At 43.5% G+C, this 72,089-nt stretch overlaps 1 protein-coding gene across 6 annotated transcripts; it reads left to right on the top strand.

The window, feature by feature from the left end:
- Nucleotides 1-20,720: 20,720 nt before the first annotated feature.
- On the top strand, nucleotides 20,721-33,566 carry PTHLH (parathyroid hormone like hormone). Of its 6 annotated transcripts, none has more exons than XM_042051089.1 (4): nucleotides 20,725-21,010; nucleotides 23,569-23,691; nucleotides 29,168-29,590; nucleotides 33,073-33,566. In XM_042051089.1, the coding sequence occupies exons 2-4, from the start codon at nucleotides 23,591-23,593 to the stop codon at nucleotides 33,080-33,082; spliced, it is 534 nt and encodes a 177-aa protein (XP_041907023.1). In that variant the 5' UTR covers nucleotides 20,725-21,010; nucleotides 23,569-23,590; the 3' UTR covers nucleotides 33,083-33,566. The 6 variants fall into 6 exon arrangements, with proteins under 6 accessions (XP_041907028.1, XP_041907023.1, XP_041907027.1 ...); XM_042051093.1 differs by lacking the exon at nucleotides 20,725-21,010 and adding an exon at nucleotides 21,037-21,769; XM_042051091.1 differs by lacking the exon at nucleotides 20,725-21,010 and adding an exon at nucleotides 22,336-22,423.
- Nucleotides 33,567-72,089: the final 38,523 nt, after the last annotated feature.

Below are 72,089 nucleotides of genomic sequence, written 5' to 3'. Positions count from 1 at the left end.
TATTTGGAGATCCTGACTGCTCTTTTATGTAGTGCACCAGTCTCTTCTCCTTTCAAAATGAGTAAATACACTAAGTAAGGCACTGCACTGCATGGGCATCAAAGTGAAACACAAAGTCCTTATCAGTCACCAAGACAAGGGATTCTTCCTGCAGCAAATACAAGATGTCATTCTGAGAGCAGAGCTTCTGCAGTATAACCTCCCAGAGATTTTAGAATCCTTCTAACTAGCCCAGTGCAACTAATTGCAAGGGAGGAAATCTGTCTTCATTTTTATTATACATTTATATTGCTAAATCTCAGGAATTGTACCTTAAGATTTTTTTTGAGCCTTGGGTGTTGCATGAGCCCCACTTTGACTTCCAGCACAAATATGAATTCCTTTCTCAGTGCTAGCAATTCCATTAACTGCTATTCAAATATATTGTTTAAAAAATGGTTTCCTTCATGTATTTGTCTTCGTAGACACAAGCAAATACACATACATTTATAGCTTTAGCAAATGCCAAGCATTAAAGGAAATACTCATTGATTAATTCTTAAGTGTGGCCACAAAGCAGAGTTTCAAGAGCAATTAGTTGATGCAAAGATTAAGACTTGGGAAGACAAAAACACAGTTCAGAAGAGGTGCGGCAAAAAATAAATTAATAAAACAATTCTCCCAGACTTTCATGTTGGTGGACCATGGCCAGAGGCACCCCATTTTCACCTCCTCCTCCTCAAAAATCCCAAAACCACAAAACCTCTTCTGAAATAAAAAAAATACCTTAACTGAAACCAAGACTCAGCGTGTATTCATTAGCATGGTTTAACAAGACTGTCAGGTGCTGCTTTTCTTTTCCTGTTAATAAAGTTTGATAGATTTTATTTAAATTGTGTAAATGTTAAAAGAGGTTGTAATTGGCATTTCAAGGGGATTCTTCACAAATTAACCATATAAAGACATAAGATGAGGGGAAGGAGGCAGGGAAGTGAGAACTGTACAACTGAATCCAGGATTTACTTTCTCCAACTCCCACTAATTTTCTTTTTTTCAAAGTGTGGGTACCAATGATCATACCAAAAATAAAGAAAAATAGCAACAGGCATGTACTTGTGTGATGAAATGGCCATGGCAGCATTCACTGGAATCTTTTAATTCCACATTGTATTGAGGAGGTGTAAAATAATAGTGCAGACCTGGCATAATTATGACAATTGCTACTTCAGTCAAGTATTAATTCTGAGGCTTCTTATGAGGCTTTTCTTTTTTTTTTTAGCAGTGAGTAATGTCTCAGAGCATACAACTCCTCTGTCTCCATCACCTCTTTAAATCAAAACTGCTGTTAGGACACAGTTTATATTTAGCAATAATAATGTATATAGTCACAGGAATCCATGAATGAACATGGGCAGACGGAGTTTTCCCTACAATCATGCTTGCCTGGGCAAAGTACCTTAATGCAATAGAGCTACGTGAAATTCTTGTGCTACGTGTTGCTTGAAAGTCTTATTTGTTTTTCAGCATAGGAAAGATGGCATGTGTAGATAGTTATTTTTCAAACATACCCTCATTAAGACACCAAGAGGTAGTTGAAATGGTTTCCCTCCCCTTACTCACCATCTGTTATCTAAGCTTTTCACCTAAACCCCACGAGACTGATGGGTAGTGCTGGAAAACTCGCCTCTGCTTGAAGGGGTAGATTTCACCCTCTGCCAAATAAAATTTTAAAAATAATAATTTTTTAAAAAGCAGCTTCACCCTGTACATCTGGATTGAGGATCTTGGCAGAAACTTCACCAGGATGCAGAGTTCCAGTAGCCTGCTATTACATTCACAGCAGCTGGAATTGCAGACCCTAATTTGGAGTTATAATGTAATACCATAAAGGCAAATGCTTATTTGGGTTTGGTTACAGCCCTTTAGCTTTCACAACATCTGTCCCCACCCACACAGGGCCAGTTTCATCTTACAAAAGTGGGGATAAACCCTGTTACCTGTATCCTTGTGTCAGGAGACATTTGCAGGACCTACATTTCCAGATTATGTTCTGGCAATGGCCCTTTTAGATGAATTCCTGTCCCCTTCAAGGCTTAACTGTAACTTCAGCAACTTGCTTGTCAACTCTCAGACAGTTCCCCTTCTACCCAGCCCTGATCATTGGCATCACTGCTCCTCGGTGGCCTCAAGGTCCTTTGAACACCCCACCCCTCCAGCACTAACTCGGTGCTCAGCAAGAGCAGAGAGCAGAGTCCTGCAGCGTGGGGACCATGTTTAATATGGCACAGCAAACCCTTCTGATCTCACCAGCACTTTCTTAACAAGGGGCCCTTTAGCACTCAAAAAGAAAAAAAAAAGCCCAAACATTAAAAGCAAACAAACAAACAACTTCCTTGAAATTTTAATAGCTCACTTAGTAGTGGTGACAGAGGTCAGATTGACACTGCTGGAGAAGACAGCTTTCAGTGGTGCATGCATAGGTTCTGCTGGGGCACTGATGGTCCTTTTTGCCTCCTGTGCCACCCCCAGACCTCCCCTCATGAATGCAATGTGGTGCTGAAGCCATCACCTGGAGAGACCACCTTGAAGGACAGTGTAATCCCCATGCCAAATTAATGCTTAGGTTCCTGGCTGACTCTGCCAAGAGAGGTGCCACTCTTGATGGTCTTTTTAATGTAGATACCTGCCACCCACTGAGAGCCAGACTGAGAGACCATCAATTCATAAATTTATTCTATTTATTTTATGACATCACATCAATTAAACTTCTATTCCAAAACCTCGGGTTGTAGCTGAAAATACCTCCAGGCAATACCTTCACATATAAATTAAAAAAATATCTCACTTCATCTGGCTTCTTCTGTTCCTCCTTCCCCCTCATTGTAGCTCAGAAATGACATGCAACAGATGAAGGAGTATGGAAACAAACTGAAAATCACCATTTTAGACATTATCCCAGCAGGTGTGCATGTTTTTCTTGGAATTTATGAGAAGTAGTAAATATTGCTAACTCACCTCTGCCCATCTTGCTGCAAACTGTGGCCAGCTTAGAAACACCATCCCATTGCCACTGGTGGCAGTGGACATGGCCATCAGAACCCACTGTGGGAGGCTCTAAAGAGCTAACATTTTCTAGTATTGCCTCCCACTAATGCTTGAAAATTGTCATAAAAGGGTTTTTTTTAAATTTTCTCTGTTTGAATTAGCCATCAGCAGAGCAAATCTCATGGTAAAGTAATGGTTTGGACCCCTTTCAGTTCAGATGCAAATTACTTGGCCTAAATAAGCAGCCTGTCACTGCTGAATTTCGTTACTCATTTCCTGTCATTAAATTAGATGAGATTAATAAATAGAAAATGAAAGACAGTTGGCCAAATTCAGGTCTCCAGTGAAACTCATCCCCAAACAAAGCTATGAAGGGAACCCAGTCATTCACTGCATGTGCTGTGGGGTGTTTCTTGTGCCTTGTAGAGATGCTCAAGTAGAGTGGGATTGCTTTTCCTAATCTCTTCTCTTAACCCCATTTGTCCCAGATAGGCATCCCAGCCAGACAGAAAGCACTGCTAAGACACCAGACAGGTTTTGAAATAAATGAGAAGAGAATCCAGCCCCACAGCAGAAGTGAGACTGATTCATGACATTTCAATGAGGCCCTAATGAGCCAGAGAGGAGAAAACATCCACGAAGAGAAGCCCCGAGCAGCCTACACAGCCTTTGAGACTGTTTTCTCTGCAAGAGGATCCTATTCCCCATGCCCCATTAGTGCCCACCCCTCCAAGGTGCTGACCTGAAGCTGTCCCCCACACCCACACTCTCCTTTGTGAGATTAGAACCATTTGGTTAAGCAAATGGACTGAGCTGGAGAAGCTGAAAGAGAAATCAAAATCAGGCTGCAGTTGACACTTTGCCCCAAATCTGATCCTGTAGTGCCTGGGCATGGTGAGACAGACAAGACTGTTTTTGTAGTGGGAGGTGGCACCAGCCCCTGTATGGAAGTTGCCTAATGCTTTCCATCCTAAGATTCTTTCAATCAATTTTTGGATAATGTTAACACCTCCATTGTTTATCTTTGAAATCTGGCAGAAGTGGGGATTGCCTGAGGGCCAGTGTCATGCCTTTCGCTGGTACTGTTAATAAATTCAAACTTGGAAAAGTAACAGAGGTGTTGAAAATCATCATTTTTTTCTCCGTATTTTCCAGAACCCCAAGTTATTTTGGCAAGTAGCAAACACCCCCAGAGATTTGATGTGTCTGCCTTTATACTGCACCCTGAACATCTCCATGAATGGCAATGCCTTGGGCTGGTACAGGCAAAACCCCTCTGCCAGTCCACCAAGGGACTCGGTGTAATAGGCACAGGATTACAGCATCCAGTGTGGGGTCATGAAGTGGTGGCAGGAACAAGGAAGGAAGAACAAGTCATTGGGATGAGGTATCTGGAGTGTGGGAGCTGTTGACAAAGAAAAGAAAATTGAATGAAAGGAAGAGGGAGGGTTACGAGCAAATATGTAATGAAGACATCACTTAAAAGTAAAATTAACTCTAAGAGCTAGAACTCACAGTACATCTTCCTCAAATGTCCAGTTCACACAGGGAATGACTTTTTACACTGAATTGAATAACCTCTTTCTGTCTGATGACACTCAGTTGAAAATTGCTTGCATTGTCAGGCATAGAGGTCAATTGGTATCGATGGGGAGCAATAACTGACTGTCTAGAGTAGAGCTTTTTTGGTAACATTTATTAATTAACTGCCTGTAACTAGTGTGAAATTGCATACATATCACTAATGAGAAATGGCTGCTGTTTTAGTTTCCATTTTAAGTCTTCCAAAGCTGGAGAACCAACAAATTCACAATTGCCCTCTGTAAGCCTATATATTGCAGACCCTAATGAGAGGAAAACATTCCTATTTTGTCACAGGAACCCTGTGTCAATCTGGAAGATGAGGCAGCTCCTGGTCCCCCAGAAGATGTGACAACTTGAACGAAATACACCAAAATAACCTAATATGCCAAATGTTGAAAAAGAAAAAGGGGGGGAGAAGAAGGGAAAACCAGCACACCTCCTAAGGTCAGGCACGGTAGTCATAGCTGGCTTCATTGGTTTACATTTTTGTACTTGAAGCAGACCCTCAGAGCAGCAACAGACAGTGATGGGAAGCAAGTGAGCAGCACAAGGTGACCAGAAAGCAGTGAATTGAGAAGTGGCCCCATTGCTGCTGGAAGGTGGAGGCAATGGCAAACCCACAAGGCAGCATGAAAAAGGAAAAGCCTGTGCTTAAGGAAATAGGAAGCAGAGTTGCAATCTGCTCTGCTCTGGATTAAGCAGAACTGCTGAGCATCCCAGCACAGCCCTGGGTATTCACATCCACCTCCAGCCTACGAGCAGTTCTGTATCCTTTGTCTTCCCAGCATCCCAACAAGTGCTGTGGTTGGGCTGGGGGTGCTCCCAGAACTCTGGCATGTAGTGCTTGTCTGCTACTGTCTTCAAAACTCGGCAGCTGCCGGCCTCAGCTGCGTTTCTGCCGGCAGAGTTGATATAACAGAAGTCGCAGTAATGGAGTGCTACCTCCGGCCGGGCCGGGGCTGCTATGTATGGTTACAGCAAGGTTTTGCAGTTGTTCAGCTGAAGCTGAGCACAAAACATTCCAACAAGGCAGAACTAACACTGGCCTGCTTTGGCAGGCAAAAGGAAAACACAATTCCCATGGTTTCCATGTCATCTGGAGACCCATTTGTATAAAAATTCTCAAACTCCGCACGTTAGAGAAGCCAATATTCAAAGGCCATGTTGTGAGGATTTCTGAACTTCCATGATCCAGCTGACAAAAGGGAAGAATTCTACAAAGGAAGGCCTGGAAATTAACAATTCCCATTCTGGCTGAGACTATTAGGATTACCTCTGGGATTACTGTTCACTCATGTTGCAGCAATGCTTATAGATTAATTATTTCAAGGCAATGTTCCAAACATTTTTCCCAAGAGGCCCTGTTAATGTAACCTTCCTGAACTACTCTTTTGGTCAGTATATGCCAAAAAAAGGCTACACAAAGACTTGAGGAGGTAGAGGAAAGCTCTTTGATACCTAAAATTCCACAGTTCCTGTAAGTAGACTAGGCAAAGATAATGTTCATGTACCACTCAAACTTCTCTTGAGGTACTGCATTTTAGTTTTGCTGCAGCTTTTGAAGGATGTTATTTTAGTTTTGCTGCAGCTTTTGAAGGGTGTTATGTTCTCTTCCCGTGTGCATTTTCATGAAATATTATTGAGTACTGACATGCAGTGTTGAAACACTTCTTGATACCATCCCATTTTATTAATGAATATATAGTATCTAGAGGGTATGTAGAGCCATCTTTCCATCATAAGATTCTTTCAATCAATTTTTGAATAACGTTAACACCTCTATGGAATTCATTCCTTGGGCTTTAAAGCAAACTCATGCTGAGATCTCCAAGTTATGTTTTAAGTCTGTATGGTATTTGGGAAGGCCCTAGAAGGATGGTGTTCCATAAAGAGGAAAAATCATTGTAAGGTGTAGGTGTTCCTACAGGTTCCTACAGGTGTTCCTACAAAATTATTCTTCAAGAATAGAATATATAATATAATTCTTATAGAATTGTGTACAACAAAATTTTTTAAAACCTGCACACACTTCGTTAGAACACCCATTAATCACAGTTGCACAACCTAACAAGACAGTAATTTTTATGATTTAAATTAATAGTTTCCTACTTTCCATTTAGCAGTCAGAGCATAGAGGGAGAACTGAGTCAGTAATGACATGGAAATAATGCTCAAATAAATACATTTAACTTTAAGGAAAAGGCTTGTTCATGTCTGCATTAAAAGGAGAATGATTAATACTTCAGCTATTGTTTGAATACCTAAAGGGCATCAACTACTATTTTCCCATTAAAGCTAGCACTGACTCAGCGTGTGGTTGCATGAGGTGTTTCTTTTTGGATGTGTCAACTGAAAAGGAGCTTGCTGCAACTGCAGCCCAGCTCTGAAGTCAGAGCAAATGGAAAGAGGCACGTAGTCAGGGCCTGATGGTGCTGAGAAAAATATGGTAAAAATAGATTTATTTTCCCATCAGTCTGCTTTGCCATTAAATGCCAGTTTGGTTTTAAGATTTTATTATTTAATCCTACATTACAGTCACACCTGTTAATCTTCTCACTCACCAGTGCTGTGCACTGCTAGGTGTGTGGTACCCTGGGAGAAACCAGGAAAACCTCACAGTGGATGCTTTCTAGGTGCAGACGTGCAGTTTACACAAGTACAGTTTAGCATTTCGGATCATAAAAGTTCATTTCAAGTGAATTGACTGAGAGAAAGGACTTTCAGCTCCCTCCAGTACACATTGGTTGCTGTGGTAAATGCTTCCCTACCACAAGATGCAGTCCCAGACATGAGGTTTCATAACCCTTTGCCAGCCCTTTCTCACTAACCAGATCAGTCCTGGGCCCTTTCCTTCTCTACACATTTTTAATCTTTGATTTTCAGTTGCTTAAAACTTTCCCAAACCAATCCACTTCAGGAAGAAACACCCTGTGCTCACTTTCTACCACTAGAGGATTTCCTCCCTAGCTGAGTTTCAATCTGAGCAAATCTCATTTATGTATATCTGCGCTCTCAACTCTTATGCCTCCTCCCATCTATTCCAAGGAAGGTCTTGCACTCACACAGCTAAAAATCACAACCAAAACTGTACCTTTTGCACGTGGACGCATGGAAAGGTTACTGAGTCTCCTGCTATGTGAATAATGGCATCAAATAATAGCATTGTAGCTGCAGCTATAGCTACAGATTTCAAAGGGCATCTCACAGAGGTGGTGGAACTGATTTTCACGCTATGGAGACAGAAACTGGGAATAAAGGCATAACATAAATTGAGCAATATGTGAAATTCTGTCAGGTTCTCGAAAGTGGAGTGAGCATAAACACCATGCCTTGGTTGTTTACCTCCAAGAGGGCCCTCCTAGATGGAAGGGTTTCCTGTTACTCCCCAGACTTACTATTGTTTGCAAATAGATAGAGCTATATATAAATATATATATAATGTATGTATCAAGAATAAGCATATGTACACATATTCCTATATATATTATACACATGCAAAATACATAATGAACATCTTTTTTTCTATTACATATAAAGCACAGCCCATCTAGACCCATGTATATATGACAAATCACATTTCCTTTGTAACAGTCCCATAAATGCAGAGGATTAGGACTCAGCACCCTTAAGCACAGCGCCCCATTCCAGGCCCAGATCTCTCTGGGAGAAGTGGGCTTCTCAAGAAAGTTGAGCTTTCCCTCAGCAAAACACAACTTAAAATGCTGAACGTGGCTTTTTTTTTTCCTCTAGACAGACCACAAAACCCTTTCTCAAGGAAGAATGACCTCATATCTTATTAACCCCAGCACAAAGCGAATGAGCTCACACACACACACACACTAACACACACATATACATGCAACCACACAACCAAGCAAAAGCTGAAAGACAGGCTTTTAAAAACAGGACTTCCAAGGAAAAGTGAGTAAACATAGATTTTGGAATCTAAGTTCCTTTCTGAAGGTAATGCCTGACAGCCGTCCTCCTAGAGCTTTGAAAATTGCATGAGGAATTTGCAGACATTTTACACATTTCCTTTTCCTTCTCTTATTTGGATCTAACAGGCAAAAAAGAAAAAATCCATATTTGTCTTCTCTTTGGATTGCTTGGAGGGCAAAAGCAATTCGAGATTTTATTTATAAATACTCCCATGGGACAGAATATGCAGAAACCATTCAGGACCAGAAGCACTAAAGCTGCACACAAAACCTGCAGAACAGCAGCGAGTAGCTGGACATTGCCACGGAAATTAAATCCTATGAAAGTGTGAGGAAAAGCAAGCTGAGTTCTGTGTATTCTTGCATGGTGTGTTTGCACTCTTTTGAATAATTTCCTAATTCTGATCTTCCTTTGTCAATAATGGCACAGTAGACATGGAAAAGATCCAGGGCATAACTATGCTGAGAAAAACAGCTAAAGTTAAAGAAAGGCTTGCACAGGAAGAGAAAGGAAATGGACTACAACTTCCCTGCTGGAAAAAGAGATGACAGAAGAGAAATATAAGGAAAGTGCCCACAAAATTCTGAATGGCAAAGAGAAGATGAGCAGAAAATTACTATTCCCTTTTTCTCATGACATAAAAAATGAGGGAGAATTCAGTTCCCTCTATATGAAAAACAAACAAAAGGAAGTACTTTTTCGCACTACATAGTAATTAAACTGTGGAAGTCAACCACAGGATGTTGTGGAGGCCAGCACTTTAACCAAGCCTAGAAAAGGTTTGAGTAAACTCAGGAAGAATAAGTTTTATTGGTGGTGCAATGCCTCTACCAGTCCCTCTCTAAATCAGCAATTATTGAAAGACAGAAGAATTTAACTGGGAGATTATTCACTTTATATAAATGTCTGTGTCTGCTGCTGGCCCCTGCCACAGGCAATCCAAAGGGTTAGCTGCCCCTTGATTCTGATTTAATATGGTGATTTTTAGGCTCTTGGAAGCCTTTAGATGTCAAGGCCTGTGTGTAGATGTAGGTCCTACCTACGAAATAATGCACATACACAGAGAACTACCACATGTGCCTTTTATTTTCATGGAAATATAACACTCACCAGTCAGTGCAGAGATGAAGGGAGCATACATGTTAACATGAAACCAGTGCAATACATTTCAGACAGGGTCATTTTTCCCCTTAATCTCTACCCAGTCTCACAGTTCACTTGCTTTTGGGTTGTGCTCCTGTTTTAGCTTGTGAATGCTCATTTTAAAAGGAGTACTGGCAGGCCTAGGCTTGGTGTAGTTTCTAGCATTGATTTCATCACCATAACGTAATCAAAGAGTCGTGTCTTTATAAAATTGAGGAATACATGGCACAGACTGGTGCAGGGATTGTGTGATTTCCATGTTCACTGAAGAAGCTAACACTGGCTGAGGGCAGGCGAGCATCAGAATTTTTCCATGGAGTCCTGCCATGCCTTTCAATCCTTACACATGTCCAGACCTTTTAATATTTTGGCCCCTGCTGTGCCTGGTTCTGAACCAGAACAGCTCAGCAGCCTTTCCTTGCCTTGAGCACATGAGTCTCCCTCTCCTGGCCTATTTGTGCTCCCAATGTGCTTTGTTTTTTTGTGGGTCCCGTGCACAAATCTGGCTTCCAGCACACTTTTTGTTCCTCTTCTCCCCTTTCCTTCAAAGTATGGATTTTGTAGCAGCTGTATCTTTGTTGTTCATTAGGTATCAAGGTGAAGAAACTGAATTAATGTAATCTTACACAGGATGTTAGCCTGAGTCTCGTGAGACGAAACACCGGTCAGGCCATAACTGAAAGGGCACTGTCCCAAACTCATAGTTCATTCCTAACAAATCCTACTGCAGTTTTCTTAGGATTGCCATAGATTTTCAAGGATCAGCATTACTTCTGGGGTGCAGACTACCTAAGCAAGGATTCTATATGAAAACTGGGAGTGATAAGTGCTAATTTTTAAATTGGTTTCCTTTGAATTTCTGGAAGCAGACCTTGTTTATGATCTTCCCATTTACATTGTTGTTTGAAATGTTGGGAAGTTTTCTGCCAGCCTGTAATCTATAGTAGCTGCTCATATTTAAAACATGTCACACTCCTGACATGTTGGGAAGTATCTCAGCCCAGTATAATATTTGGCTTTCAAATTTTTATTTTGCAACAAGAGGACCAACAGTCTCGATCGGCAAAAGCGACTTTGGTTATTAGAGTTCGGACACGAACTTGGCTTGCTAATGCCAGAGAAATACAAGAGCCTCCTTTCATGCTCTTAATGAAATCATTAATTATGTCAGCAGCTCAAACGATACATCTCCAAACACTTTACATTACTTTGCAAAAGGGTAGTCACATAGAAATCGTAGAAAAAAAATATTCTTCACTTCTAAATTCATAAATTCTAATAATGAATTGATTTCTGGTTGCAGGCATTTGTACAGTCATTTTCTCTCATCCTCCCTCTTATTCTGTCATACTGTGACTGAGGATTCTGTAATTGCTTGTGGAAAAAAAAAAATTAAACGGAACAATATATCCATATACTGTTGCCTTGTTGTAACCTAAATGAACTTCCTGAGCCTGAACATTTGCCATGCTTCTGATTAGCAAAGAAACCAACTCAATAGACTTCTTTCTTTATAGCTAAGAATTTGCTGTACCTTACTGTGACCCTGGCTATATTGCCTATGATTACTAAATAGCTGTTTTGATTAAATAATCAACTTGTTGACAATGTTATAAGTAATAATTAAATTATTTATCTTTCAGGACTTAAGTAGACACAGCTTCATGCTCTAAAACAGCCCCCATTACAGAAATGAGCTTTTATAGATGATAAATAAAACCAGATTTCAACTGCTAAAATAAAAAAAAAGTCTTGGGAAAAACTGTTTCCAATCACAGAGCTATGATAATGCTGTCTGTGCTGTAGCACACTTGGGGAGACAGAGAACTTTAGAAGTAAAGCAGAGACTGAAGTTCAGATTGGTTTTGTTAATCTTCCACATAAAATACATAATTTAATTTTTTATTCCAGTAAGGCCAACTCCACTGTTACTGCTCATTTCAGTAAACAGTCATTCATTGTCTTTCTCACGTCATGGAAAATGGAGCTTATCTGTTCTGTGGTGGTATAAATAGAGCAAAAAACCTAGTAGCATGGAAAATAGAGCAAAATTAACAAGAAAACATAAATACATCAAAATTGCGGGTTTTTTATGACCAAGCACACATGTGTTCACATGACTTGATGGAAGATCATGAAACCTATAGTGAAACTTCTGTGACAGAGGCTGGGGAAAAATCCCAGTATTCCTTCACAGAGCACTGATTTCACGGAACTTTGTACACGGAAATTTTTGGTCTTAAAGGTGTGATTACATTATTTATAATGTGGTTCCAGCAAGGCCCTGGAAGCAATGATAGAAATGCAGAAAAACTTCATCTATGTCCCCATGCCAATATTCTTAGGGAGCCTTCCAGTACGGAGGGTGGGTTAAGCAGTCACCTTTAACTGGGATTTGAGGGAATGGTTTCAGGTCAGTGAACTGGCTGACGTGGTTTGGTTCTTTGGAGAAACTTGAAAGACTTGGTACCTTCTGTGTGAGTTACTTAAGCAGGTTATGTAAAACTTGAGATGTTTCTAAAATAGCTCTGATAACAGAGAGGTGTGATTGAACTGTACACAAAAATAAAAGAGCCAGCACAGAAAATCTCGGGAATCAGGGTATAAACCAAGTGTGGGAGGTAAACTTACTACAAAAGAGAGACATCCAAAAAGGGCAATGACGGACTTGAGAGATTAAAAAAAAAAAGAGAAAATACCTATTTTTCATACTAAGGTGAAAGTTCATGAACAGGAAGACTCAAATATGCTGTGTTGTAACCCAGCTGAAGTTACTGAGGTTCATATAAGAGTTACGGTTCCAGCAGAATGACTTACCTGTGAACTCTGCACTTGGCAAAATATTTCTGTCCTACACCAATGGGATGAAATAAGACAGAGAAAGTCACAACGTTGTTTTAAACATGTTGTAGTTCTTCCTGTCTTTGAGCAACCCACATTTGACAACATTCCCGTTCTCTTTCCCCCCTCAAAGAAGGTTGTGTGACTTTTGCAACACCAAAGGAAAAAAAAACCAAGCCCTAGAATTCTTTTCACTAATATTATTCACAGCTGTCTCTAGTTTGACTTCTAGCCTCTTCTTTTGGCTAATGCAGCTCTCAGATAAGTTTCCAACCTCTTTCTCTTGGCTAAGTCCCAAATCTCCTCCTCCATCCACATCCTCATAAAGTGCTCATTTCTTCTATTCAGCAACACCCTGTTTAAATTTCACTTTGCACTGGGCACAGAGTTTCATTACATTCCTATACTTGACCATTTAGAACCATATCCAGATGATCTTTCCTCCTTTCCCCCTTTCCTTTCTTTGGGCTTTACACTGTGCTGTCGTTAACCCTTCCTTTGTGATTGTTGTGTGTTTGCATTGTGATAAGAGATAAAACTTCACAGTGGACTGAGACCCACAGTACAAGGCACAGAACACAGAACCTTAATTCACTCTCAAACTGCCCTTAGAATGATGATACATGAAACTGCCTCCATCCAGTTCCATCCTTCATTCCATCTCTCATTTGTATGGTATTGAACTTTAGCTTAACATGGTTAAGATCTCAGCTGAGCTCCAAATCCACACACTATTTTTATTCTTTCTCCCTGTTGATAAGAGTCTTATCAAACATGCAGTCTCTTGGGTCATGGTTCTGGACTTTCATTTTGATGGTGGGGAAAGGCAGGGTTGAAACATTTTTTTTCTTCCAGCACTTTTTCTGCACTCAAGTATTTTCCTCTTTCAACATCTTCAGAAGATTTCTTGAATACAAAAGCTTTCCCCAGGGTGCTTCACATATGAATCTTAATCCTCAGCCACTGCAAATTATTTATCACGTGGTCTGTTAAAGGAATTGTCCAAATCATCCTCTTTCCTTGTAGTTTCAGTCCTGCAACTTATATCATTCACAGCCTTCTGCTTCCTCCCCCTTCTTTCCTAAAATGGCAAACAAACAAATAAACCACCCCCAAACAAACAACAAATAAACAAACCCAAATAAAAAACAAACTACCTTTTATCCCTCTTTTTAGGTCCTTTCACAACTGAACTTGTCCTTTCCTGGCTGTTCGGCTCTTTCTATATCCCCGTGTTCACACTAATAGTACTTCCCACTTTCCCTGTCTGGTCATCCACATCAATCCTTGTATCCCTTATACTAGTAAACCATTTCCTTGCACACCTTTAAATTTCACCTGAAGCTTTACCTGCCTTGACTTACAAGCAGCAGGCTGGGCTGATACAAAGCTAACTGAAATGGATTTGGGATTATTGTTACCCCTTTTTGCTTGTTTTGTTGCCCTGTTGCAACTTGTCCTTAAAGTGGGTTGTTAAGGTTGTTAAGGTATTTTTGTAGCACAGGAATCCACACAGCACCGAGTGCAGCAGAGTCCTTTGGCTCACTGGCAGCCTGGAGATGTTTTCTATTGTGCAAAACTCCATGGAATATACAGGGGATCTCAGAGGCTTGGCAAAACTTAACAAGACTGTTTTAGTTCAGCTTTTGTGTGTTTATGGGAAAAGGCCCTAAAATTTAACAAAGATTTTGTTTTGTGCATTCTTACCCGCACTTTTTTTCTTTTTTGTCAGTAAATGTATTTTGAGGCATAACAAGTAAACAGCTTACACAAGCCTGAGCCTGAAGCTGAGCACCTGCAGCTCAAATAAGATCATCATTGTTTGAGTAAGGTCTAAATAATTTAGTACAAATTGGCTTTCCTATAGGTGTTGACAAGCACATCATCACTAGTTACTAATGAGTACAGGATTCCAGAGGTCTGCACAGATACCACCCTCCTCCTCAGACTGCGCATGTGTTCCTCGAAACAAAGCATTTCACAAACAAGCACCTGGAGACCTTGATTAAAAACCACCTGCTCTGAAGCTCTTGGGAAGACAGATTGTACAGCATGCAGGTGGCCTTCACAGCGTGGCTTGCTGATATTTCTGACTGGAGTCACTGAAATAAAGCTTGCTTCCCTTCCTCCCACACATAGACCCAGCCCTTTATTCTGGTTGGCTTCATGAAAGGAGTTTATGAGTGTGCCCTCAAAGAGCCTGACTGCAATGACAGAAGTGATGAGTCTAACAAACCCTGCCTTTGTGACAGGACAGGCCTTTCTTATCACTGATTACCTTTCAGCCTGGTACTGCAAAAATAGTGATATTTGATGAAAAGAGGACAAAGGCATCCCAGGGATAGTCAGTGATAAACAACCATTTGAGAAGCTTCACCACCTGTGGCACAATTTTTCCCTATTCATTCCTGTGACTCCACGGATGGTTAATGAAAAACCATACAGATGTAATGAGATCTGGCATCCTTCTCCCTGAGTCCTGCAAGCTCTTTACACAAACGGGATCCCTCAAATTTAATGTCATTTTTTTCTGGTCCACTGCTTTTGGCACAAGGTTCATGTAGGAGTTTCAGTGCTGTGCTTTCAAAGATAGAACGCAAGAAAGTGAGAGGGAGCTCTGCTGGGTCTGAGCACATGTGAGGAATTTCTGCAATTACTTGGTTCTGAAAGATTCTCTGAAAAGGACTGGAATAAGCACACACCCTGAATGAATTAACTCTTTGTGGAAAGAAGGGCCTTTTCTGTCTGTGTGTACACACCATTTCAAAACTGATACATCCCTCAGAGCTGAAGCAAGGAGCTCATCACATTTCCATGCCCAGCTACAGCCCTTTGCCAAAAGCATCGTGAAGCAGAGACCTCTCATTCCTTTAGGCCTCCTTGCTCTGCTGCAGAGACAAGGCTTATTCAGGAGAGCAATCCAAGTTAGTCAGACAGCAAGTGCAACACTTCCACAGGACAAAGATGGGAAAACCACTTAAAGATGGGGTTTCTAACCTGGTAGCCTACAAAGCAATTGAGAAACCCAAATATTTCCAATACAATAGAAGCCAAGCCCTTGCTGTTACCCTGATCCGCAGGTTGGAGCGATGACTACGGCCTGCTCATGTCAAGGTGCGTATTACAACCTTGGATCTCAGTTCCTGCCAGCACAGCCACCTCCAGCTCCCTGCTGGAGCTGTCCTCGGGCTGCACTAAGTATAGCTTGCTTTGTTCCCACATGTGTTGAGTGGAGCCAGCCCTGAGTCATCCGGGCTGCTCTCGGAAAACTCCCAGGTGTCACTCCCTCACCTGCCAGCTCCAGAACTCGGGGTAGACTCAAGGTACCTCAAGGGCTTGGAAAATCAATAAGAGCAGCAGAACCCAGGAAGTCTACCTGTAAATGTCCAGTCCTGCCCAGAGCCAAAACTCTTTTGGGCACCTTTACACTTCCATCTCCTGCAGCCACTGAAATTGCTTCAAGCATCTGGCAAAAATAAAGTAGTCTAAATTCCTAACAAACAGAAAACAGATTTTAGAGAGGACCATTTCTAGGTCAGACCAAACACACAGAGTAATATTTCTGGTTATAAGTGAGGTGAAATCTGGAGGTGAAGGAGCAATTAACTTAGTGTGAGGCAAGTTGTTATAAGAAACATTTTCCCTATTTTGGGATAAAGAAATAATAGCAAATAACTTTTATAGTTTATCCTTATTTATTTCTTCAGGTTAATTGCATTTCAAATTTGATAATCTAGTAAATTTAGAACCCTAACCTTCAAGGGGTAATTGAAACTCCTAAAAAATGTGCTTGCTCACATCTCCTGCTGTCCAAGTTGATTATGTATTGTGTCACGGGCAACTCTCCAGGCAACATTTCACTATGCAAGGCCTGATTAAAGCAAGTGAGGTGGTCATTCCACTTTGCTTATTGCAGCCTAGGGTTCACAACCTATGGGACATCATGTCTGGAAAAGAAACCACATGGCGAGATTCAAGGACATTCCATATTTAGAGAAGGGGTGGCCATATAAGATGCTGACCACCATCCAAATGAAGTGAACGAAGAGAAGCAGTCTGGCTTCAGTGAGAGCTGGACCGGATCCCACCTCTTCTGGGAAGAGTTTAAAGATGCAGTTTGTTCACTGGGAGTTGGGAATGTGAAAGTGGATAATTAATGTGGTATGAAAGAAGAGAATACAGGATCATTTTACTCACATAGGAGTAAAGGAAGAAACAAAGCACATCTGAGTCAAAGCAGAGGATGCACGTAACAGTTCCAGTCATCCCTACTTTTTAAAACAAACAGCAAGAAGCAGCAAAGTTCCTGGAAGGCAGACTGGAGATTACCAAAAATAATTAGATTAACAAAATCAAAATGCATAAAACAAAGATATGTACTTCAGGAATGTTGGCTAATAAAGGCTATGCTCAAGGTAGAGCTTGTTACAGTGCCTTTGTGCTCAGAATCACAGGCTTCAGGCTTCACACGAACTTGTTCTTTCCATCAGTGTGGAAAGGCATCCTGTCTTCTTAGATGGGAAGTCAAATGAGACTGGATGATCCAAACTACAACATTCTCTTGTGTTCCATAAGCTAAAGGAATAGAAGAGATCAAGCAAAACCATATCCAAGGAAAGCACACCCCAAGTGTACTAGCCCTGTGTGGCTATGGGGAAGGACAGAGTCTTTTTGCCCAAATAATTTGCAAAGATGAAGATAAAGAAAGTATCTTCACCACACCAGCCCTGTGTGCCACCAGAGAAGGAGACTTGTTCCTTTTTCCTAGCTCACCCCTTCTTTTCTCAGCTTTCAATTCCCTTCCATTGTTGCATGAAGCAAAAATACAGCATGTTGCCTGGACTTCTTGTTTAACCAAAAAATCCCAGAACAAGTGCTCAGAATAACTGTTAGATGGGATTTTTTCCTTTACTAAACATTTGGTTTTCACCCATTGAAAAATATCAATTCATCACAAATGTAATCGGAAAGGTTTTAAGGTCTGGGATGGGAGGGAACTGAAAGGAACTGAGAGTCCAGGGACTGAGACTCTGAATGAGAGAAGGAAAGGACTTGACCTCTGGTGTCCCACATCCCAGATGAGTACATCAACCACTAAGCTATTTCAAGGCAGGAGGTGAGTCTGTCTCATCTCAGAAAAGTGTCTAAAGGGATGGATTTGGTTCCAACATAGCACAAAAACAAATTGCAAATCTTCCTCCCCCCTTCTTTAAATTGAATTCTTGTTCTCCAGCCAGCCCGGCTTGGTATTAGTTTTGTGTAAGTTAAATAGACCAGACACGTTTCTTCCTGTTGGTATTTGATAGATATTCGGTAAAAGAAAAAAAAAGGAGAAAAAAAAAAGTTCAATCTATGCTAAGAGTTATTTCAAACTGAACGTAGTTATTATTTGTAGTTATTTCTACAGACGTAGACAGAGAGGCAACATAAGAGCTCAAGGTTTCAGAGCACTAAACGAAATACACGTGCCATCGAAAGCGTGGTGGCTGCCAGCATTTCCAGTGCCATGAGCACTTGGAGGGCGTCTGTCTGCGAGCGTCCCTTCAGCGGGGGCTAAACCAGCTGCCTGCTCCCTTCGAGTTTCTCCCCTACAGGCTGGGAGTCAGGCGGCGGCTCGGTGTCAGAGCGGCCCAGGGGGGCTGGCTCGCTGCGCCGGTGGCGAGCGCAGGGGCAGGGAGCCCGTGCCGGTGCCGGTGCCGGGTCAGGTGTCCGGCGGCAGCGGAGCGGCGGCGCTCGGCCGGGGCCGCACCACCATGGACAGCGCCCTGGGGCTGGAGCCCGGCCACGCTCCGCCGGCCGCGGCAGCGGCACCGCCGGGCGCAGCCCCGGGGATTCATCACCGGCTCCTCGCCCTCAAATCTGAAAATTACTCCGTTCGCTGTCTGCTGGATTCTAGGAACCAGACAGAAGATTTGGCAAAGCTCTCCGCAGCTCCGCGCAGCTTTCTGTATTTTTGCTTCACCCCCTCCCCGCCCCGCCCGCCCATTCTCGAGTGCATTAAATTAAATGCATATTGTCTAAATAAACGGCGCGTTGTGTCAATAGCTGAGCTGGGGGAACTCCGGCCGCCCCTCGGGTGCGAGAGACGGCTCAGCTACTCTATCACTGTTTTAATAAAGGAGATTAGTGTGCTCGCATGGAGCGCCACGGAACGTCTGGGGCTTGCTGATGGGGAGGGGAAGAGCGGGTTTATCTTTCTCCCCGAGCAATCTTTTCACTCAATGAGAAGATGACACCGCGTCAGACGTGGAAGAAGGAGTTTCTCATCCCCGACGGCGCCCGGGGAGTCAGAGGAGAGGAAAGCACCCTTCATGAGAACTGGGCACTGCAGAGCACAGCAGGGCTAGGTCGCGGGCAAGAATGAGTGCGAGCTAGAAAGTCTGCCTCAATGTGCGAGCAGTCGTGTCTGCTACCAACTCCACAGCAGCCTTGTCCTCAAGCCCACCCTGGGAGCCTTGGAAAAATATTCTGGGGCTTCGCACCTCGCCTGCAGAGAGCTGCCCTCTCTGGCTTTTAACCTTGCTGGATCAGAGAGGTTGAGCTAGTCAGGGGATTTCTGGTCCTCGCAGGAGGAGTCCAGCAATCACTGTTGTGCCGCTCCCTTCCCTTCCCCGCCAGACTCTCCCGCAGTCAGCACGCCTGTGTTTTTTTGCTGAACACCATTTTTTCCACCCTGGGAAGACTGGGGAGGTTAAACTCCCCGTCTGAACCGAAGCCCTGGACGAGTGCAACTGAGGTTATAGAAATCCGGGAGGGGAAATGACGAAAATGCTTTATTGTGAATAAAACAAGAGGGAGGAGGGAGAGGCGGAACCTCACAGAGGTGAAGGATGGGAAGTTTGCGGAGCTGAGGACTTAGCCCGTCGCCGAGCACCGGGCGGGGGTTTAGTCATTATTTCCCTCTGCCTCCCTGAGGCTGCAAGGGCATCTCCTCCCCAAAGAGCTGAACCTGTCCCACTTGCTGGCTTTTGTTTCGCTCCTGAGCGGCTTCTGGGGGGAGCCCGGTCACACACCCGCCCGCAGCCCCTGGCCCTATTCCCCGCTCGGGAATTACGTGCCAAACCTGGAACAGGGACTTATCTCTCTAGCCAAGCTCCCAGGTCAACTTCCTCGTAGGAAAGCTGATTTATGCGTGTTTATACGTATGGAAAAAGGAGGCAGAAGCCAAGCGCGGCATCCCTCCAAAATCTCATTGTCTTTGAGGCGGGAAGACGGGAGAAAGTGGAGTCAGAAAACCTAAAATGATAAGGTTTGCCTTGTCGCGGCAGAGAGGGCTTGGCCAGAAAGGCAAACACGGGGTTTTGCCTCACCTCTCCGCAGCTGAAGCCTTTCCCAGGTCCGACAAAAGGACCGGTTCCCTCCGTGCATCCCGGCTCGAGAAACAACCGGCGATAGAGCTGCTCGCCTTGGCGGGGAGCCCTGCCGTAACCGAGGCCCCGGCAGGTAAAAGCCCCGCAAAAGTGTAGAGTTTTCCTCTCTCCCAGACACCGGGCCAGCCGTGCCCGTGGGCGCTCCGTGAGCGGAGCGATGTTTGGCGCAGGTGTAGGGATTGGAATCGCGCCTAAAGCTCCGCCGGTCCATCCTCTAGTCCAGCCTCATCCCTTCTCACCCGTCCGAGGCCAGGGGACACCGGGAGCTGCCAGTGTGGAGCAGCCGGGCCGTGGCGGGTGGGGGGAAATGCTGCAGGTGGCGGCGGGTGCCTCCCGGGAGAGCATCTCCCGCGGCATCCTGCAGGGCAGGGAAGGTTTAAACCCCAAACGAGGGGACTTTTTTCCCCCTCCTGCCACAGAGCTCAGGCTTACGGTGAGGCTGGGGACCAGGAGTTTGCTCACGGCTACGTGAGTTCGCTCATTTGTGTACGTGGCAGGTGACAAAGCGCTGCGCCGGTCCTTGCAGATGAGAGCCCTCGGGGGGGCGGGGGGCAGGGGGGGCATGGGAGCACGGGGTGACAGTGAGTCTCCTAAACGCCTTCGGCACTGCTCAGTTCCTGCCGTATTAGCACAGCCATAGTTGGGTTTTTTATTTTTTTTCTTCCCTCTCTTTTTTTTTTTTTTTTTTTCTCCCAAGCCCACTGAGGCAGAGAAGAGGCAAACTCAGCCATAGGAAGGTGGTTAGTGATGTCACAAGTTTGGTCTTTTCAATAAAAGCAATGGAGAAGGGTCTCCCCCACTATATATATTAGGGGAAGCTTCTGTTCTTCATAATAAAAAGAGCAGCAAGGGAGAAAAGCACCTGCTTTTAACACCCTTTATTTCGCCCTAATCTGTAACAGGCAGAATCAAAGCTCTGTAGGCTGGATTTTTGAAAGTATTGCCTTTTTAAAAAATTAATTTAACTTCTTCTTCTTCTTCTTTTTTTTTTTTTTTTCCTTTTCTTCTTAAGCATAGAACAAAGTTTTGGAAGCGATTGCTGAGAAGAGCAACCACTGTTGGCCAGGGTGATCTCTGAGAAGCACAGACAGCTGTAACTCAAGGAAAAGGTGAAGTAATAAATTGTGAAGGAACCTCAGGATTCTGAGTTTATAGAAGCTATTTATTTTTCCTGAGTCTGTAAGGGATGGTGTGTGTTGGTTTTTCGTGTATTTTTTTAAAAAAAATTAATTTCTGGAGGAGAGGAAATTCTAAAAATGTTTGATGGACGTTTCACTTTTAACATGAGCAATGCACCTATGAGTGTGTGGGGGCTATTTTCAGGGGATCTCACAATTATTTTTAATTAGTCGAAAGGGCAGTGTAAATCAAAGACGCCTATTAGCTATACATTTTAATTTATAGCCTACCAGGTCTTCAGGGAATTTATTTAGAGCATAAACGGTTTAATGTTTTCAGCATGATTTCTATTTCAGCTCTTATGTTGTCGGTTTTATTTGCCTGTGTGGTGTGGAATCTGGCTGAGGAGCTGGGCTTTTAAGTTGTGGCAGCAAGCGTCGTTTAACTTAAAATAACCTGCACCTAGAAAAACGCTTTGCTTTGCACCCAAACCTTCTCCAGACAGCCTCCTTTAATTCGGGGGCAGGATGAGAAGGAGCAACCAGCCGGCACGCCTCAGTGTTTTGTTGCGGCTTGTGAGGGTGTTGGGAAAGCATTCCCTATAAATCAGGCTGTCAGCGGCACAACCAGCGCCCCCAGTGCCCCGGGGGCAGCGAGGTGCCCGCCGCGGTCTCTGGCGGGGTTCGGCGGAGCCCCGCGGAGGGGCGAGGGCTCCCGGGATGCTGCCGGGACGGAGCCATCCTCCCCAGGTGTGCGCTGGCACGGCCCGGCCTGCGCCGTCGAACATGAGGAGATCGGAGTGCAGGGCATTCCCTCTGGGAGAGCCGCCGGGGGTGGGGGCAAGGGGGGCAAGGGCTCCCCGGCTGTGTCCCTGTGTCCCCTTGCAGCAGCCGGGGCAGCTCCTTGCGCGAACAGCCTGACAGACGGGCGGGCTGGGTTACCGTCGGGTTTTACAGAAGTGTTATCCCGGCGTGGAAAAGTTCGGTGCCTCCGTCGCGGGGTGCGGGGCTGCCGGCCCTCGGTGCCCGGCGGGCTGCGGGGGTGACCGGCGGTGACCGGGGGTGATCGGGGGTGACCGGGGGTGACCGGCCGCCTCCGGCTGCTCCGGCCACCGCTGTCCCCGCAGCCCCGCGGCGCTGTCCGCCTCGCACGGGAGCGCAACCTGACGCCGCGGTTTGCAGCGCCCTGGCCAGGCTGAAGGAGGGCGAAGTGGAAGGCGAAAAAGGGAGAGGAGGAGAAAACTTTCCACTAGTTTACTTTTTTGGCCAGGAGCGCCAGCGTTCATAGACCGCGAGTCCTCCCCCCAGCCCTCCCCCTTAGCTCCCCCCCTCCCTTCACTAGCGTACAATTAGCATCATTAGGATCCGACCCTCCGGCTAATAGGGGAACGGCGACCAACAACGGTAGGTGCGTGCAAGGAAAGGCGGCAGCAGTCCCGGGCAGGGCTTTGGGGCTTGAGCTAAAAAGTGCCCCCACCGATGGGAGGAATTCCCGCGGCAGGGGAGGCGCGGACCCGGGGGTAAACACAAAAAGGGAGAGCTGGAAGGTGAGCGAGAGAGGAGTCCGGCTGCAGAAGATGCGGAGAGCTTGGCCGGAATCCTTGGGGTCCGCTGAGTGCATGTGCTGCGGGGTGTTTCCCTTTCTTCGCTCCTTTTTGATTGCGGGCCCGGGAAGCGCCGATTCCCAGTCTCCGTTTTGGCTGTGGGTATCCCGCCCGGGCTCTCGCTCTCTCCGCACATGTTCCTAGGGCGCCATCTCTTTGCAAAACCCTCCGTCCTCCCGCAGGTCTCCCAAAGGCTGCTCCGGAGCGCGTGAACATCGCAGGCTGCAGACCAGTCCAACCTGCCGAGCCAAGCATGCTTCCCAGCCCCTGAGCCTCCCGGGGTTACCGCTCCTCCCAGACCTCTCGGGCTCCCCAGACAGGCAGCGACCTTTGCTTGTCTCTCCTTGTCACTGCTTCTCTCTCTCCTTGTCAATGTTGGGGACCAAAACTTTCCGGCAGCTGGAGAAGTGAACCTGACCCTTTTTTTTTGCGGAGGTATACTGAAAGACAGATGTGGAGATGCATCCCCCCTCCCGCCTCAGTCTGTGTGTGTGTTTGTGTGTCCGCGCGTGTGTTTACAGAGAAGTGAGCAGCTGAGCTGACTTTTGGGAATCTTTCCGTATCTGCAGAGAGGCTTCTGCTGTAACATAAAGCCCTGAGACAGTGGCTTAGCGGACTGGAACTGAACAGGGCTCAGGGAACTCCCTGGACCCCGCTCTAACCCCGTTCAAATGAGAGCTGGATGCTTTTTTGAACTAATATCGAGAGAGAACTTGCCTGCGGGCAGCGAGAGACAGAGAGAGGGAGGGAGGGAAAGAGGGAGGGAGGGAGAGGCAGACAGCAAGGAAGGGAGAGAGACAGAGCGAAGTTTGGAAGGAGTGAGCCGAGAGCTCAGAAAGTTTGTTTTTCCTTCAGAGCCTCGGAGCTGCTAGAGCCGCAGCCGGGACTCCTTGAGAACGGCGCTGGCGCATCTGTCCCTCGGGACTGACCTCCCTTTCCTTGCAGGTTTTAAGCCCCGGAGGATACAATGTTCGCTAAACTCTTCCAGCAGTGGAGTTTCGCAGTGTTCCTGCTGAGTTATTCCGTGCCCTCCTACGGGAGATCAGTAGAAGGGATCAGCCGCCGACTGTGAGTTTCTCTTTTTCTTTTTTTCTTTCCCTTTATTGTCCCTCGCTGCGGCGGCGGGGCGGGTGGGGAGGGAGGCAGCCCGGGACGCTCCGGCTCTGCGCGGGGCCGCTCCGGGTTACCTGCCCCAGGTGCGCACCGGCGGTGCCTGAGAGCCGGGAAGAGGCATTTGGGACAGGGAAAGGGCGCTTTGCAGCTGTCTGACCTTAAAAAGTTTTGGAGGAGGAGATGAGAAACCTGAGGGGCTTCTCTTCCGACGCAGCTGGGTGATTGTTGTGCTGCTGCCCGGGACCCCCGTAGGGAGCATCCTGGTTTGTCCGAATGCTGTGTGTTACATTAAATAGCATACACTTCCTCGGCTCTGGCGTGGAGCCAATATTGATAAGGGTAGGGGAAACATGCAGAAGCGAGGGCCATCATGACACTGAAGTACTGAACAATTTCTTTGGATTTCTACCACTTCAAGGAAAAAAAATCCAAAGGGAGTCCAGTATATTACTTAGAGGCAGAGGCATATTTTTTGATAAATGATAGTGTAACTTAAGACAGTCTGTTCAGGAAATGACCTTTTTGCTCCTTCCAAAATAATCAGCCTGGTTTATACTAATACCCGTACGCAAAGTGCAGGAGAAGCCTCTGAGCTGATGCAGGAGCAGCTGCCTCACACATCTAACTTGTTGGCTTTCTCTGGACTTGCATCAGATTTTCTAAGGAAGAAACACCTCAGTCATACTGGGGAGGGCTGTATTGTTATTCAGTTCCAAAGGAAGTTGGAGAAAAAGTGCTGGAAAATCCGATCACGACTTACAGGGAAACATGACACAGCAAACAATTTCAGATGGGTTTCCTTGTAAATGTTTTATTACATACATAAGGACAAGATCTCCAAATAGCACTTCCTCTGCCATTTAAGCAACACACAGAATAATAACAGTAACAATAATAAGAATAAGAATAATAAGAAGAAGAATAAAAAACCCCAAACACCCAAAAGAAAAAAAAACATACCCCAGGTAAAGTGACTTCAGACACACCTAAAGTTTGGCACCAGGCAGAGAGCTATTACAAATCTCCTACAGCAAATTGTGTAGAACATGTTATTGCTGATAATGTTACAGTGTATTCTTCTCAGTCCATTAACGTTTAACTGTTTTGTACTCCTGCAAGCTGTTCTTGGGCTATTTCTTTCTTTTGGGACCATTTTATCCAGAGGAATCAAACTTCAGTTTCAAAAATAAATTAAAAAAGAAAATAATTGTAGTGCAGTTAAATGCTGTTATTTTCTTGGCTAGGAAACTCTGAACTGGATCTAAGCCAAATTTGGTTGTTAAAAAAAAATTAGATTTGCAAAGAAATACTCTTTCTCTTTTTGAAGCCAGTGTAGTTCTAACACTTGTTTTTAAAGGTCAGGATTAGAGGTCTTCCCAACATCCCCATTCTGTCCTGACAGGGGGGAAGAAGAGCGTGAACTACCCAGTGAAAGCTCATTTCTCAGCTCCCTCTTTGCTCTGGCATGTAAAACACACACAAGAAAGCAGTCAGCTGTCAGTTAGTGGCATTTTCGTAGTTTTGTTTGTGGGCACAGCACAAACACAGACACCACACTCAAACATGTGTCATGTTTTAATATCACCACAAACCATTCCTAGAGTTAATGGTTAATAACTCACTTAGGCTTCGAGTTGATTTTTTTTTTTTCCCAGTCAAAAGCTTAAACCAGTAATGGATGAAACTACTGAAGCACATTATCATAGACATGCAAAAGTAATCAAAATTGCATAGGCCTGGTTCTACAGACTTTGCTGAAGCAAATCTCCCATGGAAAGCAATAGCAAATTGTCCCAAGAAAAGATTTCCAGACATGTTATTTTTTATAGGAGTGCTTTAGCTGCTAAAGAACTTCTGAGAAACTCAGTAATGCCTCAAAATGAAGTTACATATTTTTATCATCATCTCCAGACATCAGAGCATCATGTCCCTAGATCTGTTCAAAATATTTTTCCTAACCCTGTGATAGGTTGAGCAGATTTCCCTCCCTTTGGAGTCAATGGCAAGGGCACTCAGACTTGCAAAATCCAGAGAGCTGACTGAATCCTCCTCAGTTATTTTGCTGAATTTAGGATCAGACCCAACATGAACAGTCAAGGATAATAACAGCTAAATAAGAGCAGCTCTCTGAGATAGAAAGTGGTAGCTTGAAGAATGTTGCCTTTTAGAAACGCTAGATATCTCAAGAAAAAAAAAAAAGGAGGAATGTGCCTGAAAAGAGCAGCTTATCTGGAAGTATGTGAAGTCAGGATAGTCGCAAGTCAGGGATTTCTGGTGCTTTCCCCATGATGAGACACCCAGTCTCATGTGTACACAGTGTACTTGGATCCAGTAATTAGTTTGCATACTCTGGTCAAGTACAAACCATCAACATCCCACTCTCACAGTGCCCACCACAGGTAAGCTTAGCATTTACTGCTCTTGGTTTGAGTACAGACTCCTTTCCCTTGATGAGAGGTGCATTTTATAGAAGGGTGGAAGGGACCTCTAGTGGGTCATCTTAACCCTAACAGCCTAGTACTTTTTTGCATATCATAGCCAATATGTGAATGCAATCATTCCAGCCTCCATTGCCTTCCTACTCCGAGTGTGTGGGTGAGATGTTGTTGATATCTCCATTATGAAGCACTTCTTACATCAGTCTTCTTGGGCAAGTCTTTCTCCATGATTTACAAACATAGGAGTTGTTTGAATAACTGAAGCAGAAGGAGGCAGAAGGTCAAAGAGATATGTATCTACCACATCTTTGTTTCAAGGAGATTTTTGATCTAGAGCATACAAAGGAAGCTAGTAGGCAAAATATAATCCTTAAGTCTGGCTGAGTAATAAAAGTCATGTGAAATGTAACACTACGTAATGTTATACAATCTGGAATAGCAGAATGTTATTTGGAGCCAGACTTGATGCTAAATATCATACAGACATTTAAAGAGAAACCCACCCTCTTTGGCACACCAAGCCCTCACACGTCAATGCCTGCATTATTTTGGAAATGCATACTCACTCAAGATGTAGATCTTGTAATGCTCTCTGACTGCCTTGTGTGTACTGGAACGAAATGTTTAGGTTTCAGCTCTGTAAAATGGAATAGGTTTTCAGTCAAGAGGACTTTAATAATAGGCTTTGGAGAGTCAAGATTTTGTCACAGTGGGGAAATTGACCAAATACACATTAGAGGATTAAGGCTGCTTTAGGTTGTCTGTTGCAGAAGGAATTCTCTTTGGTAGTTCACAGGAGGCAGTAGGAAAGCTTTGCTCATCACATGAGATACTGGTTTAGACTCCCTAAAGCACGGAGATTTCATACACTTTCTATGAACTAGAAGAGTTAAAGCAGAACTGAATTTCCCATGAAAATTCCTGAGAAAATAGACTACTGAAGCTCGGAATGTAACCTGAGTCACACTGGACAGCCTGACAGGCAGCACAGAGGCAGTCACCCAGAGCAGCCCAGGGTGCTGGTTTTATTGGCCTATTTGTCAATCAGACTGACCCTAATGAGAAGGGTGTTGGAGATGGCTCTTGGTCCAAAAAATTCTTCTGGGGGAGATCATGAGCTTGTGTTAATGGTCACAGCTGCGCTGAAGAGAAAGACACGATATGGGATCAGCTTAGGATTATCACATTGCATTTTTGCTTAGGCACATTTAGTAGAGGGGCATAAAATATTTGCCCTAAAGACTGAAGTCATGCAAAACTGATTTTGGGACATTTAAAACACAGACAATATTTGATTACATGTGTTCTCACAAACCTCAGCATATGTAGAGCTGATTTTGAGCAAGATTTTGAAAGTCATCTTCCAGTCTCATTGTGAAACGAGGGAAAGCTGCTGTTTGAATTTTGCACTGAGTAATAGACATGTAGTATCACTTAAATCCATCACTTGAACCCAATACTCAAAAAGTACAGCCCTACAAAGACAAAAAGTGAAGGGGATGCTCTTAAGCCAATTCTACTTGAAGTTGCCAATTTCCAATAGCTCCAATTGTTGATCAAGTCATAAATCTAAAGGGTTTGGCTGAAGGGACCGAGAAACTGCAGAACACTCCCAAACATTTTGCATTTTGAAACCTGGTAACATAGCAGGGGAATGAGGGATGGGATGGAAGGAAGGAATATTCGCTCACAGTGATGTGTCTTCTTCCAGTTCACCCACATGCAGAAACCACTTCTTACCCAGCTAATTGACCAAATGATTATCGGACAGGCAAGGCAGTGAATGGAATTTCTTTGGCCAGTAAGAATCCAGTCACATGCCATACCCTGATGCAAGAGGAGAGATTCCATAGCCAAACTCTGCCTGCTGGAGTAGAGCAATTGGAAGGATAAACTGTATTATTGCATTCATGGGAACATAGCTAAAATCCCAGCCTGCGCTCTGTCTGTGCTTCACAGCACAGCTGTGCATCTACTCCACTTCAAGGAAAAGGCATGTATTTTCTCACAGTTATTTATGATCCAGGTGCCATTTGTATCTTCTTTCCTCAGATGTTTAATACATTCCTTGCCAATACAACATCTCTGAAAGACAGATAGCTACTCATCTCCCAGTTCCTCGAAAACAAGACAGAGCTCAGTGTACCAAAAGGTCAGGATGAACCCTGGAAAAACCACTCCAACAAACCAGGATGCTCTTGAAGAAGATCCAGTGAAGAGGGTTAGCACAAAACTCAAACAGCACAGCAGACAAGAAATTTGGCCCCAAAAGTTCACACTTAAAGCAATACTAGGAAAGCATCTAAAACCATAATTACACACAAGTGACCAAGCAGTAAATCCACAGGAGTGGCTGAGGCTCATCTCTGCTGATGCTCAGGCTGCCTCCATGGGTAGCTCATTATGAACTGAAGTGCCTGTGTTTTAGGCACCCAAATTCAAAATTTTTTCCCTTATGCTCCTGCAATTGCACTTATTTAAATGTAGGAATAAAAGGCACTTTTATGTGCTTGTTTATGTTTTTGAAGTACATGACTGATATCACTAGAAAATCACTAGAATGATGCTGTATAAACACTGCTTCCAGCTCCAGCAGAAGTACTGGGTTTTCCTCTCTTGCTGCATTATCTGACCCTTGAGTTTTCCTATCTCTGACAACTGCCTTCCTGCTCTTACTGCCTCAAGTGTGATATATTAAGAGTCTTAATGCTTTCCTAGAGCAGAGCAGTGACTAATCCAGCTCCAGGTCCAGTGGTGTGTGATCAGTCAGCTGAGAATTATCACCTGCTTAGGTCTTTCCCTTCTCTGCTGGGAGCAGCTACTCTGAGGAAGAAGCAGGACTTGCTCCAGCAGTCTGACTTCACTGGATATCTCCAAGACTGGTACACAGTCACTGTGGCCACCGCAACCAGAGAAGAGAGGAGCTCTGCCAAGCACTGGGCAATAACCAAATCCTAAACATTTTTTCTCTCTCCTCTCTTCTTTTCCTTTAGCAAACGGGCTGTATCAGAGCACCAGCTATTGCATGACAAGGGCAAGTCAATCCAAGACTTACGAAGAAGAATATTCCTTCAAAATTTGATCGAAGGTGTCAACACTGCAGAGATCCGTGCAACGTCAGAGGTGTCACCTAACCCTAAACCTGCTACCAACACGAAGAACTACCCTGTCCGGTTTGGCAGTGAAGATGAGGGCAGATACTTAACTCAGGAGACAAACAAATCACAGACCTACAAGGAGCAGCCCCTGAAGGTGTCAGGGAAGAAAAAGAAAGCAAAGCCTGGAAAACGTAAGGAACAAGAGAAGAAAAAGAGGCGAACCCGCTCAGCTTGGCTAAATTCCGGCATGTATGGAGACATCGTGACCGAGAGCCCACTCCTGGACATCTCTGTTACTACACATAATCAAACTTTAAGGTAATTCTGCTATGTTCTTTTGGGGAGCATGCCACGTAGTTACTGAAATTGTTATCCCTCGGTGTGAGAGGCCAAAGCCTCACCCAAACTGGGAGTAAAAGCAGATCTTTGTACTCATGACTGGGCAGTGGCTTTTCAAGCACAGTCTCAAGGTGCTCTCTGCAGGTAAGCGCCCCTTCCACTTTGCACTGGGGACAAAGCCTTTCTTTCCTAAGAGACACAATTCACGTAAACAACTTATGGCCAAAATCTGCTTCCTGAAGCTGAGTAGTAAGTGAAGGTATTTCTGCAAAAAGGAAACACATCATAGCCACTAAAATTTCCTTCCCTGCTTTAACCATAGTGTATCTCACATCACATCTTGGTCCCATGCTTGGGCCTCAGCAGATTGAAAGCTTTGACTTTTATTTAAGGCTTTGCATCTATAAAATGGCGAAGTTTTCTTTCCTTCCTCTCAACACCTCCCCTTTTTGGCAACTTTCCTACCCTTACTTTACAGTTTTTCATTTTACTGTTTAACCTTAGGGGAGAACACGGAAAAATTCTCTCTCAGTAATATCTGCAAACAAGGCAGACCAACCTTTCACCGTAAAATTTTCCCTGCCATTAGAACTTTTAATACAGCTCCATCCTTTTGCCAGCTCATGAAACAATTATGTTGCTGCTTAAAAATGTTTAGCATTGGCCTTGGAGAGGGATATGCCTCCCTCATGCATGACAGTGAAGGGTTTTTAGGGCAGTAGCCTGGAGACATCAGCTTAGGTGTCCCAAGTGACTCATCCCCTTGCAGTCAGCTTTCATGGAAATCTGAACACTTGCAGACAAAGCCAAGGACTCCACTTCTCAGTTCTCCTTGAATGTTTGCATTTTACCAGCAAAACCCGCACCCTTTTCTCTCCTCCTCCCCTTTACCTTGGCAGAACAGACATAGGACAAGTGCCACTTGCTCACAGTAAATCCCTTGGAAAGAGAAACCAGCTGTGGGATTTACTAAAATGCAGCCTGAGGTTAGGCTCTACAGGCCACAGTTTGCAATGTGCTCCATCGCCTCAGCTTGTGCTGGCATCTACAGGAGTTACCAACACCTGGGGCTGGGCACTCAGACCATAAACCAGGGTGTCCCAGACCATAAACCAGTGCATCCCAGACCAAAACCATCTGGAACGGCTGTAGTAGGTAGGAGGGAAGTAAGAGACACTGGTTTGTCTCAGCACCTTAGCAAAGGCAGCCTTCAGGATTCTGCTCAGGAGGTGCCTATGTTTCAACAGATGTCAAGGGACTGCATTTGCCAGTAAGTAACACCTGTCTTGAGCACAAAGAAATCTAGAATGTGAGGAAAAAACATCCTAGGGCATTTCAACTGTTATTTCTTTTTCTTGCTATGCTGTCTTTGGTGTCTATCTAATGGGATATATAAAAGAGCTGCAGGTACAACCCTGCTGATTTTCGCAGTTCAGCCTTTCTGTTTGAAGTGTGGCTGGATGGCTGAAGGCTCTCAGCTTTACTGAGGAGTCCGACATCCAAGTGCAGCATTTCTCACAGATTCCTAAAGAGAATTTGTATTTTAGATCCTCAACTGGAGATGATTTAACAAAGACAATCCATTAAAAAAGGAAAATGGAATTCCTCCTTCACAAGTACAGAGAACATGTTTGTTTAGCCCTAACAAACTTCTAGTACATGAGTTTTTAGTTATCCCAGTTGGCTGGCAAAAGATGTAAACTTTAAGCATGATTTTCACTGTATCCCTGTGCTTCTTTTCTGCTCAACATGCCAGATTAAAATCTTCATGCCAATTCTCTCTGATCAATTGTGAAAACAAAATTTTTGGTTTAGGTCAGAAAAAAATAGGCAAAAATAATGTCACCTTTAGATGTTTTGACTTGCTACAAGGAGTATCTCATGAAACGAGCCAAACTTTCAAAACCTGGGACCAAATCACTGAACACAGCTTGCGAATTATCATTAGTACAGAGCCCATTGTCCAGATGTGGCTTCGCTTAAACTTTAAAACAAAGCCTAAAATCCAGACCAAATTGAAAATATTAGAAACAGGCCTGAGTAGTGCAGACACACACACATGCACAGCCATGCTGTATGAATTATGTGCCATTGTTATACCTGTTGGAATATATCCTGAAATGGACCCTAATATTGTTGTTAATTATTAAGGAGCTTCATGCTAGCATTTCCATCCCAGGCACTTTAAAAGTTATTTCTCATGGACATTCCAGCTATATTCCCACTTTAATTAAGTTGCTCTTACCTAATTTCCTAAAAGACCTTTCAAATGAGTAAACTCGCTAATGAATGGAGCCTCCCTTTCAATGTGCACGTTAAGAAAACCCTCTTAAACTCGCCAGGACCTGAGTTTTGTTGTGCCTCACACCCACACACTTTTGCCATGTGGAATACTACCCCCAGCTCTGGTGATCAGTCCAGCAGCAGAGAGAATCCCACTCCATCCTATAGCTCCACATTCCACCCTTAGGTGCTTCCCAAGGAACCGCTAAATAAATGTGCTGTTCACCGGGACAGAAGGGGAAAAAGCCCAACCCTTCAGCATTTCCTGCAGCACCTCTGAGCAACTTCATATTGCAGGATAAGGAATACACTGACAGGTGGGAGCAGGCTCTGCTTTGTTCTCATGGGGAGAGAACTCCCTTAGAAAACTCCCAGATCTCAGGACTGGGTGCAGCTGATTGCTTCAGCCTGGGCTGAATGCAGCAGGAGCTGAAGGATAACAGGACAGGATGGTGGCTTTCTTTCAGGACCAAGCTCTCTGGCTCCCAAAGGGAAAGTTTCAGGATTAGAGCCTTTTCACTCAGTCAAGCACTCAGGGAGATGCTATCAAGGGTCTGCTCACTCCAAGACCTGAGCAGCCTTTAGGCACAGATGCCACAGAAATATATAGCCCCTTGTCTAAGGGGTGGTCTATCAGTTGGAAAAAGAGACCAAATAAGCCCTGTGGCACTGTTTTAACCAGAACATGGCATCACACCCCAGCAGTGAACACACCATCACCATTGCATTAACAAGGGCTTCCTTTTCCATGCCTTCAAAACTAATTCAGCTTTTCTCCAACTGTGTTTTTCTCTTTGGTAGCACTCGACATTTTATCATAGCATGATGCAATTCTTCTGCCTGTAGCACTCAGGAATCTTCTTGCATAAGGCTCTAAATAAAACTAAAGTCCCTTTCCATTCCTCTGAGGGTAGAGTACAGTGCAATGGATGGCCTCAGTGTGTGACAAACTGATGGTCATCACACTGCTGGAGGAGTTGCATTGAGAAAAACGTAACAGAGGTCTTGAATAGATATCTAAAACTGTGACATGGTCAAACAGCCCCTGTTATTGCAAATGGTTACTACCAAGGCACACCTGTTACAGTCTGTGGCACACTTGCTATTGATTTTATGTTCACACATTTGAAGCAAAAATTAATTAATTTTTCTGTTCTGTTGTTTCGTTTTCTTTGCAGGAGGCGCTGACATTTTCAGCAAGAGATTTTTGGAAGACATATTGCAGTATTCTGTAATAGTGAACATATGGGAAGTATTAAAATATTTATTACCTGTAAATATTGTAAATGCTCAGAATAAAACCTTTTTCCCCCATTGCTCTCTGAAACTGCACATTTTGTTATTGTGAATTTTCCTTTTTTTTTTTTTTTTGGCTAAGGCTAAGACAATTATTATTGTCACATTTACCATAATTTATTTTGTTGACTGGTGTATTTATTTTGTGAACATATCTTGGTGCTGCTGACTTTCTATATTTTTTGTAACATAATGCACTTTAGATATACATATTGAGTACATTGGTAACTGACATAAAATGTTCCTGGTTTGTGGTTGATTTCAGTGAATGCCTACATACAATTGTTCAAAATGATTTTCCTTTGTGCATGTATAATAGCAGTATTTTAAAATTTGTAAAGAATGTCTAATAAAATATAATCTAATTAAATCATGACTCAGAAGGAAAAATGTGTTCTTTAGGAATTTCAAGAGCAGAAACACTATTTTTTTTATTTACTACATTTGAAAAGCGTTTTAAATTTTATGTGTTTACATTGGTCTAAACTCCCACATTTTCACATTAGCTTTTACTTAAAAATCACTCAGAACATATTTTGTTCCAGTGCTGTATTTCAAGTCACTCAGTTGCTGAACAACCCAGGGGTAAAAAAAGTCACAGAGCTCAGACCCCACTGCAGGGGAAGCAGATGCCCAACCTCCCCAGGCCCCACTCCCGCAGGGGCTGAACCACTGCACTCTCCAAATTGGAGTGTGAAAAGCAGCCCCAGGGGATGCACCACGTCCTCCACTCTTGGAAGGTGCTCGCAGGTCACACCCACAGCCCTGCTCAAGCCCAGACAGATGGTCGGTGTCCTGGGCTCCTGACACCTCTGCTCCGAGATGCAAATGGCCACAACACGAGTAGAGCCTCATTTCTTCATGCTTTTGTGTGTGGGGGGGGCAAAGCCTGTTTCCTGGGGGAATATACAAAGGGAAGAAAAACTGCAAACTGCACCGGGGGACACATCACGAGGTGCTCTTGCATTGCTGGAATAACTTTTCCCCTCTCCCAGCATAAAGATGCTTCACGCATCTGTTTCCAAAACCATCTGCATTAATCCTGCTTCTCCCTCATCTGTAGATGAGACCAGCTAAGAGAGAGACCCCCTTCAAAACTTCATGCCCAGTGGCTGAAGAAAATATGAGAAAAAAATTATGATCTATCACTTTTTCTTTCTTCTTATCCCATTCACGTGCAAATCACAGCAGCTGCTGTGGGGGCAACCAGAATAAAGGGGATTGTTTCACAGAGATATCTGAACTTCGCAAAATCCAACTGAATTTCCTCTGCCCCACTCCTTTAACACCAGCAACATCAGAAAAATGCAAGCATGGAAAAATAAATTACAAATCCTGGGAATTTTAAGATAGTTCTTGTAATTGTTGCTCTGTTCTGTAGTTGCCAAACTTTTCTTTTTTATTCTTCTTTCCTTTTTTTTTAAGTGCCATCTTTTTCCATTGCCAAAGTACAGCCATCACGTAATATAAACCAGATGTATTTCTGCTCCCTACCCAATCTAGCAGAAAACTACCTCCAAGAAAGTACTAAAAACAGGAAAACTTGAGAAAAAATTACCCATCCTTCCCAACCTACTTCTCTGAAGTGTGAAATTCAACGCTTCATTATGTCCAGTTAATTGCAACAGCCACAAAGCACGTGCATGCTGTTTCCTTTTCAGATGAAAAATATTATACATGATGAAGCATAGCACTAAGGAAAAAAGGCATGGTTTCTGCACATTTTCGACTTGGCCTCCTTGCACATCCTGCCTATTTATAGTATCCAGCTAATGCTCGGATTTATACAACTGAAGCTAACTGCAATATATTCAGAAGACAATTTTGTATCTCAGGATTACCAACATATCCCAGCTGGAACTAAAACTGAAAGCTCTGGTGGGCAGAGGCAATTTATCTTCATCAGAAAGGATGAGCCTTGGCAGACAGGGGCCCAAAGAGCATAAACCAAACCAAACACCCAAATGCTTAACCTTGGCTCCACAGAACTGGCCTCCTTAAGAGGAAAACTGATTTTGAAGTGTCTCTGGTCTCCCCTGTATCCTTCACTGTCTGTTAAGGACTTGTAATTTTTTTCCTAGTTTCCTATAGGTAAAATCTGCAATTGTAGAGAGTTTAAGCAAAAGTCCTGTTTTTCTGAAAGACCTTTGCACAGGCCTTACAAAAGCTCTCTGTGGATCCTGTGCTTCACAGACTCTGGTTTGAAAGTTGCTGCTGCAGACTCCACAAGCTGAATGCAAGCTTTTTTGAGCTCTCAGCTTTGCAGGAAAATAAATCCTGAAGATCTTTATTTCTGAGATAAACTGGAGCAGCTTTACCTTTCTTGTGGTGGTGGGTAGAATCTCCCAGAGATTTCGGTTTCCCAGACAGTTCAACCCTAAAGGTTTAACTAGTCTCAAAGACCCCTGCAGGGGTCAGGACTTAGGAATCAGGACTTATCCTGGTATTTTCTGATGTCCATGACACCAAATGTTGGAGGAGAAAAGAAATGGTGCTTGAACTTCAATATTTCATGTTTCACTGAAATATGACCTCTAGGAAGGCCGCACTTTTGCATTCATGTCCTTTTAGCTCTGTTTCTCTTGGTCTCCCTATTCCCAGCTAATCCCAGACCTCACCTCACCCACAGCACCTTCCTTCACCAGTCTCTTGTTTCAGCAAGTCCTTTCTCCACATCCTGCCTCACAGGCACTGATCTTGTGTTTCTCCAAGCCCTTCATCCCAGCTTTGCTGCTGGTGGGTGGTGCTCTCCCCTCAGCATCCCCACCAGCTTCCTCCTGCTCTCTGCCCACCTCCTGGCAGGAAAAGCAGCCAGAACAGAGTGGGACAGCTTCCTCCTCACTTTGCTTTACACCACCCTATCCCAGTGCCTTTTCCCAAGCTCCTGGATAAGCAGGAGCTGTGAGGAAAGTCATCCTTTGCCTTCATCATCTCCGAGCATGAGCCTGCTCAGACGGCAGGGTCTGCACTCCTGGAGGGTGGTGAGATGTGCACAGAAAGTCCACTCATGCACAGGAGCTGAACCATAATGAAGGCTTTTCCTGATAAAGGAGATTTCTTTAAATAACTGTGATTTTTCAGAGGGTTAAAACACGCCCAGATGTTCTTCAAGGTGATAAAAGAGCATTAACAATGCAGAGGATGCACTTCCAAATCTCCATTTTTTCCTCTGTGAGCCATAGAGGTGCTAGGGCTTCTCAGAAGAAATTCCAGAAGATTTTTACTATGGGCAATACAATTGGTTTTCCTTGGTTTACATTTAAAAATGCTATGACTACTTTGGCTGAAATCTTCTGAAAGGCAGCTCACAAAGTTTTAGCTTGAGAGGTCAAACACGAGTCAGAATCAAAGAAATGAGGCCAGAGTGTCACACCAGGAGACACTGGCCACCCTCAGAAGTGTCCTGAACAGCAGTCCTGCCTCCCAGATCCAATCAGCACAGTCAGAAACGTTGCTCCTGCCCAAGACCTCCGAGGGGAACATAGATTTGGCACCCCACTGCTGTTCTGGTTTTACAGCAGTCACCGTGTTTACTACAGGACTTAAAAGTGGTTAAGAGACATCAAATGATGACAGCTCTTCCCAGCAGCTCCCCTGTGCTGGACCTCCATCACAGACCTTTCCAGGCTCCGTGCACTTGGCACGGGGAGCTCACCCAACAGTAGAGCTCCACTCACAGAGTTTGTTTCGTGGTCCTTTGTAAGTACAGACATTCATCTGGCCTTCAAGACACACAAAAAACAACCAGCACAGTTTATGCCTCTCCTCTGGAATGGCTCTGTGCTCTCAAGGAAGGCATTTCAGGCACAGGAACTGCTTGGCTTGGTTTGAAGCATTCCCCACCCCAACCTGTGGACGGCACTATCCCAACACAATGCAGCCACAGTGCAGCGATCATGCGTGTTCACTTACGAGTAAGTGTCCTTGATCTGCTGAGCCACCACAGAGAACTTGGCTTTCTTGCAGTAATTCAGAAAGGAGGGGAATGCTGGCTGGATTTAGTTACAGCCTTTGAGAGTTTGAAACATTTTGTTGTTCGGTCATAATTTACTGCAGAGAAAAAGGGCTATGATAGTTTCTGTGGAGTCTGAGGGGCTTTATTTATTTACAAAATAGATCCTACCAGAGGAAGCACAAGCTACCTTTTAGGCACCACAACATGATACCTGCCAAAATAAAATGGGAACCATCAGCATGAGGAGTTCGGTCATGTGAGCAACAAAATCATTAAAAAGTACATTTTGTCCTCTACTGAAACCACCACTGGTTTCTGCTAATAGATTCAAGAACAAAGCAGGGAAAGAGGCACATGCATTCATCCCCAATTTTAATGGGGAGAGCACTAGGTCTCCTTGGTAAAGTCATTGCATTGCTTTATCCCAGTTATTATTCAAAATGGAGTCAGATTTGCCCACTTTTCTGCAGGTTTGTGAGCTGTGTGGAAAGCTTGGGGCAGAAATGCAAAGAAATGTTGATGTGCAGCCTGCCTTCCTTCCCCTCACTGGATTGGTTGGTTGGGTGGTTGGTTGGTTGATTTTGGTGGTGGTAGTTTTGGTTGGGTTTGGTTTGGTTTGGCTTTTTTCCCATGGTTGCTTATCCCAGTTTTTTAACCAGGCTATGAATACAGTCATCAGGTAATAAGTGATAGGTTTCATATTCACCCAGATAAAGGTGACCATGCTCAAAGACATTTTCTCATGGCCCATCCATCCCCCAGGATGCACCTCTGGACACTGACTTCAGTGGAAGCTATGCATACAACTTCCCACACAGTTCTCTGAATATATACCCCCTCGAGTCCACTTTTTTAGTTGGTTTCCTGGACCGTTCTCCTCACAAATAATTTTTTCCTGCAGTTAATGTTAACTAATTTGCTGTGGAAAATGTCTATGATCTAACCCTCTCCATGCCTTTCTTTCCAGATGCGTGAGTGATCCAACAGAGTGGTTTGCACTGCATATGCCATGCACCATCCTTTTCCAACAGCTGGATTCTGCTCTCTGACAGGGCAGGTGAGCATCCTCTGCACATTCATGGGTTCACTGCTATGCTAAAGTACAGGCTTGGACTTCAGAGAGCATGTTTAAGGCCACTCTGCATATTGTGGACCAAGCTCCCTTAAGAAAAACTTCTGAAAATTTGAAGGGACTTTTTTTCTCCAGTGGAACTTCCAGGAAAGCCCTACATATTCACTAAGGAAAATCCTTCCTTATATATTGGAACCACCTTTCTTGCTGTGGCCATGCATGTTAGAGGCAGGAGGGATTTGTGTGGATTACTGCTGTTAGAAATATGTTTTACAAGATCTGGGTCAAGCAGAAAACCAGGGCACAGCAAAAGGCAGAAGAATCCCACCTTGTCACCTGAGTGTTCTGGTGTGTATCCATTTTTCCCATTTTGTCACTGCACTGGAGGAGTGAAGACCTACTCTGATTCAGCTCAAGTTTTCACACTGTTAGACACTTCACCTGTGTTCATAAACTTGTTGTTGCCCTCTCTCATCCTCCAGTAGCTGAAAGGCTGTGGAAACACACAAGCACTGGGTGCAGCTGAACTCTGATCCAAACAAGATCAAACCTTTTCCCAGTAAGAAGAGAAGTGTCCATGTAAAATTCTGTCAGTAGTTCAGGTCTGCAATCAGATCAACTCCCAGTGTGAAATGAGAACTGCCCCATGGCTGCTCTCATCCAGGCCAAGGATCACAGGATCACGTGAGAACTGGGGCTTTGGTAGCCAATTCCTCAGTCAGGCTTTTAAGCCAGTCTCCTTTTGGAATTCTGAGACAAAACAGGGAAGATTTAGGGCTTTGCTGTACCCACTTTAAAATGTCTACAGTTTCCAATGCCAGCAGGCAAGTGTCTGTAAATAGATTCTTTTCCTTTCTACCTTTTGCATCTCTCCAGTTTCTGTTCCAATAACAACCAGGAGAGATTTACCAGGAAAGCACATAGGCTTAATACATTTTTTCGTAAGACAAAATGGGCTTATCATGCTTTTGGGGATAATGATGAGTCTTCTTCTTGTGTAGTGATGACATTCCACTTGCACACATGAAATCACCAGAGATGAAGGACAAGTCCCCTTGTAACTCCCCAAATATCCTGAGAAATGCACCTTGGGTTGGCAGGCTTGCTGCACAGCCTCGAGCATTTGAGTCTAATGTATCAGCATGAATCCCACATCATTCCTTACCCATAAATAAGCAAGGATTGCATGATCTCCTGGACCACTGAAGGGTTTATCTCATGCACAAGTGCTCAGTCTTGAAAGCCCTGATCACAGGGAGGCTCTGGTGCTTGTTGGGTTGAGAACCTGCCAGTCACTCACAGAGGAACCACGACAATGCACAGACTCTGCAGAGAAGGGGGGAAGAAGGAGGGAAGAGCAGGGGCAGAGCCACCAGCAGAGGCTGGGAGGATGGGAGGATGTGTGGGCTCATCTCCTGGGACAACCAGGCAGCACAGGACAGAGTTACTGACAGCCACATGAAGGATTCACAGTTCCAAGTGATTGCTGGGAGGAACTGGCATCGGTATAAAAACTTGACAGAAGTTTGGGATTTTTGAGTGTGAAAGATACAGAGGAACTGTTCTTTAAAAGGCCTCTTCTCAAGCAGCCTAGATGTTGTGCAATGGCTACAGGAACATTCCTGGCTACAGGAATGTTGTGGAATGGCTACAGGGCAGAGTAGATTTGTTTATATCTGAAACACCAGATCATGAAATAAGATACAGAAAATGATATCCACATTAATGAAATGCAGCTGACATCCACTGATTTTGAATTTTATTTTTGCATTGTACTTACTCTTACATCAGGACTCCATAGGGCTAAGCAGATCCAGAACTCTCAGCTTTTCTTGGTTTTAGAGGCTCATTATTGGCACAAGAATGAAAACTTTAAATAAATATATCACAATCACTATGACTGCATTTGAGTTGCTCAGATAATGATAAGATGACATGGGGTAAGTACTTGGAGTTTAGAGCAGCTCTATGACAGATGATTCGTCACTTATATTTAATCCATTTAAGAGACGTTTTTATCAGACAAAGATCAACCCACTGGGACCATTAATAGCTACACTTATAAAAAAAGCCAACAGCCAGAGACCAACAGAGACAGACATAGCAGTCCTACGGTTGAAAATCACCAGTAAATTTAGAACACACTCACATGAACATTTTGCTGTGCGTGTTATTATTTAAGCAGCATTGTAGTAAGAGCATATGCATGCATAATGAAAACCATGCCCAAGGATCTAATGAAAATACTGGGAACAAAAGACCTCAGGAGAATGTGTGGCTCTTCCTAGGTGATTTTAGCAGATGAAGAGGAGAGGGAGCACAATGGCAAGTTGCCTGAAAGAGCAATGGTCTGATTTGTCAGAGCCTAGGTGGGATTATATGGAGCAATCCTCAGTGGAATATACAGTGTCTGTTAGGTACCAAGAAAGGAATGCTGCTCTGGGTGCACTATAAACACCCTGCAGAGCTTTTGTTGATGTTAGCAGGAGCTATCCCCAGGCCCAGCACATGGCCCTGGGCTCTGCAGGATGTGCTTACCAGAACATCAGCTGCTTCGAGAGCAGGGGGAGGCTCACAGAATCACAGAACCACAGAAGCACAGGATCACAGAACCACAGAATCACTGTCACAGAATCACAGAACCACAGAACCACAGAGTCACAGAATCACAAATTCATGGAATCACAGAACCAGAGAATCACTGAGTCACCAAAGAATCACAGAAACACAGTCACAGAGGCACAGAACCACAAAATCACAGAACCACAGAACCACAGGATCACAGAACCACAGGATCACAGCACCACAGATTCATGGAACCCCAGAATCCCAGAATTACAGAATCCCAGTATCATCACAGAATCACAGAACCACAGAATCACTGAGTCTCAGAACCACAGAATCCCAGAATCATCAGGGAATCCCAGAATCACAGAACCTCAGAATCACAGAATGACAGAATATCCTGAGCTGGAAGGGTGGAGCCATAAGGATCACCAAGTCCAACTCCTGGCCCTGCAAAGCACCAACCACAAGGGTCACATCCTGTGCCTGAGGGCATTGTCCAAATGCTCCTTGAGCTCTATCGGGCTTGGTGTTTTAACCGTTTTCCTGGGGAAGCTCGTCTCAGGGCAGGCTCTTCATCCAGCTCGAAAAAGTATCAGTAGTTAGCCCAGAAACCAGAGGCTGATCTCCCACTGGATTCTTGGGACTCATCCCTCATTTCACCAATATTTACCTACTGCCACTAGACAGGGCTATCAAGAATAAGGAAGGTCACAGCAGATGAGACACATACGCTATGTCCAAGCAAAAGTGAACACTGCAGGCATTTCCAAGCTGGGAAATTTAAATGTGAATTTCCCCCAATAGAGTAGACTATAAATTCATTTGTGAGGATTTTCCTTAAACACCCAGACTTCTGGTTTTTTATGCCATTGTGGGGCATGGACAGGCAGGGCAAGGGAGGCTCTAGGGCAGTATTCAAGGGCCCTTAGTCATGCAAACCTTCTCTTGGGGTCACTGGTAGTTTTGCTTCCACGAAAAATACCCCCAAGGACCCCTCCGAGTCTGACAGCATTTGACTCATTTTCAACACAATTTCTCTTCCAGCGTGTGGTGATCTGTCTTTTCTTTGCCTACAGAGGTGTCTCAGTCTTAGCCTCTGATGCCCTCCCCTTTCATCCCCGTCCTCCAGGACTGTCCCATCAGCCCTCTGTAGAGTACAGATTTATAAGCTGCACATATAAGGTGAGCAGGCTTATAACTTCAGAGCTTCTGGCACAAGGTACAAAGTAAGAGCAACAAAAACACTGACATATGCAGCTGTTTCTTTAAATAAGGGAAGGCCAAGCAAGGTGACTGCTGCCAGCCAAGTCTGAATGTATAAAGAGAACCACTTCCAGAAAGAGGGCTCACAAAGTTCTTGAAAGTGGGACCACCTCAGAGATGAAGTTAGTCCCTTCCCCTCCCCCAGTCTCCCCTGACCTGCTTCAAACTTCAGCAAATCAGTTTTTCCAAGCCTCTCACCCCGTCCCTCCCCTTGAGCAGTCTGATTTTTCTATGTGAACATTTTGGCAGATCTGAGAACAGTTTTACTCATTCATTTAATAGTCACAAATAATGGTTCTGTTTTCGCCAGTTAATTATTTCACCAGTCTCACAGATGCATGCCTTTCCTTCATGTTCAGTGGGGAGGAATCCAGTGCCCACACAAGCAACAATAACAATCTGATTAAAAGACTGATGCACTCTGATTTCTTCCCTTCAACACGTTTTGCTCTGTGGATGTTTTTAAAAAATAGAAAAGAAAAAAGGGAAAATATTAGCTCAGTTTTTTAGAGGGACACAGCATGAAGGACATAAATGAAGAGAACCACTGGAGGTCACTGTGACAGAAAAGGAGAATGAGTCAGATGAAAGCAGGACCTCCAATGCACCAGCCAGTTTGAGGTGGTGGTGGTGGCAGCGGGGCTGAAAGGGTGAGAGAAAAGACTGTATCTCCAGTGTGACTTTACTGGAATTTGGAGCCACCGGCTGCAGAAGCAAGGCAAGGAGATGAGGCTTGTGTCCACATCAAAAGCTTGACTTCTGACCAGGTTTCCCTCCAAAGAACATCAAACTTTTATGTCCTGTGTGTGTTTACCATCTTCAGTCTGACTGTGAAGTGTCCTGCCTGCTCAGGGTCTCCCAGCTCCGTGCCCGGCTGGATAGGAACTTTTGCAAAAGACAAAGTCACATTATATCTTACATATATAATACCAATGTGCTTTCACAAATACTGTTTTTCCCAGCACTGAGGGAACTTTCAGCTAAGACTTTGCCTCTTCCCCAGCTGGCAGAGAGGTCCCAGCACTGTACACAGCACATGGGACTCGTTCCTAAAAGGAGAATCACACATTGGTTACAGCGCCGTCGGCTCTCCAGCCTATTTCCAAGAACTGCATAGCTTGAAATCCTCGTTTGCTTTATTAATGTGTGTGTAGGAGGGAGGAAAGGAAGCGCTGTGGGGGCAAGGGGGACAAGCAAGAAACATCACACCTTTCAAATGTAGGGGGTCATTTTCTGCTTTTTCCACCCTTCCCCCGGCCAGCTGTTAAATCCCACGTTTCTCCAGCCATGCCTGCTGCCTCTGCGACAGAGGAATGTGCAGCAATCATCACTTGCAATGGCTGAAATCACTTGGCAGGACCCACAGGAGAAGAGGTTTGCAAGTTCATTTGGAATAAGAGCCCAAAAACCTATACAAGTTGCTTTATTATTTCCTTTAGAAGTCCCCCCTCTTTACCCTGCAGCTTCCTTCCCATCCCATAGATTCTCAGGTTTGAAGTGCCCTTAATCCACCCTGTTGCCCTCCACAAGTTTCTGGTGACTTCTTACGCAGCTCAGAATACCTTACAAAAGAAGAAGAAAAGTGAAAGATCTGCTGTCAAATAAAAGAACAAAAATGAAGCTGCAAATGCTGCATCTTGTGAGCGATGTCCCTTCAAGGGCAGCTTTCCTTTCTGCCTTGTTTTTTGAGCCTGACTGCATGTATTTTTGACTAATAACTATGCATACATGCACATGCACGTATGAGTGTGTGTGGGAGTGAGAGCCAGGGAGCACATAAAGGGTATTTGGGGATTCTTTGGTTTTGGACTCTCACACACAGTTGGGGAAGGCAAGTTATAAACATATAGGTAGATCCAAGAATGAATACTTTAATATTTGCAGATCCTGATGGCTGCCAAGTGCTAGCATTTCAGGGATGCATATTCACATGCAGCTGGCAACACACGTTGGAAGGTACCCAACATTTTGCCAGTCGCGTTCCAGACTTGAACTATCTCAGCAGACCCACATGTGGATGTTAACACAAAGCAGGGAATGTTTCCCCTTATTCTCCGTACTCATTAACTAATCAGCAAGCAAAACAGTTAGCTGAGGATAGGAGGATGGAAATCAGTCCTTTACTAGAAATCCTTCCCAGGGCCTCCAAGTCAACCTGCTACCTCCCCAACCTGGAGAAAAACACCAAAGCTTATTAAACTCAATAAAAACCAACCCACAGTCATCCCCCTTTGGGACGCCTCACCTTCAGGATACTTTCTAGGCATTTGTGCTGAATGGTTCTCTGCAGCTGGGCTTTTTATTTTATTTCAGTTTCTTAGGGCCATCTCCCCGCTCCAACATTCCCCAGCTTGTTTACGGCTAGTCTCACCAGTGAGCTGGGTGCCAGCTTCATTTAATTTGTTTTTCCAGTGGCAGCAACAATCTGTGTGGAAAGCATAAACAGAGGGAAAGAATCTGGAATCAGCAAATGGTGTGCACAGCTGCACACCATAATTTCTGCTAGTGAAAGTTTTAATTCCGTTCATCAGAAGAAGAGCAGAAGAGTTGGAGGCAAAGAAGAGGTGGAGTAGTGGAAGAAATACAGCAAGAGGAAATAGTAAAATCCAAGACAGCTGGAGAATCTTGGAGTCATTATAATTAAGGCCCAACAGGTTACAATTTCTCCAAAAGAAGTCAAAGCCAGAAAGCAGCCAACAGGTCTTCAGGAGGAATTGCTCAAAGATGTGATTCTAAAATACATAGTAGTAGAAACAGGAAAATTTGTTCATTTCTGTTGCAGATAAGAACATTTCACCAAGACACAAAATGAAGGGAAAAGAAGTCATAAGAGAAAGAAAACCACATAAATTTTTTTTTAAAGTAATTAAATAAATTCTTAAAATTAAGAAGCATTACTATTGGAGGTGAAGCAACCCAAATATCACTTCAAACACCTTTATAAGAATATACCAAGAAAATGGCAAAGTTGGAAACCATGGCAAAAAGCAAGTGTAAATATAGAAATGACAAGAAAACTTACCCAGTACGTGTTCCTGAAAGGCACCACACTCTTATTGTTAGAGAAGCAAGGGAACAGGCTGAATTGCTAATGTCTATATTTTGAAGTAATTAGGAGGAGGAAGGAGGGAAGGAGGGAAGGAAGGAGGGAAGGAAGGAGGGAAGGAAGGAGGGAAGGAAGGAAGGAGGGAAGGAATTCAGAAGGAAGGAAGGAATTCAGAAGGAAGGAATTCGGAAGGAATTCGGAAGGAATTCGGAATTCGGAAGGAAGGAAGGAAGAAGGGAAGTAAGAAGGAAGGAAGGAAGGAAGGAAGGAAGGAAGGAAGGAAGGAAGGAAGGAAGGAAGGAAGGAAGGAATTACAATTTCAGCCTGCAATTAGAACAAAACTGCAAATACTCAGAAATGCACCTTCAGCATTTCGAGGCTGGCAGGTGAGCCCAGAGTAAGAAGTGTGTCTCCCTGTTTCTGGCTCAGTATCTTCTGATGCCGAGTATTCCCCTTTAAAGGGAAAGCAGTTTTTGCACTTTCTAGGCCATCACATTTGAGCCATCCCATTCACCCAGACAGATCTGTCCCTGGCCTTGCTGAAAGCCTGTTGCAGCCCATGTTCCTGCCTCCACAGTGGCAACTCTGCCCCTGCTCATGAGATAGCACTCACTGGCCCGTGTTCAGGGGCAGGGGATGATCACCACTATTGTTATTAAGACTGAGCTCCACAGAGTAATTTAATCCTCCATGTCCTTGGATGATTCCTCCCCCCTACAGCAGATCTATTTCACAGGAGCATATAGGCTTCTGTTTGACCTCCCATTTCTTAGTTTTTTAATAAGTGTTTGTGTGAACTTAGAGAGGCTTCTACAGTGCCTTGGGCTGCATTGGAATGCCCAGCACATCCAGCTGCTGTTTCTGGGTAAGGTCTCGTCCTGTCACTGCTTCCACAGGAGGAGTTCAAAACAACAGCTGTTAGACCAACCTGGGCGTGACACAGGTGGAAAGATCAGGAGCTGTCACCAGGAGCTGTGTGTCATCCTTCCTTTGGGAGAGACTGTGTTTGGTTCAAAGACCCAATAGAAGCAGCAGTCCTGCTCTTCTCCTGCTGGATCCTGAGCCAGCACGGGGGGCTGGATGGGCCTCCTCTTCCTCACAGTGCTTGCTTTCCTGTGGCTGAGAAACCTGCCAAGACATCACCAGTTCTTTATTTACGAAGAAAAGAGAAGAGAAGAGAAGAGAAGAGAAGAGAAGAGAAGAGAAGAGAAGAGAAGAGAAGAGAAGAGAAGAGGAGAAGAGAGGTCACAGGTCACACCTCCCAGAACAGCATGTACTGGGACACCTTCCCTATGTGCCCTCACCCCCTTCTCAGATAAGAGCTGCAATGGGCCTTGTCAGGCTCAGATTATTGCCCAGATAATGCTTCTTGGCAGCCATTTAAGTTCTTAAATGGCTGCAGATATCAGCATTTGGTGGTGGCATTAGCACAGAGAGAAGTGATCTCTGTGTGAGATCTCAAAACCTGTGATGGTTGAATTCGTTCATGAACTGACATCTACGTTGACAGCCCTCACAATTTTCTTTTTGATCTACCATCACACACGATTGAAGACACACAACTGGTTGAAGACTACCCTTTTAGCAGTGGCTGATATTCATATTAGTTTACATAAAAGAAAGAGTGATAATATATATAAGTACAAATTCCTGTGTACCAGACATGCAAAAAGAACTCTTAAAAACTAAATAAATGAAATAAATATGAAAATAAAGACTTTTCAAGCAAACAATATATTTTTGTTATTATTATGCTGTAGTTCAAAAGAGCTATAGATGAAGTGAACACAGACAAAACTGTATCTGACTTTTAGCAAAGATTTCAAGGTATTGCTATTAAACTTTACTCATTTATTTGAAAATTTACTTGAACTTCTAGACTGGAAATTGGCTGGAAGACCATAAACAAAAAGGCAATAAGAAGGACTGCATTTTTGTCACAGCTGTCATGTGAGTCATGGATTTTCATGTGCTTTCAAAGTATCCGTGACTTTTGATATTTAGGGATTTTGCATGTGGGCTGGTAAACGTGATGGTTAAAGAGCTGAACCAATTTCTCTGAAAACCTTGAGTTCTGCCAAGTTAAACCCTAGACTGCACGGGAGGCTAATAGAGAGCAGGAGCTCAGCAACAACACTGTGGTTACACAAAGGATCAGAGCAGTGAATTCTCACTGAGAGCTTTAATTCCTCCAGGGATAGAGAGATTTCTCTTTCCCCACATTTACAGTTAGGTTGGATTTGCAAAGGCAGAACAATGACTGAAGCTAAATGGCTTCACACAGCAAAACACAGCAAATTAATTACTTGGGGGAGGGAGGCAGGGAGAAAAAGAAAGAAGGAAATAAAAGGAAAAAAGAGATGTGTTATTTATAACAAAAAAAAGCGCTCTTTTTCACCTGTATCCCTGCATCTGTCACAACTCTCTCATGACACCTCTGTAAAACTGCAACAGCAGTGAGTCAGACCAAAGATCCGTCTGGCTCAGGACCCTGTCTCCAACTCTGGCCAAAAGCAGATGCCCAGGGAAAATTATAAGCAAAAGATACAGTGATACTTCCTTGGAACACTCTTCCAACTTCCAGAAATTTGCAGTTTAGGGACTTTCTGGTTTTGTATTTAATAGCCTTAGTAGATGTTTCTGCCATGAATTTGCCCACACACTTTTTGAAGCTGTGTAATTTTTTCTTGGAGTTACTGTCACTGAAGATTAATCGGAGAATTCAGTACTAAACAATGATACTAAATAAATATTCAGAAAGAACAGGCAAATGTGCCAAAGGAATTGCCCTTGGTCCTGTGGTGAACATTCCTTATTAAAAAAACAAAAAAGATGGGGAGAAGAAAACATTTCTATTGCTCCATCAATTGCCTGGTCACACAAACGAGGATGAAAAAGTGGTCAAGTGTCTCAGGATACACTGGAGTTAATTATACACCAGAACTTCTATATATACAAAATATACGAATGAGAAATAAAGATAGGAAAATAGTGTTTACAGTAAGAAGGGCTGTTAATAGCTATGACAGCATGGAGAGGCATTTCAGACAGACAGATGATGGTTTCCTGAAAAAGCAATGATCGGGCTATTCATCCTTTTCCAACTGCACTTGTTCAAACAGAAGATGAGTTTTGCAAAGGATTGCTGAGTTTTCTTCAGCTGGGGCACCCAAGGCTAAATCGATTCAGCCAAAAGTCCTGCTGTTGCTGCTTTAACCTCTGTGCTCTAAACAGAATAGCAGGAGCTGGAGACTTTTGAAAACTCCCACTCTGAAAAGTCTTACCACAATAGTGCATGAATTTGTCATCAGAGTGGTTAAAGAGGCCTTGTATCTTCCTTGTCAAGCTCTCCCTTTCTGTCAGAAGTGGAACCCTGTGCACATGCATCTGTACATGAATGTGTGTGTTTGCTCTGACAAGCCAAATTCCTTGTGGTAGAGATTATGTTCTCCACTACCAAAGAGATCAATCCTGGTGTCAAACCAGTTAGAAACACAATAAAATTGCTCTTTTTATTTTTCTTTTAAGCTGACATCATCTTTTCATAAACACAGGTAATAAGAAGCAGCAATCAAAAAAACCCACATCAAAAAGCTGCAGGAAAGACTTGTACCAAGATTGCAGGGAAATCTCTTGCATAAGATTTTAAACCAGACTGTTTGAATTGAGCAAATTAAAGTTCTGCATTGTAACTCAGTTCTTGAAAATGTCAGGGCAACTCCATGTCCTTGATTTGCAAGTACAGTCACAGATAGCATTCATGCACAGAAAGGAGTATTTGTAAGGGGAAATATTGCAGTGACACAGCAATATAAGGCATTTTAAGGGCATTGGGTGTCGTGAAAAAGCCAACTTAACACAAGTTCCTTATTCCCTTTATCTACAGTCACTGTGGACAATACAACTCAGAAAAAATTATGTGCATTGAGCCAGACCATGGAGAAGAGAACAATTGAAGTTATTCAATTCAATGTTCAAAGTCCTCTACAAATGGGGCCTTACAGCCCCAGGTAATGCTGCCAGCTCTGTCTTACCTGTCCAAGCTGCACTTTTCATACTAGGCTTTGGAAAGTCCTACTGCCTTGCAAATGATGTTTCCTTGGGCTCCAGAACGCCATGAGCCCGAGGCTGCAGCTGTGGTCCAGTTGGAAACCCATCATGGAGTGGTTTTACCCAGCTTTGCCTGCCTCTGCCAGCCAAAAATCATCAGTCAAGGGAAAGAAAGGTTGGGATGGGGTTTTTAATGCTGCTTCCTGAATATATTATTTATCTTTTGGTATCAACTTTAGTTTTCTGTTCCATATATAAATAGTTAAGACTTATATACAACCTTTAGTGCTGATGTGATAAATAAAAACCTGCTTGTTAATCTTTAAGGCTATTTCCCATTAATGTTTTCTGGGTTTGTATGGTTGTGTGGAATTTTATTAAAAGTGCATATTTTCTATCTTATTTTCTACCGATTCTTTTTAGGTTAATTTTTAGTTCTAATATGCTTGATATCCTTGGAGAGGAAGAGTTTTCCATTATTCCTGCGCCAGCCCAAGAACACAGTGACCCATGGGAATTCTGCAGTGCCATCTACTGCAAGGTACCAGAACAACTGAGAGTGCAGCAAGGTTTTTCCACTGGATCTTACCTTCCTCACTAGTTCCAAGGCCTCTTTTGCCTCTGCGCAGAACCCAGCACAGTTTGTTCCCATGCCAGTTTCTTTGGCTCTCTTTTGTGCTGTGCTTGTGGTAACAGCACTGTGCTCCTTATTTCCAACCCTAATTTTACCATCTGTGTCATTATTTTTTTTGTGGGTGTGGTAAAGCCATGCTGGTTTCTGAGGCATGACTCTCTCTCCTTGCCAGATCTCTGGCATCATCTTTCCTTCAAGAAGACCTCGAGAAAATTCCCTTGGGAGCCTGCCCATGCTGAGAGATCGTTTGCCATAGGGTGAGGTGAGAATTTCAAACCAAGCAAAGCACTGACATCCTTCCGGAGGGAGCTGAATGTGCTGCCTCTGCAGCATCTGCTGGCCTTGGAAGCAGGAGATGGGGAGAGAGGAATCCACCACTGTTCAGTCTGAGAGAAAAAGAGCAGTGCCTGTGTTCACTGAGCAGTTGAGCAGAGCCCATTGTACATCAAGGAAGGATCAAAGCAACAAAGGTTCACGGGAGCGATGCTTTTTCTTTGACACCCTGAGTTGTTCCATTGAGGTAAAATTTGGAAGCCCAGTGCTTGAGTGGCAGGTAAGGGGGCTGTTGGGCTTACACTCTGTGCTTTTCAGCCCTGATTTTCAGGCTTTCTTCCTGTTTTAGTGGCACTTCAGGGCACAGTGAGACACAGTGAGAAATATCCATCAGTTGCACCATCACCAGCTGACAACGTAAACCAGTGTTTTGGACAAAAGCTTCTTCCATGTCTCAACAGATTATCAGCTTTAATATCTTAAAGAATGAAAACTATCTTTTAAAAATGAATATTTGATATAATGAGATTCCACTAAGGCAACCATTCTATCCTGCATATTCCTGATGGGTAAACAGAAGGGAACTTCATCTTTGGCCGTGGAGTATGTAGCCAAAGAGTCACAACATAGTGCTTGCCTGGAATCTGACTAAACTGAATTAAACTGAACACTTTTCACTGCAGCTGCCAGCAAGTGGAGTCTACAAATCCCCATAGAATAACAAAAAGGAAAAGCAATGGAATGGAATGGGGAAAATATTAGGCTGCAAATCACAATACTCCTCCTAGGCAAAGTAAGGCATGTTTATTCCCCAGACCAGTTCCCACTTCAGATTTGATTGATTACTGTTGTGTTCTGACCAGATCTGAGAGATAATAATGAATTATGGATAATATGCAAACACAGAAAAGAGAATAAAGTATGGTTATCTGTCTATACGGTTCTTTAAATGATAGGCTTTTTTGTACACTGGTCATTTACAAATATTTGAACATCAGTGCATGTTCGACAATTCCAAGCAGGAAGATTACCTTCACTGCTAAAAATAGATCTGCAGCCTGTTAAGCACTAGCACAGTCATTAAGGAGTTATGTGTATTCTCTGATCAGAAAATAGTTCTACCTTGCCATGCCAAAACGACATCGATATTTCTAAAATTAGCCAGGGGAGGTCAGTAATCTTTTAATAGCACTGGTAAAAATTGGCAACCTAATTAAGTTATGAATTACGAAAGGCTTGTCAAGTCAGAACTACTTGCTCAAGGACCAGATAGATATATAAGGAGAGGCTCCTCACCAAGTCTCAATTCCTTTCTGTGTAAGTAATGCCCAGGAATCCTGAGTAAGGGCTGATCCCAGCTACGTAAGTGTCCTGGGAGCTGGTTAGCTGGTTAATAGGTGATCTAAGGAAAGGGTAATTGTAAGTGTGGTTTTATTTTATTCTGGTGTGTCTGTTTTGTTAATCTTGGAGGAAGAAGAAATTCAGTCATTACTCTCACTCAGTTTGGTGATTGATCTTTTTTTTGTTCTGTGGAAAGGGCAGCTGGCAAACCACTGAGGAATTTCAGCAGGATGAGAGTATTCCTCAGTGGGGAACTGGACCATGGCTGTAATGACCAATGTTTCCAAGGAATACTCGAGGTCACCCAGCTGGTTCCTTGCTGGGCAGCATGGAGGCCAGTCTGGAGGCCAGTGTTGCCTTCAGGAATTGCTGTGGAAGTGGGGCATCACCAGCTTGTCCTCACAGCAGGACAGTGGTTTCAGCACCTGAGCCTTGCTGGTCATTCAGTTTCCAGCACACACAAAGGAAAATGGACAATGCGACCCTGTTTACCACAGCCCTAAAATGGGCTGTAAGGCATTTTTTAAAACATTAATTACAGCTTCCTACCCCAAAACAAAGGATCCCTTGGAGGTTTGCCCCTGCAATTCACTCTAAATTACCAGAAAGGCCACACAAGATCCATCCTCTGCAGAGCAGTGCAACTCTTCCTTGGGTGGGGGGCTATTTTCCCATGCAGAAATGACCCCTTGGGCATTATAGCATATTCTCAGTTCATGTTTACCTGATCTATTAGAGGCAAAAGCAGTTCTGACAAGAGAAGTAATTACAAGAATGTAATGTTCATTTCTACAGAAGGCACGGTGTCTTCATGCCTGGGAAGGGCCCAAGATGCTTACAGCATTTCTATTTTCCATGCTGTGGTGAATTTGGAACCTCTACACAGCTTAAGACAGAATAAATTTCACTCCAGCACAAATCTCTTGATCATTTCTCCTTCAAATGTGGGAAAACAACACTGAGAATGTGGAAAGTGTAGAGCACATCATAAATCCATGGACACAGGAACTCAGAAAGCTGCATAAGGCACATAAGGTCTGCTATAAAGGAAGCACTGTGCTTTCATATTATTTTCTGTTTAAAATCTACATGTGTGGTTTGGGACAAAGGTCTTTTAGTGTGGAAGAAAGAAGGTTCAGTGTTTTTCTTCTTCTTTTTTTTTTCTCTGAAGAGAAGTACGTCTCTGGAGAGACAGTGGAGAGATGTGCTCCAATCTCCAGCACACACTGCTATAGGAAAGATGAAATTTTTGAAACCACAGAAAGAATTCTGGGGAGAACTCAGCACCCAGGATATAGTTCATGTGTGAATAACCAACAGGTGTTGAAGCAAAGACACAGGTTTGCATGCTGGCTGTCGTTTGCTGAGTTTCCCTACAGATTTCTGATGCTGGAATTGGGATGTCGTGAGGAAGTCTTCCTCTACCTCCTGATCCTATCAGAAAGCATACCTGATGTTTCTCTTCCCAGGAAGGCAGAGTATAGCTGCTTTTCCTGGCACCTGTCTATTTCTACTGCTGCTTGAAGAAGCAGATCCCTGAAACCAAAGAGGAGTTTCTGTATCGCCAGATTTCTTGGGGCATCTGATACTGTGTTTCACAGAGCCTGGGAAATCTGCAGGTTCCTATATTCATATTTTCCACATGCCCACCCTTTTCCTTGTCCCAGAGGAAATGCAGAATTAAAATTCCCAAAGGACTTTAGGTAGAAATAATCTAGACAATCTAAAAACAAATTGCAGATTAGTCATCTATTTAATGAAAGAAGTCAAATCACCAGCATCAGCTGTCACAATAAATGCCATCAGCTCTATTTTTGCCCACATCTGCTCTCTACTGGGGAGACACGTAGAAGCTGAATTTTATGATTCATGTTCACAGTGGGAGCAGAGCTCAGGTGGGGCTCATCTCCCCTCACTTTCAATCTTCACACAGTAGATTTCATTCTAGAGCTGAATGAGCCACTCTGGGCTCCATTAATAAAGAGTTTTCACACATGAGAAAGCTCAAGTTTTGCCCTTGTTCCCACCAATCAAACCTCAGAGATTGGCTGTGATCCCAACACAACCATGGGTCAAACACCAATGGAAAAAAGTTGTCATGCAGTGGGAGAACATTATCCTAACAGGTATCTAAAACCTTTCCTGAAAACATCCATCAGGATATATTCTCACCTGCCCTATGAAGCTGCCAAAGCAGTATCAGGAGGGCAGTCATAAACAGAAAGGGGTGACTGAACTGGGACAGCTGAGACCACCCAGAGCTCCACCAGGACAAAACAGCCTCAGGCTGGTTTAGGGGCAATCTGGACTGACTTTTTGAAAGAAATCATAAGCTTTGTATTACTTGTGGCATCCTAAAACTTCTTTTATCCTAATTCAGCCTAGTTTTCATTATATTACATTTCCCTCCTTTTCTTCTATAAATGCACTTTTTGCTCATTAAAAGAAGGATTTTAGAAACTACAAGCCAAACAAGTAAGATTTCCAATCTAAATAAATCTTTACAGTTTACAGTATACATACTAGTTTGTAAATATTTGTTAAACTCTGTGCTGGAAAGGAAAAGTAAGATAATATTTTCCTTAAGAAAGGCTTGCTTAGGTGAAGTGAGTTTCAAAAGTTTTTGTTGCTTTAAGAAAGAGTGATTTTGCTTGCGGCACAAAAAGATAGAAACACCAGAATGCAACTAGAACTACAACTATGTGAATGATTAATCAAAATCACGGCCATCACAAAGACTACTTCAGTGTTCTTCCTGCAGATACTCCACAGCACTGCAAATTGCAGAGCAGTGAGGTAGTGTGTATGGAACTGCTGCTGCTGCTGCTGTGGGAGAACAGTTGCTCCTCTCTGCTCCATAAACTGGGGTTTTTGCAAATTGGGGGACTGGAGAAAAGCCAGGTTCTCTGAGATGGATTTGTCTGTGCTGTCTTTCTGCCTGATTGTTTATGATTTAGTCACAGACACCCAGCAGCACCTCCCGTTGTAAGAAGCAAAGTCCTCAGCAGGGTCCGCACACAGAGGATGGCTGAGAAGGGATTACATAAATAAATGTTTGATACCTGTGACAGTCATTGTCCTGCCCAATTCCAGGAACCCAGTTCCCCTGAGCACCTCCTGCTCAGGTGCTGCTGGAGTAATTATGCCTCCTTTGTGCCAGCGCCGGGAGAATCCTGTCACTCCTCCATGACAGGAATCCAGGGACACAGCCCAGCTTGACTCAGTTCCTACAGCTGGACACTCCTAAATAACTTCATTTGACTTCTCAGCAAAGAGGGGAATAAAAGCTGTTGCACAGCTGCAAGCTGCCAATTTTCTGTTGGTCTACAAGGATCTCACAGTTCAGATCCTTGCTGTTTCATCCCTGTGCTGTTTCATTCCTGTTTCAGTGGGTTTGCGGCAGAGAGTGATCCAGGAATGCAAGATCTCAACCCAACTTTCTACACATCTCTGGATTCTGGGAGGAAAAAAGCCAAGACAGCGCAGTGGTGGCACAAATACCAGGATTCATTTATTTATTAATCTTTGCTGATATTGGATTGGAAAGCACTTTTAGAAACCTTATGAATCAGCACTAAGTTGACAATGTTACTCAATTAGAGGTAAAAAGCTCCAGCCACAAAGCAGGAAGAAAGCAGAAAGTGTACTCAGGCTATCAACCTCTGTAATCTCTGTGCCTACACACAGGCACTCACCTGCACAAGTACAATACCTTCTGTAACAGGGTGTCCTTAATTCTGCTGAGATCAACAAAGGAATCTGTGTCAAGCCAATGCCATGGTCTCTCACCCTGCAGGATATTCTAGATGCTAATGCAAGCTTTTCTTGCATTGTGTGTAGAGAACGAAACAAACAGATGCTCTATTTAAAATCCTGCCTTAAAAACCCAGGCAGCTCCCAGCAGGCATCACAAACCTGTGCTAGCACTGCAAGCTGCAGGAGACAGGGGGTTGTATTGAAAAATTTTGTTCTACCATACCATGTAATAAACAGCTCTTTAAAAAACCTCTTCTGGTTACTGGCAGTGTAGGTAGGAGAGCTAACCTCCCACCTACTGGAACTCTCTCAAATCCATGGAAAGAATATCAGTGATTTTACTTTGGAGCTGGCTTTGAAACTGTGCATATCTCACATAAAATCAAGAAGTTGCCTTTCTGCGAAACAAGTATATATATCTTGTCAAACTTTTCCAAACAGAGATGGCTCATTGATCATTGAAATCATGCTCATCAAATATCTGAATTTATTTGTTCCTGTAATGAGCTTTGTAATTCCTAGAATCCGCAGTTAACCCCTAATGGGAAATTTGCTGTATTTCCTACAAATTCTTAAAAGTAAATATATTTTTTCCTAAAGCTGTTACCACGTTATCATAATCAACTGGCCTCCGCGGTTTTCCAAGAAATCTTTGGGATCCTGTGTGGAAAAGTGTGTGTTACATATGGAAACATGTACTGGGCTCGGAAACTTCCATGGTTTGGAAAATTTGCGGCACTGAAGGATTTATTCTATCATCCATAGAAATATTAGACCGTTCTGAGAATCTTTCATGGATGTAGGCTCTTTGGGTCTATAAAGAGAGGGAATTTTCAGCTCTAACAAGTGCCCAGCGTTAAAACCTCCACCTTGAAAGGACAGAGTGAGGTTTAATAAGCATTTCAGTGCCAGGACATGTCAGTCAAATTATTATTGGCTCTAGCTGCACTCTCACAAGCTGTTACATTCTTTACCTGCAGCGGAGTGGCGCTTGAAAAGGTGCAAAATTCTTCTTTGCTTTTGAAAACACCAATGAAGGTTAAAAAAAAAAAAACCAAAACAAACCCACACACCAAAACCAAGCCAACAACCCAAACCCCCCCGTCCAATTCACACAGCTGGAAACCTCTGATCCTCGTATTATAAGGGTAGACACACAAACTTCAGTCGGAAGGGTCCTTTGAGAGACAGAAGTAAGTCCACAAAGCCCAGGCAGTTATTAATGTGAAATCCATGAAACCAGCTGATTCCTGACACAAATGGGCATGAGTTCTGGCCTCGTTTCTCCTGTTGCCACACATAGATGTTTGTGCATACATGGACAGTGTTACATAATATAGCACAAATCACAGTAGAGATCTCAGGCTTGCTCTCAGCCCAGATCCAATTCACAGAATCACAACTGTGTCTTGAAAATAAAATCAGTCTCACTGAACTGTTATATGGCTCATAAGTTCCTGGGATGGGAATTTTCTTTAGAGAAAATGAATCATGTTTTAAAGAAGGGTGAGGGGGAAAGAAAGAAGGGGAAAGGGAAAACAGAATTATTATTTTTAGATCACAATGTTTTGAAATGTGATCTGCTCTTTAGTCTAAGATTTTCCAGCTGCCCTGTCTCTTTTTTTTTTTAATACCTTTTTCTTTTTGTGAGGAAAGGGTTGAGACAGGACAGAAAATCATATATACACAAAACAGCTTTGTCTATAAACTCTAAAAGTGTCTTTGGCCTTGCAGAAAAGAAGTCCTATATGAATTTGGGGAGTGGAGGCCAGGGGATGTTTTGTGGGGAATCACACTGCTCTGTAATTAGAGATCTTGTATATGGATAAACAAACTCTGCTGTAAGATCAGCAGAGAAGAGACTTGCTCACTTGTCTGATGGCCAAGGAAAATTAAACCAGAGCAGGCTATAAATAGAATGAAGAAGAAAATGGAGGGGAAAAAAAGCTCTAATGGCTGTGAGAAAAGGCTGCTCCTGGCAAAAGGGTTAACTCTCTGCTTACAAACTTTGTCAGACCTGGTATAAGCCTCTTTTTCTTTGGACTTCATAAGAGATACCATAACACAGACCTTTCCTGTGGAACTTTTTGGTCATCCCTTAGGTGTGCTGCAGATGAGAGTCAATAAATTTCATTTCAAGGCAAGGGTCAAAGTGCATTTCAGATAAAATGAAACAACAATGGCAAGTAATTCCACAAACTAAAACCTCCAGCCATTCCTTGCCTGTGTCCTTTTTCCAGGTCAGAAAAGTACAGCCTGTTAGAGTTCCCAACCTTCCCCAGCTCTGGACCCATCCTGCCGTACTGATGCATGCTTGCTGTGGTGGTCTCTGAGGGGTGATCTGCCACCTGAGAACTTCCAGACACAACTACATCATCTGCTCTCAGCCTCCCGCCCCTGGAGCCAGGGCTGGAGCCAGCGGCAGGAAGCACCTGTAAGTGTTTTACATCCACCAGGGACAACACCTCCCAGCTTGCAGACTTCTCATCTGGCCGGTACAGCCAGGGACCTACCCCCTCCTCCTCAGGTAGCCAGAGCCCCGGGCCAGAGCGCTCAGAAGCGGCCACAGCTCGTGGGATGAAGGCATTTCCTCTCTGCCATAAAACGCATCATTTACTATCACAACCTTTTTCTCCGTGGGGAATGGCTGGCGATGGATATTTGCTCCTCTCACCCTTCCTCCTCTTCTCCCTCCATTTTTCCACCACCCCTGCACATGTCAAGCCCTGGGAGGTTTCACGGGAAGGAAAAAGGAGGTCGTACATTATCTGAGAAGCGTTTATAAGCTGCCCTTCTGGCACAGAACTAGAATCAGGACATTGTTCAGCTACATGTCTGAACTAGAAGAACAGGCACAATTGGATGCCATCGGGTGGCTCACAGGGAGTAAATGAGTCCTCAGAGCATTAGCCAGCACATCGCCTCAGCTGCAGCTCTCTCTGCCTTCCTCTCTGCATTTGACTTTGCCAGGTAATGTCCTCACAGCTACAGCACAATGCCAAATGCACCTTGGATTATTCTGTGTTTACTGCATAACACAGCAGTCCTTGGAGACAGGGCTGGAGACAAGGCTGCACACACTGCCTGGGGTTCATCCAGGAACTCAAGGTATCTGGTCAAGACAGGAGACAGAGTCAAAGACAAGACTACCAACATTGCAGCTCAGACCAGAGACAGGATCCCAAACAGGGCTGGATCACAGGCTGGGAATCCAGTCGGGAACTCGGGACAGCAAGAGACAAGCAACACCTCTCAGGTATCCTGGAAGCCCAGGACTGAGCTCAGTGGAGCTCATGGCCAGACCGATGGGCAGGGGCTCCATGGATGGAAGCCCTTGCCTCTTTAGGAATAAAGCTGTGAAAGGAGTACAGGAGTAAAAGAAGCATTTAGATTGGGTTCCTCATCCCTTTATCCCCATTTTCGACATCAGCGTATCTAACACCTTGACCAGCTCCTTGAAGCCAGCTGGAGGAAAAGCATTACTCTCTTTTGTTTGGATTCAGCCAGACTGCTTAGCAGCACTGTGATTGCATTAATCATTCAAAGCAGCCCAGAATGTTCTCCCCTTTTTTAATCTCTATGAGATAAGACCATCAGATGCTCCTGCAAGCTTATCTGAAGGCACTGTGTGTCTGCCTGAAGAGAGCCACCCTTTACCCTGTTTTCCAGTGTAACACCCTTTCCAACCGTACTGTCTCTGTTCTTCTGCAGCCTAAACACAATTTTGCAGTCTAAATCCTAAGTTTCACTTTGATAGAACCAGGCCCTTAAAGTTCTAATCTTCATCTACAAGTCTGAGAACAAAAACGCTCATCTAAGTGGTGACATTTTGAGTCAGAACCACCCTTGCTGTAAAGTGTTCCATTTTATAAACCCCAGACCTTGAGGGCAAACAGCTAATTGTTTAATGGTGTTGTGCAAAAATTCTAGAGGTAAAAAATCCCCAAAACACCTGCTGCTGTAGTTAATGCCTGTGCATTTACTTCTAGCCATAACATGCACACGTATAATCTGTCTGTGAAGAGACAGTACGGAAAGTTTTAAAAAGGCAGGAATGTTCAAGCCATTTTCTTCTAGCTTCTCTTTACCAAAAAGACAGAGAGAGAATGTGCAGACAATTGTGATCTCATAACAAATGGCAAGAGGCTTTAATTCCTTTTAAGATATTCATGTGTCAGAAGACACATATACATAATGGAGGGCTTCTGTTTTGTATGGAAAAGTGGCTGTGTAGTAACTGGACAATAAATCACATCCCAGCCTTGACAATTTTCTGAGAAAATGATTTAATAGAAGGCAGCCCACTGGCTGTGCTGCTTTTGCCCCACACGAGTTGTGGAATCCCTCAGAAGCAGGGGGATCAGATCCGGTGCTCCACTGAGGTTTTATTGACCATCCGGTTTGCTGTCCTCCCCTCAGGCATCAACTTACTCAGGTGCCCCACACCCTGGGAAAGCATCCCACAAATAGCCCCGAGCAACAGGAGGGAGCAGAGACAAGTTCTTTCACAAGCTGAGATGGCAGTTTATGCCCAGAAGCAAAAGAACTGATAAACCTCATAATACTTTAACCTCACAAGTTAACTACAGGTATTATTCCTATTCAAGTGCTTAATCCTGCCCTGGCTCTCAAAATGTTTGTCTCCATGTCCCACAGCAAAAAATTCCACAGGCTGATTGAATGCCACTTTAAGGTTTAATGTCTTTCAAGTGCTTTAAACACATATCCTTCATTTTACCCTGTTGATCCAGCATGAAGAGATAAATGGAAGTGTCCAGTTAATTATTCCCCAGTCTGCTCTCATCCTGGTGGCATAAGAGCTGGCTAGGTAACCAAGAGCTCCTAATGGCAAGGATGTTCTTAAACTAAGGAGGTAAGGATTGGGGCTGCAACCATCCTGGGTGGCTGTTAGAAATGACAAGGAATGTGTGGCCAGCTTTTCTGAAGTGGCCTGCCTCTCTTCCCACAGAAAGCTTATTACATATTTTAGTGGGAGTGCAATGATCTGTTGGAAGAATCCTCATTTAAATTAACACCAGAAATCCAGAAGTTTATTATGTCTATCAAAATCAAGTTAGACTCATCAATGTATTTTTCTCTGAGAGGCAAAACAATAATCTTTGCTCAGGTTGGGATGTTCACCTCACACGTGTCTGCAGAAAACCACAAACACCCATAACTTGCCTTTTGAGCACGTATTTAAAGATACCAGTTCCATAAAACCAGAGTTCTTAATGGGGACATTTTAATTTAGCATAACCTTGATTCTCAAAATTGCTTCTAGATTTTGAATGGAATTTTCCTGTGAAGTCGAGTTTCAGTGATTTGACACTCACCTGGAACATAGATCAAACCCGTGTTTCAGTGAAAAAATACTTATTTATTTAGATAAATGGGACTCCTCTGTAATGACAGAAAGACTAAGCTACAGATCTGCCTATAGACTCACAGCCAGCCTTCATCAAAATAAACTGTAGATAAGACTCAGTAGAGCAGCACAAAGAAATCCAGTGGAGTGTTAGGCCAAGCCAAACACATATATTTAGGAAGGCAGGAATATTCAGTACCTGGGGGGACACTGAATCAGATTAAAATTACTGTGTTTTAAATCTTGGTAGAACTTTTTTCTTTGTGCAAAAATAACTAACCTGGAAATATTCTTACCACGTATCAGAGATTAGACTGCCTGGGAAGGAGGAACCCACGGACCACAATGATAAGAGACAGGAGAGGCTGACCAAACTTCAGCGTGGATGATAGCCTACTGATTGGGGCTGTCAGCTGGCATATAAAAACTGAATTTAAACCTCTGCTAAGTCATTCTCTGCCAACCCACACAAGTGCCCTAAGCAGACAGCTCTTAGCTGTCCCAAGGTGTCTTTGCACATGTGTGTGAAGATATTTTAAAGGCCTTTTAGTTTTCTTTGGCCTCGCCACGACACAAGAACCTTTCTTGAACCTCGAACACTTCTGTGGGATGAAGCACTCATCTTTCTGCTGTTGAAAGCTGTGCACTTTTAAAGCTCAGCCCCCTGAAAATTTTGACACAAGGAACTGGCTGTGTTAGATCTGCAGAGGATTCTGCTATGCAAACGGGCACTGAAGTACTCAAATCATCAAAGCAATGCTAGCTATTCAACAATGAGCTGCCATTTGTTGCCAGAGAAACACTGTGTTGAATGAAATGCATTTGGGAAAACATTATTACAAAGGGAAAATATGAGTAATCAACCTAAAGCAATGAGCCATGGAAGCTTGTTTTATGAAATGTCTTCCGGACTGTCTCAAAACATCAGACATGCTGACAGAGACACCAGAGAGGTTTCCTGCTATTTCTTAGAGAGGTGGTTTCAATCCTAGATTCATCATCCCAAAACTCTACCAGCTTGGTCTACCTGTCAAGTTGAGTTTTTGAGTGGAGGAGACTGAAAGTCTGAATGTCCTGAGAGAATCTGAAAGAACTTCCTTCCAACCAACATGCTCATGGTTATGCCTTTTTTTGGTAGTTTTTGTGTGTGTGTGTCTATAAAGCAATGTTCTTCTCTAGTTCTTCCATATTTCTTCCTCCCCTTTCCTTGAAGATAGGGAATCAAATCATGCTCCCTGCATTAGGTAAAGAAACTCTCATATGAGCAGAGAAGGAAAATTACATTCCAGGAACTTAAGCTGAGCTCTCCAGAATCATCTCCCATCTTGAAGCCTTTTGTTTTATTGAATCCATAGACTTGAAATACGAGATAGTCTGACTTAACCATGACCCAGAAATTCAGTTTGCACATAAGCAGCTTTCCTCACAGTGTGCCATATTCTGTATGCAGTATTGCAGAGTTATTTGCCATTTCTCTGGAAGTGTCCAAGGCCAGGTTTGACAGGGCTGGAGTAATCTGGTCTAGTGGAATCTGTCCATGACAGGGGGGTGGAACTAAATGATCTTTAAGGTCCTTTCCAACCCAAACCATTCTGTGATACTACGACTCAATATACTCTATATATTCTATATTTTCTATGTATTCTGTAGGCTAGTACAAATGTGAGACTTTCTCCAGCAGGAGCAAGAAGGCAACAAAAAAGGAACTGTGCCTTATTAAATTATGCTTTTTTTTTTTTTTCCCCCCTCAGGTGCTCCTGGAGTTACACAACTTTGGCTTTGCTTAAGTTGAGAACATTTACTGGGAATCACATAGACACAGACTGTGGGGCTCATTAGCCTGCTCAGTGATTTTAATAACCCACAAATATTTGATGAGGAAAAAACTTGCCTCCTTACAAATGAAATTATGGAGATACATAAGCAAGTCTGGTCATATCAGCATTGTGTATAGATCAGCCTACAGTGTGACTTTGGCCATTGCATGGAATAAATAAGTGTATTGGTGTATTCTGTACAGATAAGCAATATCTGCAACTGCAACACCAAGAGGTCAAGAGACATGGAACCCTGAACCCACTGCATTTGTCGTTTTGTTTTCAAGGGTACAGGATGAGTTGGAAATTTAACAAAGAACATTTTCAAGTAAAACATGGGGGCAAAGAGAAATCATTAGTGGGTATGAGCTCCCATCTGGGCCTGGAGATTTCTTGATTAGCCGTTCAACAGACAGGGAAGGCGGAACAAAACAAACTCTTAATTCTCTTACTCTTTGCATCTTAATTAGCTGTGAAAACACAGACTTGAAAACACTCAACCAATAACAAAAATACTGACTTATACCAAAACTTTTTCTTTCCTTTCCATTTTATTTTTTTTTCCCATCGTGTTTCAAGCCTTCTTAGCTAATTTAGGTGTCAACCTACCTTGTAGAAATGCTGTCAGCTTTATGACATTGTTTCCATTAGGGTGTGCACTTTTCCATTTTGATGTCTCTCCTTAATAAGAAGTTCCATCAGAATTAAAACACTTGAGGGTAGGATTATGTCTAAGTATATCCATTACTTTTGCTCAAGGAAAATAAACTGCTGTTGTCACTTGATAGGTACTTCATCTGTTACAACAGCATTTCTTTTTTTCACTGTAATTCTGCCTGTTTCTGACTGATGCATATTCTCCTATGACACCTTCCTGGAGAATTTTTCCTCTGTCCATATGTATTGGTCATCAGCGAAAAAAAAAAATACCATCCCAGGCATGCAGCTGGTTCTAACACATTGCAGGCACATCTGAGCCCCTTCCCAGGCATTGTGTCTGCTCTGTAGGGCCATTGCACCTCAAGGACCTGCTGTCCCTCCTTCGGATGCTGATCCAGAGAGCTCTGAGGACACACGAGCAGCCTGTCAAAGCAGAGGGAAACAGAGAGATCCACTATTCACGTTTTTCACTGCTTTTTTCTCACTCTCCAAAATCCTTCCTTAGTTACCTAATGACATGGGAAGTTTGCTGCTATCCCGACAGTCCACTGAAAGCACTTAACTTCTTGTTCCTGTACTAAGTGGAGCCCAACCCAAAATTCAGTTATGCCAGATGAAGTATTGCCTCCCAACCATCTCTGAATGGATTTGGGCAGCTGGGGGAGAGGGATTAGTTCAATATTCTCATTACACTCACGCATATTTAGTGCCACATGGTCAGCTGCAGGCATCCAAGAACTGTGAGTAAGCACTCTGCTGCCACACAAAATGTTGAGATTTAGTTCCTTTGAAAGCAGAAAACAATAACAGCGGGTTTTGTCCATGTTCAGTTTTTAACTCCCACTGGCTTGCTTGTGACATTTAGTTTTGCCAACTCCTAGAAATTTGTATGAAGTGATCTTTGACCTCAGGATCCCCACATGAATTAATTATGCACTCCTTCAGCCCTATGACAATTCTTCAGTGTCCAAAGAAATCCAGCCTTTGTGTCCATTACACTTTTGCTGCTTCTGCATCTGCAACAGATCTTTACCTTCTGACCAAACCAGGGAAGGGTTGTTTCCAGAAGACTTCTCTACATCTTACTCAATGCCAAGGCAGAAGTACTTACTTGAGAGGTATTTTGTCCCATTTATTTCCTGGAATGGAAATGAAAGGAGCATGGTGAGGAGGGAAGAGAGAACCGGAGTGTAAACTGACTCTTTTTTTTTTTATATGGTGATGGAGCCAGCTCAGATGTCTTAAAATAGCGGGTAGTTTCTGTTCCACTCCCATCCCAGGAACATCGGATGCTGTGTCTCCTTCAGGTTCTCGGGTAGCCTGAGCAAAAGGAGTAGACGGAGGGATGGCTCAGGCTCCTGCAGGAACTCACTGAGTGCTCTGCCCCACAAGGAGAGCAATCCCTGTGGAAAAGCCAGCTTGGCATGGCCACTGATGGTCAGCAGCAGGGTCAAAAGCACATGGTGGTTTAGGTGAGAGGTTCACAGCTGGCACTGCTGCTGGAATGAACTCAGAGAGCAGGGTGGCTCCACATGGAAGCAGTTGCTGATGCTGTTAAGGCTATTAATAAATCCTGGGCTTTCTGTCCCGCCCTGCAGCTCCATCCTACTTCCCAAATATCCAACCAGACTAAAAAGTAGATTTGGGCTTCTTTGCACAACTCCAGTGATCAGAGAGAGGATCCAACCCTGCAGGGTGTGCCTGGCCTACAGAACTTTCCTGAATGGTCAAGGGAGGGCATCGTGACCCGAAGCTCTCCCAGCTTTGGCATGACAGGCATGGCTGAGGAAGAGGCAAATGCCTTGGGCTGAGGCAAATTAATTTAGTCTTGTGGCTGTTCCAGTTCATCCTGCGCCAAGCAGGGATCTGACCTAGCTGGGAATATCAGAAGGTGGCATAAAGCCAGCTGTGCCATCCCCTTCCCAGGGCTCCAAAGCGAGAATTCAGAATTTATTTGGCTGGGTTGCTGTGCTCCAGCATCACTAGGCCAGACATCTTTTTTAGATATTACATTTTACATGTATGTTTTAAATAAATAGCCTGTATTTTAGGAGCACTTAGCCATAAGTATATAAACTGCTCTGAGGTTTACCCCATTGGAATTAGAATGAACCTAATTCATAATTCAGACATCAGGCTAGAAACAGCTCAGCTTTGCTTCATGGACCTATAGCTTGATGTCTGAACTGCCCACGAGACGCCCTCTAATCCCACTAGCTGTAACCTAACCTCAGAGTGGTTTCTAAACTTACTAAATAAATATACTTTTAAAAGAGGAATGCACCATATTTATTAGGGTTTTTGCTCCGTTCAGGCAGACTATCATTTTAGAGCTGCTCCTATGAGAGTGGCTGTGGAGAGACACAACTATATTCAGAAAAAAATTTCAGAGCCTAGGTTTTTTTCTTTTTTTCTTTCTTTCATTTTTTTTAATGAAAAAGAAAAAAATCCAGCCTACTGTGTTTAACTGACTACAGGAAGTATCTGATGGTACAAATTCTTAAGCATAAGCACTTACCCATGCAAAAACTTTCCTTGCATGGGTAGTCACACTGAATTCACTATCCCTGCCAGCTTCAGAAGGTGACCAAAGAATGGGCTTAAGCTCTTGTTTCATTCCTCAATCAACATCAATTTGCATGTTCACACGTGGTACTTGGGTAAATAAAAAAAATAATCTTCCCAGTTAAAATGGAATGATGGCTTTTGGTTTTTCCTCAATGTGTGCATTCAACCCTCATTCCCACTTTGTATCAAAAATCTTGTTCATTACCAAGAATTATTTTAGAAGCATCAGCGTATGAAGACAAAAAAGCTGAATTCTCAAAATAGCATTTTTGCAAGAGGAAGGAACACATTAATAGCGTGAAAGTCTGGCTGTCTGATCAGATCATGGTGTTCAGATTTTATCTTCATTGATAATTTTTCAACTTCACTCAACACTTTGGATACTGGAAAAGGGCTGTGCAGCAGGGACTTTTCTGAATGCTTGAATACCACAAACTGTATCTGGTCAGTCTGTCTGCTCTCCATGTGTGCCTGGCTTCACAGCAAATAAATGCCAGAAATAGCATTCCTACAGGATTTCCAGTTCAAAAGCCACAAGAATGCTCTTTCTCATGGTATGGCACCGTGCAATAAAATGGTGTCATCTGGAAAATTACAGTCTTGGAAACAAATGTTTTTCCCTCTTGACTGATTTAAATCATCTAAAAATAGATGGGTTGTCATATAACTTTTATATTTGTCAGGGGAGCCCCTCATTTCATCTTGTGACAGTACAAGAAATGTATCCCATAACAAGACAGACAGATCTTCCTAGGGAATCCCCCAGGAATATTTTTTTCTCTAACTGTGCAAACTCCTCAGAAATAAAACCTGAAAGCAATTCATCAAAGGTTGAGAACCCATTCAGGGTCACTCCAAGAAAGGATTTCAGGGAGTATTTATAAAGTACAAATTTAGGGGGATAAGGAAGGAAGTGTCACGGACAAAACTCCAGTTCTTCCTTCTGCTTTCCTAAGTAAGACTTCTTAAAACTGACTCCACATAAAAACAAGTTGTCACATCTGGTGGCTGAGAGAAACATCATCTTAATCCATCTTCCTGATCCGTTCAGCTGAGCCACTCGGGAATGGTGTTTGTCTGTTGACTTCAGAAAACAGGAAAACCTTGTAGCTGAGAAGTCATAGGATAATTTAACGTAAGGAACCAAGGCTTTCCAACTTGTCAAGGAAGAATCCTTTTGGTTTTTAACTAAGATAACAGCTCAACATGGATCATGTATTGGTTAAGGAAGGTCACCAAACTACCAGATCTACTAGTATGTTCTTCCCTCTCTATTATTCCTGGCTTCCCTCCTCAGACTTCCCATAAAAGCAGCTTCTCAACTGTTTTGTCACCATGTGAAGCCAGTGTAAACACAGATGTTTGTGAAACCTGCTCTTCCTAAAACCAACTGGTCATTGATGAGCAACAGTTCCAATCTCCATGTACTTGCTGCCTTTTGCAAAAACTCAAAGAAAAAGCATGCTCCCCATTTTGAGGGTGTTTTGTTCCCATTAGCTCAGACCATTTTTAAACAATCAGCATAAAAGCTTAAAGAAGTCCAGCTCTTTATTTCCATCTGAGAGGGTTCATGCTTTCACTGTTTAGAGTTCAAGGGTTCAGGCCACACTGATGGTCTCAAGCTGCGCAGACACAGGAATTCTGGCAGTCTCTTGAACACTACATTTACAATTCTATATCACATCAAGGATCTAGATCACATCAAGGATCAGAGACTCCTTATAAGCAAAGTAAGCAATGAATTGTAGTGTCTGAAAGTGTCTCTACAGTTTTTCAGTGATTCACTTCTGAGAAATGTTAATGATGGAGAAAAGAACAAGTTTACAGGTAGGAAGTAGAACGTCAATTATCATGAGTGGCATGCTAAATTTCAGGTAATAAAGTGCACTGCAACAATTGAAAAGACTGTACATTTATACACATCTACCTGACAGGAGGCTGCAGCCAGGGGGGGTCAGGCTCTGCTCCTAAGCAACAAGGGACAGGACAAGAGGAAACGGCCTCAAGCTGTGCCAGGGGAGGTTCAGGTTGGACATCAGGAGGAATTTCTTCATGGAAAGGATGGTCAGGCATTGGAAGGAGCTGCCCAGGGAGGTTTGGAGAGCCCATCCCTGGAGGTTTCCAAGGAAAGACTGCACGGGGCACTCAGCGCTCTGGGCTGGGTGACAAGGTGGGGATCGGGCACAGGTTGGACTTGATGGTCTCGGAGGTCTTTTCCAACCTTGATGATTCTGTGAATTAAAGGCTGAATTGTTTCTATTCTGGTGACAATCTGGTTACTACTTCTTTCTGCCCTACTAAAGTGATATATGGAAGCTAAACTCCAATGCACCTTAGAAGCCTTTTAGCCTTCCTTTCTCTGTTTGCTGTTTGCTTTGTTGCACCTACCTTTCTGTACTCATTAGCAATGCTATCTATTACAAATTGCCCTATTAACTCTAGAAACAAAAGACATACTAAAAATGCATTTTTCTACGTGGCAAAACCTGCCATTCCTCAGAGCAAAAGTCCTTTGTTGAAAGGACTTCCTTGCCCAGCCACAATAATTACGTCTCTGGGACAGAAACATCTCTGCTTGGCACACATAGAAGAGATTTGCATGCAAGCTTTTTTCCACATACTTTCGTTCAACAGCTGTATACAAGATCAGCCAGGACAGGCATATGACATGCTTTCACGTGAAATACACACGTGAGCCATAAGCCTGCTAGAAATTCCCAGAACCACAACATTTCACTTGTCATATTACTTGGCCTCCTTCCTACACCAATGGAGTGTCAGCTTCAGAGCCTCACAGGCATCTTACATCTTGGTTTCAGGCATTTGGTCACCCACATTCACAGCAACACTGCAACCATGTTTTGACCATATATAATTATTTTTCTTCATCTTTCCTTACGGTTTTGAAAAGTTATCTGGCATTTATGAGCAGCAGACATATCCTTCTCTTACAGGTGACAGCAAAACAATGGATGGTGACAGTTCCAATACAGGAAAAACTGTCCCAAAATCTGTATGGAAAGACAGGTCCAATAACTAGATTTTGAACAGTAATTAAGCACTTGAATGAGCAGGCAGACACCAACCAGGATTTTAAATCACTAGATTTTTAATAATTTTAATGCTTTAAAAAATCTAGTCCCCTTTGAGAAATGGAAGATCTCACCAAATAAGCCTAAGGGCTTGGTTACCTTCTGCTTTCTGTTTGACTGAGCTCCTTCTCTGAAGCCCATCTGTAATTGTGCCTTGTGGCATGTCCATTCATTTGGGAAAGGGCAACAAAGAAAGGAGTAAAAAGGGTGTTGCTAAAACCTTGTGGAGGTCAAAGCACTTCCACCACAGCTCCCCACCGTCCCAAACCAAAACTCAAGAATGCTTATTGTGGAGAACAGCACTATTTGCAAAAGCAGAACCAGCATCGCAGCCTCTCAGAACAGCAAAGCTTTGGGGTAGAGGGGTAAGAATGACAGAAAAAGAAGAGACAATGAGACATTCCCCGCTCCTTGACCTACAGCAGGGACCTTGAGCCCAGCTCCAGCTTACAAACATGAAACCAACCACAGAGTTTCATTTCCAGGTCCCACCTCATTCTCGAGCTCCTGCAAGGTCACCTTCTTCGTTTCTCCCTTTCAGTCCCTGGGGCACAAGGACTCACTGTTCCCTCAAGGATTAAGTAGTGCCTGGACTGGTAACAAACTGATGAGAGGACAAGGCTCCCAGCTAATTGACATTTGTATCTCCTAGAGGGCTAAAAGGAGGAAATTGTGAGAAGGAATTTTCACCCCCAGAAGGAAATATCTGCAGTGGAGTGAACATGTTAAGTGACTGGCACCAATGTAACTGTGTCCAGGTGGGCCTCAAAGAGGATGATTACCTTTGCAAGGGGCCCTTCCATGGAGATCAAGACTTGGATTCAGTTGGGACTTTTCTGGTCAAAGTATGGAAGTATCTCAAATGCAAACGTTACATAGTGCCAGTCACAGAACAATGTCGTGCTAGCTGGAATTTGTGAGGATTTCTGGGAGAGCCACACACAGAGCATTTCTTCCACTTGCAAACAGCTTTCTCCTAACAAATATTAACCTGAGGGCTTCCTGCGGGGAAAAAAAAGGAACAAGGTTTGTATCTGCATCTGGAAGGGACCTGCTGTTGTCCATGTAAGTGCCTGAGCTTATAGCTTTATTTTTATTCCAGATCCACCATAATCAGCACAAGTCTTGTAGCCCTGAGTTGCCTCTTCATTTCCTAGCACAGCTTACCTTGACCATCACGACACACTGCAGCAGCCCTGAGAATGCTCAAGATGTTACAATTACTTGGAAGAAAATACATCCAAAAAGCATTTCAATTGTGGGGGTTTTGCATGTGCTTCCCAAGAAAGGCTGCAGGCCGGGTTGTTGATTCTGTACAAACTCAGTGTTTGTATCAGTAATGCCACTTCAGCAAATGCTACACCCAGCTTGTTTGAGAGCAGGGCCTGGTCTCCCTTATCATAAGAACCTACTGGGTTGATGTAATTTTGCCTTCATGCAGGCATTGTTGTTCAATAATTTAGTGCTTGCTCCCAAATTTAAGCTTAAACATACATTCAGCTCATGTCAACACACATTCTGCCAATGTGAAAAACCATGCACTCTAGAAAAAAATCCAGAAGGAAAGAACATTAAGCAGTAGAAAGAATACAGTACCAAAATAAGTGTTTTGCTCATTAGACTGTATTTTTATCCATGTTACTGAAAAATGGAAATGGCAAAATGCAGCTTGTTACACTTTCAAGCTTTCTGCATAATTAGTCTCCTGCAGGAGAAGTTTGCTAGTGAAGAAATGGCTGAGAGTTTCAGGGCATTTTCAGAAATACAGAATTATGTTTAACCACTGTGGGAGTTGTCTGGCTAAAGAATCTGAATTTATCAGAAATGTCAATCAATAGCTTAAGGTTTTGTAAATTTTAACTAGTAAATAACTTGCTACAGAGCAAAGTCCACTTCAATTTTCAGTGATAACAGTGTAGAATTTCATATCATTTAGTGAGAACATGACCAGATCCTGAGGACCACATTCAGGAGGTCATAGAATCAGAATTATTTATGTTAGAGAAGACCCATAAGACCATCAAGTCCAGCCATTAACCTAACACCACTTTTTTCACCACTAAACCATGTCCCCAGGTGCCGCACCTACACGTCATTTAAATCCCTCCAGGGACAGTGACCCAACTGTTTCCTTGGGCAGTCTGTTCCAATGCTTGACAACATTTTCTGTGAAGAAATTTTTCCTAATATCCAACCTAAACATCCCCTTGTGCAACTTGAGGCCATTTCCTCTTGTCCTGTCCCTGTTCCCTAGGAGCAGAGCCCGACCCCCCTGGCTGCATCCTTCTGTCAGGGAGTTTTGGAGAGCCAGAGGTTCCCCCTGAGCCTCCTTTTCTCCAGGCTAAACAACCCCAGCTCCCTCAGGTCAGACTTGTGCTCCTTCCCCAGCTCTGTTCCTTTCTCTGGACATGCTCTAGCACATCAATGTTTTTCTGATAGAGAGGAGCTCAAAACTGAACACTTCAGTCCCTGTGCTTCCTCAGTGGAGAAAGCCAAGCATCTCTGAAGGCTCTTAGAGGGCTGAAGAACACTAAAAATGGAGATTTGGGAAAACAGCTGTTAGGAAAAACTGGGTGCTGGCACTGTGGGAATCAGGCTGCCTGACCAGAGCCTCAGCTCCTTGCCAGTCGGTTTGCATGCATGGTTTGCAGCCTGCCAGTGCTTGACAGAAAGAAACATTTTTGACAGAGTCTTTTTCAGTTGTCTTCTTTTCAAGTGTCAGAGATCTCTATTTTGGAGCTGCAGTTCCAGAGTAGTAGACCTGCCCTTCCAGGTACATGGACTGACAGTGGCTTCCTCACAGTTATAGAAAACTTAATAATTTTCATAACTTAAGAGACCTGGGCACTCCCACCCTCAGTGCAGTATCACTGACCACTTGAATGCTTCCTGAATGCTTGCAATCGGCAATTTTTAAATTAAAAGTTCTTATAATTGCTTTTCATACATACTTGGATCCCTTCTTCTGCATATCTAATAAAGATCTTTGGACTAAAAAAAAATGGGAACAAAGACAGACCAGGGAGGCTTTTAAAAGTAGGACGCAAAAAACGTAAACAAAATTTACATTGCTGGAAAAAGAGACAATTCTCTTAAGAAGTGCAATGGAGACATTCACTGTTGGTCTCAGAACTGCATTGGCTAAACTTCAAAAAGCAAAAGAGACTCCAAATCTGGTAAAGCGACTCCTCATCCTGCCTTCCCTCAACAAAATGCCCCCCTAAATTCAGAGGAATTTTCCAAAGGAAGGAGCAAAGGAAGAGAAAGTTTGCCAGAGGTTACATAGGGAATTTGCTGCAGAGCCAGGAATGGAGTTAGCTGCTTGCTAAGGAGTTAGATGCAGGTCCTATCCTTAGACCACAGCATTCTCCATATTTAGCTAGACCAAGAGTAAAGCCAGTCACATAACATCCATCTCCTCAGTCTCCTAAAGGCA

Source organism: Corvus kubaryi, unplaced genomic scaffold, assembly GCF_017639235.1.
Source record: "Corvus kubaryi isolate FWS band 111438036 unplaced genomic scaffold, C.kubaryi_AGA036_p1.0 74, whole genome shotgun sequence".
Lineage (NCBI taxonomy): Eukaryota > Metazoa > Chordata > Aves > Passeriformes > Corvidae > Corvus > Corvus kubaryi.
Note: the sequence above shows the minus strand (reverse complement) of the source record. Positions and strands in the feature narration are given on the sequence as shown.

What these genes read in the sequence shown, in the direction of transcription:
- PTHLH (XM_042051089.1), top strand. Translation starts at nt 23,591, where the DNA reads ATGTTCGCTAAACTCTTCCAGCAGTGGAGTTTCGCAGTGTTCCTGCTG. An exon ending in GAAGGGATCAGCCGCCGACT is followed by an intron (nt 23,692 to 29,167) that starts GTGAGTTTCTCT and finishes CTTTTCCTTTAG; the next exon opens with CAAACGGGCTGTATCAGAGC.